Below are 72,089 nucleotides of genomic sequence, written 5' to 3' on the forward strand. Positions count from 1 at the left end.
ATTTGGCTCTTTTGAATTTTCATTGCTTCTTTGTGCTAATCTATAGATGTCGCTAACACAACTATAATGCGATCATTGCAGACTCGGAGGAGAACCAGACGGACGAGGACCGAGAGTACCGTGAGGAGTACGGAGACAACTGCACTGAAGGTGCCACATCCCACCCAACCTCGTAGCACCTATTACGCATGGCTAATATAGAACTGCTATTGCTTTACTTTATTGTTATGATCTCACTATGATAGGACTTGCATGGTAGTATACTTTCTTGATGGCCTTTACCTTGATGCAATCTTACCCCTGCTCACCCTACTGTTAGACTAGTCACACGCTTGCTGCTATATTTCATTACTTATTACTTCTACTATGCTTGTACTACATTGATGCGTGGTGGAAACTAGCGTTATCTGAACTATGGGGAGAGTGCTACGTGTGTGACTTGGGTGCATGGAGGGTGAGGGTTGTGTCGACCAAGTTGGAGTATATGATGAGCCTGGGGCAAGTCTTGCCATGTGGTGCTACCTGGACACTTGGATATGGAATACCTATAGCGGGTAAATGGTAATTGGAGGTGGCCTTGGGTGTGAACCTCGGAGAGGTGGAGCCCGGGGTAGAGGTTCTGTGGTGGCATGGTAAATGAAAACCCTGATGGAGACATTCTGGCTTGGTCATCCTTAAGGACTTACTAGTACTCAGACTCACCAGGAATCCTTTACATCCCACTCGCCCTATATGGTGCGGGACGGTCGGACTACTTGGTAGACGATGCCACTACTGCTAGGCGAACGTGTGCAAGGAGGTACGGGGTGCGCGGTTTCCCCCACACCCTTCCGAGACTTCAAGAGGCCTTGTGGACTCAGCTCTTGACATCCGGAGGGCCCTGGCTCTGTCTACGACTCACAGTATCAGCCATCCCAGACTAGACTTGGGATGTTCTAGGGCTGAGAGGTAGGGTGGCATCGTTCTAGGCTAGCAAGCGACTGGAATTCTACCTAGGAGATACATGGCTCTGAGGATGGCTAATCTTGTGGTATGTAAAACCTCTGCAGAGTGTTTGGTTGATCGATCGATACATATGCCGACTTGTCGGCTATGGACCTTTCCTAGGTTTCGCTTAAACTAGATAGTGAGATGAGTCCTTCTCTTCTTCCCCTGGGAGAGAGTGTCGGTCGTAGCCAGGGGCTACGGGCCTAGAGATAGTGCCGAGAGGGAGTTGGCCTGTCGACTGAGCGATGGTATGGTTGTGATGTGGTTATGGTGTGGATATGGTGGTAAATCGATCCCTGGATCAAAACCTGGCTCTAGACGGAAATGGGGTGGAATGGGTGTGGAAATGGTGTTAAAACTTGACCAAATATTATTATACTCTTGATATGCTAATACATAGGAAACCCCAGCCTTATAGGTTCCTTTTTTATTATATCCAACTTGCATCCAATTTCCACAAAGCAATGCTCATAGGGTGGGAGTGGCCAGTACAAATCATATTGATAAATTTTGGCACACAGGTTCTACTGAGGGGTATAGCTCCAAGGAGTTTGATGGTTGAGGGGTTCGTGCCTATGCTTGAGTTTGGCAATCTTATCTTCAAGTTGTTCTGAATGAATGCTACTTTTGATTCCGCCAATGCGGCGATGTAATAAATTATGTAATTCTGCTCTATTTGTACTCTAATATTATCGTTGTATGGATGTGGTATTCAACTGGGATTTGGGTAATATGATCTACAATGGTCATATTACACTTCGACTCTATGGATTTCCCTTCGCGGAAATCAGGTCGCTTTAGTTGGTATCAGAGCCATACTTGACCATAGGACGAAACCCTCAGAAATGGACGATAGAATAGGACGTGAACAGCCCCTCTTTCAGTTATATACCGACCCTGCATTTACTTTTATGCAAGGCTTATCTATTATTGACCTGCTAACACCTGTCCCTTAAAAACATGCAGATGGCAATGAACGTCGACTGGCCGCCTCTAGGACCGCTACCTCTGGACCATGCCAAGCTTAGCTTCGACCTACGTGAGCTCAGGGGTTATGCACAGACCCTCTGCCGAGTTCTCATCATGTTAGGAGTCCCTGACGAGCTTGTCAAGGTCACCTACACCGGGAAGCTAGCTCAGGAAGGAGGAATTGAAGGACCGATTGTCACCTCAGCCGAGTTCCTAGCTAGCACTACCTTACCTTCTGTTCTCGCTTTCACCGAGTTGACTATAGAGGACACAGTCGAGGAAGGACTACAAGCTATCTCACACAAGGCACTTCGCAGAGTGATGAGGGACCACTACGAGCACCTGAAGATGACAGAGTTCCATCTACTTCCCTAGGCCCTCGACCTCAGCCTTAACCCTAGTGAGCAGAGCTTCATAGCCGGTAGAATTATCTTTGCCGAGGAGGACAGATGACTTCATGTCTCAGCTATCCACCTACTGGAGTAGGATAGGTACGTGACCCAGCTAGAGCAGAGGAGACGACAGGACCAGGCCCTTTTGTGGGAGTACCAGGAGCAAGACTCGCAGGGAGCACAGGAGCGAGCTAGTCTACTAGAGATAGTTGCTAAGCTATAGGACGAGCTCAACCATCGTGAAGAAGTCCACAAAGCCAAGGTCGCTGACTTACAGGACAAAGCAGCCGACCTAGGCAATAGGAACTGCTACCTCGACAGCAAGGTCTTGGAGTTGCAGAGAGAGTTGGACGACAAGAAGGCTGAGTTCAACCGTAGAGGAGATAGAGAAAGGTCCAAGGGGATTGATATGCTAAAAATCCAATCTCGGAACAAGACCATGACCCAGGAGCTAGAGGAGTTTAGGAAGAAGGCCGTTCGCAACCAGGGTCACCTGATCAAGGCACTCAGGTAGAACGAGTACCTATAGGACAAGTGTGAGAGGACTTGGTAGGCTTGGTAGAAGTCTGACAAGAAGCGCCTTAGGGAGATGAAGGGTATGTGGGATCAGCTGCCCAAGGAGATTCGCAGCAAGACAAAGCCTAGGATAGAGGAGTTTGAGTTAGCCTCGACTCACCTCAACCTAGATGCCTACCCTACCCTACCTGGAGCCAAGCCTACTGAGGAGCTCGTCGAGGCCTTGAAGTACATGTCCCGACTTCACAAGTTTGACGAGGAGATCAAGATCGAGAACAGTCGTATCCCAGCTGCGGTGTACGAGTTAGAGTAGAATGACCCTACGTGGTCATGAGTCATGTCAGTAGCTTCTGTAAGTTGTACCCCATGATGTACCCCTTATGAGATGTACTATCAAATATTATGCGTAGTACGATTCTCGCACGTCTTCAAGTGTAACTACTGGAGATGATGCTATGTAATAAAACCCATGTAATGAATGTTTTGGATCTTATTGCATCTTATGAATCTTATTGCTTCTTTGTAATGAGTGTTGGATAGTACAAATGTTTTTCTTTAAATCGTCAAAATCATGTAATCATATTGAATTATAAGCACTTATGGCACAAACACTAAATTCTCTATGATCCGTGTTGCAGATGTCGAACCGCCGATCTAATCGCCTAATGAACCATGGACGTGCGCCCACCCCTGAACTAGTTGAACCAAATGGGGGGCGTGGTGGCAACAACCATGGCCGTGGCCGTGGCCGTGGATGTGGAGGGATACCCATCAACCTGGAGAATACCCCACTGCCTGAGGAGAACCATCCTCCACCACCACCAAACCTGGCAGAAGTGATGGCACAATAGACCCAACTTCTTGCAGCTCTGGTTAACAGAGCAAACCATCGCCAGGGAGGTCAGCAGAATGACTTCCAAAGGAAGTTGGAAGGATTTCTGAAGCTAAGGCCACCTACCTATGATGGCACCGACCCTAACCCGCTTGTGGCCGATGACTGGCTCAAGGAGATGGAGAAGAAGCTTGACCTCACTACTTTCACCGATGATGAGTGTGTTGAAGCTGCCACACACCAGCTCATAGGTGCAGCACGCGCCTGGTGGGACAGTTTTAGTGATTCCCATGAGGACCCTGCCAACATCTCGTGGGATGAGTTCACCGAAGCATTCACTGAGTATCACATTCCCAAGGGTATCATGGAGGCCAAAGCCGAGGAGTTCCACAACATCAAGATGGGAAAGGATAGGGTGACTGAGTATACTACTCGTTTCACCAACCTTCTACGCTATGCACCTTCCTATGTTGTGAACTCTAAGAAGGAGAAGCTATACTATTACCGCAAGGGACTTAACCCGCACATCAAGCTAAAGTTTGGCGGTATTGAGAGTAGCACGCTACGTGCACTGGTGGATCGCTGCATCCAGATTGAGAAGGACCATGCTGAAGCTAGAGAGGAGTATAGGGCGAGGAAGTGTAAGCCTGAGGAGTCTTTCCATGGCCGTGATCGCAAGAGGTTCTGTAGAGATGCACCACCCAGGGAACGCTCTCGCCACAATAGGGATGACAACCCTAGATCAAGTAGGGGTAGTGGAGGCTACACCACCAAATACTCCCGCCCTGCTCAGGATCGTTACACCCAGGACCGTTATGCTCAGGACCACAACACTCAGGACCGTTTCAACCATTCCCACTCTGTGAATGAACGCCCAGCACAGAACCGCTCTGCACCAAGCACTAGAAACTAGAAGGCACCCACACCAACCCCTACAAGCGGTACACCTTTCACCTGCTTTGCTTGTGGCCAACCAGGTCACAAAGCCACTGAGTGCCCACAGAACTCAGCTGCTCAGAAGTCTCAGTTCAAGGGATCTGCTACCCGTGGGTGTCTCAACCATCTGGACACTGAGGAAGCACAGGCTACCCCTGACGTGGTGTATGGTATGTTTTTAGTTAATGGCAATACTGCATCAGTTCTATTTGACTCTAGAGCAACTTGTTCTTACATATCATCCAAGTTAGCACGAGAGCATAACTTGCCTGTAACCCCACATGAAAAGCCTATCATTACTAGTTCCCCTTTAGGAGACCTCATGTGCACCCACATCTGTAAGGGAGTGAGTCTTACCATTGAGGGCCTTATCTTTAAAGCTGACCTAACCCTATTACCTTCCACAGACCTAGATGTCATCTTAGGAATGGATTGGCTAACCATTCACCAAGGTATCATATCATGTTCACCTAGATACGTCCAAGTGACCCACCCATCAGGCCAAGTATTTAGGTGTGAACCTTAGTTCGGAAAGTCCACTTCTATCCTATGTGCCCTTGAAGCCGGTTCAGAATCACAAAAAGAGGAGAAGATAGTTCATGATGTGCCTGTGGTCAGAGACTATCCCGATGTATTCCCTGAAGAATTACCGGGTATGCCCCCAGACCGTGATGTAGAGTTCATCATTGATCTTTTGCCGAGAACAGGACCCATTGCCAAGAGACCATATCTCATGTCAATGGATGAACTAGCCGAGCTCAAGAAATAGCTTGATGAGCTCATATTAAAGGGATATATCAGACCCAGTGCTTCACCCTGGGGATCCCCTGTTCTGTTTGTTAAGAAGAAGGATGGCTCGATGAGAATGTGCATTCATTACCGGAACTTGAACGTAGTCACCATCAAGAACAAATACCCCCTGCCAAGGATTGATGATCTGCTTGATCAGCTTTGAGGTGCCAAGTATTTCTCCAAGGTTAATCTCAGATCTGGCTATCATCAGATGAAGATTCGAGAGAGTGACATCCCAAAGACAGCTTTTGTGACTAGGTATGGGCAGTTTGAGTTCACCGTGGTGTCCTTTGGACTCATGAATGCTCCCGCATACTTCATGAACATGATGAATAAGGTTTTCATGGATGAACTAGATAAGTTCGTGGTAGTATTCATTGATGACATCCTTGTCTATTCATCCACCGCTGAAGAACACGAACATCATCTGAGAACGGTGCTTGAGAAACTAGCCCAACATCAGCTCTGCGCAAAGTTCAGCAAATGTGAATTTTGGCTACAAAAAGTTGTCTTTCTAGGCCATGTACTATCAGCTGAAGGTGTCGCAGTTGACCCGGCCAAGATTGAAGCTGTGAAAGAGTGGGATCAACCCCGTAATGTGACAGAAGTCAGAAGCTTCTTGGGATTGGCTAGATATTATTGCCGATTCATCGAAAACTTCTCCAAGATAGCCCGTTCAATGACCAACCTTCTGAAGAAGACTAAGGAGTTTGAATGGACGCCCAAGTGTGAACAAAGCTTCCAGGAATTGAAACAGAAGCTTACCACAACTCCTATGCTAGCATTGCCTGATATCAGCAAAGATTTCATAGTCTATTGTGATGCATCCTGTCAAGGACTTGGTTGTGTACTGATGCAAGATGGAAGAGTGATAGCATATGTGTCTCGATAGTTGAAAGAACAGGAGAACCGTTACCCTACACATGATCTTGAGTTAGCAGCAGTTGTGCATGCCTTAAAGATCTAGAGACACTACTTGATAGGCAACAAGTGTGATATCTACATGGATCACAAGAGCTTGAAGTACTTTTTCACCCAAGAGGATTTGAATATGAGGCAACGCCGATGGCTAGAGTTGATCAAGGATTATGACCTAGAAATTCACTATCATCCAGGAAAAGCTAATGTAGTCGCAGATGCTCTCAGTCGCAAGAGTTACTGTCACACTTTGATCACTAAATCCGTACCACCTGAGCTCAAGGAAGAGATTGATGATTTCCAACTTGAGATACTACCGCATGGCTTGTTGAATGAGCTCCGCATATAGTATGATCTCATAGATCGCCTCTGTCAAGCTCAGAAAAGTTGTGAAGAGATCGAATATCTCCATGGTCTGATGAAACTAGGCTACAAGACCAACCATCAAGAAGATGAACAAGGAACCATCTGGTTCAAGGACAGAATTTGTGTCCCTTCTGATCCAGCACTACGAGAGGAAATTCTGTCTGAAGCACATAATTCTAAGTACTATATTCACCCTAGAAATTCAAAGATGTATCAAGACTTGAAGAAACACTTTTGGTGGAAAGGCATGAAGACAGACATTGCGGGACATGTGGCACGATGTGACACCTGTAATAGAGTCAAGGCTGAACATCAAAGGCCTGTAGGTTTGCTAAAGCCTCTTGACGTTCCCGAGTGGAAGTGAGAGAGCATATCCATGGATTTCATAGTTGGATTGCCCTGTTCACAGAAAGGCAATGATTCCATCTGGGTGATTGTCGATCGTTTGACCAAGATTGCTCACTTTGTACCAGTTAAGACCAAGACCAAAGCCGAAAAATTAGCAAATCTATATGTTGAGCATATTCTCAGACTGCATGGAGCACCCTCTAGTATCGTATCTGATCATGGTCCTCAGTTCGTGTCCTAATTCTAGGAAGCTCTACACAAGTCCATTGGAACCAAACTTGATTTCAGTACCGCTTATCACCCACAGACAGATGGACAGACAGAACGAGTAAATCAGATCTTAGAAGACATGCTTCGCACTAGTGTACTGAATTATGGCTCTAATTGGGAGAAATGCCTACCCTATGCAGAGTTCTCTTACAACAACAGCTACCAAGCTAGTATCAAGATGTCACCATTTGAAGCTCTGTATGGCAGACCTTGTAAGACACCTTTGATGTGGTCCCAACCAGGAGAAAGATCATTCTTTGACTCCGCTAAGATTCAAGATGCAGAAGAAGGAGTTGCGCAGGTAAAGGTGAATTTGAGAATTGCTCAAAGTCGATACAAGAGCTATGCTGACAAAAGGAGAAGAGAACTTTAGTTCAATGTGGGAGATTTTGTCTATCTCAAGGTATCCCCGCTACATGGAACTGTCAGATTCCATGTAGAAGGAAAGCTTGCCCCTAGATTTGTTGGCCCAAACAAGATTTGCAAGAGGATTGGAAAGCTCGCCTACAAACTTGAGCTACCCGAGGAATTGATGGGTGTACATCCCGTATTCCATGTCTCACAGCTACGCAAGTGTTTGAGAATGCCCGATGAAGTAGTTCCAACTGATACACTTGACATTCAAGATACACTTGAGTATAAAGAACATCGTATCAGAATTCTAGGTAAAGATACCAAAGAGACCCGAAGCAAGACTATTCCATGTGCAAGATCCAATGGAGCAATCACACGGAGAGAGAAGCAACATGGGAGAAAGAGTCTGACCTCCGGCTACATTATCCTTATCTCTTCAAAGGGTACGTTACGCTGTAATCTCGGGGACGAGATTCTGTTAAGGGGGTAGGACTGTAACAACCCAAAAATCCACACACCAAAAATCACAACTAAAAATTTTTGTTTTAACCCTGTGTGATGTTGAGTGACACATGTAGAAGCCAAACCCTAGTTTTGGATTGGATGTGACCCAACTAGGTTAAAAATCATGAGCATAGCTTAGTTTTATGCCGCATGTGTAATTAAATTCCTAAATAAATAAATCATGCATGCATCCTTAATCCCACTTGTGATTTGGATTCTTTTGCCTTATGTGATGTTTAACTAAATAAATCGAACCCTAACCAAATTGGCAACAAATGAAAGAGAAAGGCAAACAAAATAGAAAAGAAATAAAAGAGAAAGGAAAAGGAGGGAGGCAGCAGCTTAGCCTAGCCTACCTCGACCGGCCTAGTTAGCCCAGCCAAGCCTCACCTGCCCTTTCATGCGTGCAGCCACTGACAAACCGGACCCACCCGTCGATCGTCACGCATCGCACGCTGCCGCATCAGGACAAGCTGACAATCGGACCCCATGTGTCAGCCACCCTAGCAACAGGATCATCTTCCTCCCCACGCCAACCTCTTCCGCGACCGGGAGCCAACCACGGAGCAGACGCGAGCTCGAGGTCACGCACATCGCATGACCCTGTTCCCCCTTGCGCCGCGCCTACGCTACCGCACGTAAGCCATCGGATGCACCGCACGCATCACCACCACCCGATCACCATCCGCCATTGGAGCCCTTGGAGCTCGGCTATAAAAGCCAACGCCAGCGAGCCCTAACCCTCAGCCCGTTCGCCGCCGCCGCTGGTGGCATAGCACCACACGTGTCAAGCCGAGAGAGAGGGAGGAGGAAGGAAGCCGCTGTAGAACCGGACCTTGCCGGAGCCAGGAGCGCCACCCCAATCAACTGCGGCGACGTAGCTGCTCGGCACAGCACTGCATCGCCTCATCACGGCCTCGCCTCGCTGCTACACCGCCATCCTACCGCCACGAGCCCTATGGTGAGCCACGTCGTTCGCCACTCGCCGTACTCGCCATGAACGCCACCGCGACCCCACGCCTAGGAAATGCAGAGGCAGAGCATTCCTGCTCCTAGACACGCTGCACATGCACCACACGCGCACTAGCCCAAGGCCTGACCTCACCGACCCCTAGCAGCTTAGGAACACTGGCACGACCACACCTAGCCTCTCGGACGCCATGAATGGACCATGTCGGAGCACGAGCTCTTGCTCCGGCTTAGCCAACCGGTAGCATAGAAGGACCACCATGACCCTCTTGTTGAGCCAAACAGAAACGTAAAGCAAAGGGAAGAAAGGGGGCAACGTTGAGCCCTCAGCTTGGGAACACTAGCGCCGAGCGCTCTGCTTATGCCAGGCAAACGCATCGCATGCACGCACGCGCTCACCATAGCCAGAGCACAACCATAGCAAGACCACCATGTCTTTTACGTCGCGGTAAAGGTGACGTTGACACCCTGACTGGCTCTGCCATGACAGGAGACACACCGCGCTTACCTTAGCCGAGAATCAAGCCCATCGGAGCTCCGTGTTGCCGCACCGCACCTCGTCGGAGCACCACTGCCTCCGCTTTGCCCCACCACCATGGCCGGAGCCACTGGGAGCACCAGGAGCTCCTTCAACACACCTACCATGGTCGTAGAAGCACCGTGGAGCACACACGCTCCTCCAACTGGGCTCTCGCTATCACTGCAGCCCTAACCATGCACGCCGATGAACCCACACCACCGTTCACCGTGGCCAGCCAACTGGAGCCGCCCGACCACCATGTTAACTTCACCAGGACACCCGCTATGGCATGGCCAAGCTTTTGCCCACCTTAGTTGCACACCCACGCCGCTGGGGGGCTCACCGATGAGATCACCACCGGTGGGAGCACGACAGGGAAGAAGATTGGGATTTTCCCCTCGCCGGCCACACGTTCGTGCACTTGGTGCACGTGAATCAAACACTGGAAAGGAGTAAGTGGAACAAGTCCTTCATAGACCAGCTCTGCGGTCTATGGACCAATGCAGGTGGGTTCACCATGAACCGCGCCTCACCTGTCAGACACCGTTTGACCCCGGACCCACCTGTCAGCCACAGTTTAGCTCGGATGGCGCCATGCTGACGTCATGACGATGATGAGACCATGCCAGTGTCGGGGACTTTAGCAATCTCACCAACCACGTCGGCAAAGCTCTCCGACCACCTCGGCCAGCCTTTCGACCACGACGGTGATCTCACCGACCACCTCGGTGACCACTCCGACCACCTCCGCGATCTCACCGACCACGTCGGCGAAGCTCTCCAACAACCTCGGCCAGCCTTCCGACCACGACGGTGATCTCACCGACCACCTCAGTGACATCTCCGACCACCGCTGCAACCTTTCCGACCACTTTGGCGACCTCTCCGACCACCACACCAGCTGTATCCCTACATGCCACGTGAACCAGTCATAGTGTGACACGTGTCAGCCATGAATTAATCAGCCTTAATTTAATCTTCAGAAATACATAACTAATTCATATGACCTCAGAAAAATATAAGACCCGGACCAAAATTCATCTAAAATCAAGCTCTACGCAATGAACCCATGTTTGAGTGCATTTGGATCTTTTGAATTTTCATTGCTTCTTTGTGCTAATCTATAGACGTCGCTAACGCAACTATAATGCGATCGTTGCAGACTCAGAGGAGAACCAGACGAACGAGGACCGAGAGTACCATGAGGAGTATGGAGATGACTGCACTGAAGGTGCCACATCCCACCCAACCTCGTAGCACCTATTACGCATGGCTAATATAGAACTGCTATTGCTTTACTTTATTGTTATGATCTCACTATGATAGGACTTGCATGGTAGTATGCTTTCTTGATGGCCTTTACCTTGACGCAACCTTACCCCTGCTCACCCTACTGTTAGACTAGTCACACGCTTGCTGCTATATTTCATTACTTATTACTTCTACTATGCTTGTACTACATTGATGCGTGGTGGAAACTAGCGTTATCTGAACTATGGGGAGAGTGCTGCGTGTGTGACTTGGGTGCATGGAGGGTGAGGGTTGTGTCGACCAAGTTGGAGTATATGACGAGCCTAGGGCAAGTCTTACCATGTGGTGCTACCTGGACACTTGGATATGGAATACCTGTGGTGGGTAAATGGTAATTAGAGGTGGCCTTCGGTGCGAACCTCGGAGAGGTGGAGCCCAGGGTAGAGGTGCTATGGTGGCACGGTAAATGAAAACCCTGATAGAGACATTCTGGCTTGGTCATCCCTAAGGACTTACTAGTACTCAGACTCACCGGGAATCCTTTACATCCCACTCATCCTATATGGTGCGGGACGGTCGGACTACTTGGTAGATGATGCCACTACTGCTAGGCGAACGTGTGCAAGGAGGTACGGGGTGCGCGGTTTCCCCCACACCCTTCTGAGACTTCAAGAGGCCTTGTGGACTCAGCTCTTGACATCCGGAGGGCCCCGGCTCTATCTACGACTCACAGTATCAGCCATCCCAGACTAGACTTGGGATGTTCCAGGGCTGAGAGGTAGGGTGGCATCGTTCTAGGCTAGCAAGCGACTAGAAATTCTGCCTAGGAGATACATGGCTCCGAGGATGGCTAATCTTGTGGTATGTAAAACCTCTGCAGAGTGTTTGGTTGATCGATCGATACATATGCCGACTTGTCGGCTATGGACCTTTCCTGGGTTTCGCTTAAACTAGATAGTGAGATGAGTCCTTCTCTTCTTCCCTTAGGAGAGAGTGTCGGTCGTAGCTAGGGTCTACGGGCCTTGAGACAATGCCGAGAGGGAGTTGGCCTGTCGACTGAGCGATGGTATGGTTGTGATGTGGTGATGGTGGGGAGATGGTGGTAAATCGATCCCTAGATCAAAACCTAGCTCTAGACGGAAATGGGGTGGAATGGGTGTGGGAATGGTGTTAAAACTTGACCAACTATTATTATACTCTTGATATGCTAATACATAGGAAACCCCAGCCTTATAGGTTCCTTTTTTATTATATCCAACTTGCATCCAATTTCCACAAAACAATACTCATAGGGTGGGAGTGGTCAGTACAAATTGTACTGATAAATTTTGGCACATAGGTTCTGCTGAGGGGTATAGCTTCGAGGAGTTTGACGGTTGAGGGGTTCGTGCCTACGCTCGAGTTTGGCGATCTTATCTTCAAGCTGTTCTGAATGAATGCTACTTTTGATTCCACCAATGCGGCGATGTAATAAATTATGTAATTCCGCTCTGTTTGTACTCTGATATTATCGTTGTATGGATGTGGTATTCAACTAGGATTTGGGTAATATGATCTACAACGGTCATATTACACTTCGACTCTGTGGATTTCCCTTCGCGGAAATTAGGTCGCTTCAGATGTGGTCTCTCGGAAGTGAAGGGGAAGACAGAGGACTGACGGAGGACTTTCTATTTTATGCCTGCGATGGGGAGGGAGAGAGCCAGTAGAGGAATTCAGGAGTCGGAGACACGGAGAGACGGTAACTGACGCAATCAACTCGTCTCCACCATCAAGGAGAGAAACTCCCATAATTATGTGGATTAAGTGGCAAAATCTGGCCACGCCTGCCCGCTCGCCTGCCATGCCACGGCTCGGCCCGCCGCCGACGCGCGCGCGTGTGGCACTAAGATAGATAATTTCCAACCAAATAAGCTGAGTCGACATTCAGTCAAAATCTCGTATGGTATTAAACCATACAACGCTTAATGTTACGGACCATAGAGTTTTATTTGATTTATTAAATATTATATGGGCCAAGCCCATAATATATCCAACAATCCCCACCAAACTCTAGAGTTTGTAACAAAATAGTTTCAGAACCATATTTCTTTTATATACCAGTGTTTCGATGGAGACTGTTGAGTTGAACATCCATCTGGATCAATAGTTTCACTCAGTCACAACTGAACAATGGACTAAGCCTTGAATTGACAGTTTTGTGTGAGGTGAATGTCACTAAAGTCCTTAGCTGATACTAGGCTGCAAAAGGCATCCCCTCTATTTGAAGCATATAAGTCATACTTTAGTGTCTTTCATGAGTATTTAGAGATCACCCAAATCTCATAGAGTGTGACCAGCAGTCTGACTCATATAGGTGTGTTCCTCAAAATATGTTCTGTAGGACATCTTTGCTTTAGCAAGCCACTTGGAACACATTAAGGTAAAAACCAACCTGCCTTACAGAAAGGAAAGATGTGCATCAGAAATGATTCTTACTAAGGATCTTTCCTCACAATTTACTACTAGCTTGTTTCACCATCCTACTTCACGGGATCTCCGATCACATAGAATAGGTTACCACTACAGTAAATTTCATGTGGGTCTCAAACCCATCTCTCTTGATGCACTTTCTATCACATTGCGTGACAGACCCTTAGTGAATTGATCTGCCAGATTGTTAGACATGTGAACATAGTCCAACGCTATTACTCCAGAGTTTCTTAATTTTCTGATAGATTTTAGTCGTCTCTTAACATGCCTTGTAGACTTCATGTTATCCTTAGAACTGTTAACCTTCGTAATCACAGTCTGGTTATCGTAGTTCATAGAAATAGCCGGTATTGGTTTTTCAACAACCGATAAATCCATAAGGAGATCACGAAGCCACTCGGCCTTAGAACCAGCGGTGTCTAATGCTGTGAGTTCTGCTTCCATTGTAGACTTCGTTAAGATAGTCTGCTTGCAAGACTTCTAGGAAACAGCACCACTTCCAAGCAAAAACACATATCCACTTATGGCATAAAGCTCATCAGCATCAGAGATCCAGTTGGCATCACACTAGCCTTCCAGCTCTTTTGGGTGTCTGGTATAACGAATACCATAGCTCATAGTGCCTTTTAGATAGCGCATCACTCTCTCAAGAGCACGTCAGTGATCATCTCCCGGGTTTGACACAAACCGGCTCAACTTGCACACAGCAAATGAGATGTCAGGCCTTGTTGATCTAGCAAGATACATGAGCGAACCAATGATCTAGGAATATCTCAATTGATCTCTTGCTATTCTCTGATTTTTCCTGAATAGCACATTAGAGTCATAAGGTGTAGGAGCAGGTTCACAGTCACTAAACCCAAAGCGGCTCAGCTCCTTTTCCACATAGTGGGATTGTAACAGAGTTACCCCACCATCACCTTCTCTCAGAAGCTTGATATTAAGAATAACATTAGCCTCTCCCAAATCTTTCATTTCAAAATTATTAGATAAAAATTCTTTCACTTCCTCAATCACTTTGAGGCTGGATCCAAAGATTAGTATTTCATCAACATATAAGCACAAAACAACTCCTTCACCCCCACCATACCGATAGTACACACATTTGTCAGCTTCATTTACAACAAAGCCAACAGATGTTAGAGTTTTGTCAAACTTCTCATGCCACTGCTCAGGAGCTTATTTTAGGCCATATAATGACTTTAATAATTTACACACCTTGCCTTCTTGACCATTTGCTACAAACCCATCCGGCTGATCCATATAGATCTCCTCCTCTAACTCGTACAGGCGGCGCTACTCGGTGCTCATCTTCGTCTACCGCCACCTCTACAATGGCTACAAGGCCATGACCATCGCCACCCTCTTCTCCATCGTCGGTGTCCTAGTTGGAATCTTCAAAACTATGCTCTCCTCCAACAAAAAATCGTAACTTCATTCACTGTACAAGCTGGTGCCCATAGCTTTAACTTTTAAGACTAATAATTATTTAAACACTTTTCGTAAAAAGCAGGTGCCTGAAACCTGTCTTTGGTTTAGGCGATAACATGATCCTTTGATCTTGGTTTAAGATTCGTTTATCTGATTCGTTAGATCTTCATCTCACGGCTCACAACCGTCGCCTGAACAAATGCTATTTTTCAGGCACCATGACAAGATTAGAGGGTATGACCTCAATCCTAGATTAAGAGAATACCAGCACGTATAGTAAGTTTAGGACTCAAATTCACATATTCACAAAAACAAATCATAAGTACATAACCAACTAAGATAGGCTTTTGTTTGCTAAGATTAGTTATATCTAGCAATGGCTGTTTCTTCTTATGTTTTGCTTCGGTGGTCCTCTTCAAAAATTTACATAAATCTTAAAGCGGTCTAGTAATAATTAGTTATAATTATAATTTCATCCCAAGTCAGATTAAATCCAGTCCAGTCCAACCCATATCCAAATGGAGCCCGGATTCAGTCCAGTCCATTATTTGTGGATCTTAATTGGTGCCGCCGCTTGTTGGTTTCATCAACAACCACGTGGTAGCGCCGCTCTCATCGTGAGTATGGCGGCAGCGGCGCACAGACGGTACGGATCATCAGGCTGTCGACGCTCGACGACGACACGGTCAAGAGCCGGGAGGTGCAGAACCGTCAGGTGTCGCCGTGTCGGGTCATCAACGGCTAGCCTATGTGCCAATGATGCCGTGGCCTGCGCGTGCCGCCGCCTTTCGTTTCCAATCTTGGACCCCTCTGACATACACCGCTTCCCCGATGACCCACCGCAGCACGTCCGCCCACCACCATTCACTATGTAAAAAAAAGCACATCACAGACGCACCTTTAGAGACGTCACAGAAGCGCTTCGGCGTATCTCTGATAACATGTCTGTAGTAAGGTCTTATTGCAGACGCACTAAAAACGCGTCTGTGATAACCTCATACTACATACGCGTGTTACCAATACGCGTCTGTGATATATAAACACGCGTCTGTGATTGGTTCATACGACAGACTTGTGGAGTCAACAACGCATCTGTGATGACCCCTTGTCACAGAAGCACATAGCCAACACGCGTCTATAATAACAAATTACAAAAAAAAAAGAAAAAAGAAAAATCCTCACTGCCACGGTGTTACATATACCATACATGACACACATCAAACTATATACATAGTAGTCTATTGCTAATTAGCAATTACATGTCCCTCCAACATACTGCAAGTAAAAGCTATTACGTAGTGCAATATTGCAAAAAATCTCACATGGCATTCTGAAAGCACCAATATATGTATGTACATTACACCTGGACCAAAGTAGGCCAAAATATAGAATTTAGATGAGGCATCAAACTTAGATGAGGCATCAAACTTTACTGCCTATTGGTCCTTATCACCAGGCCACTTTTCTTAAGCTGCTCTCTTTGGTCATATTGTTCCAAGTCAATGGGAAACTGCAAGAGGCATGAAACTTTCATGAGCAACCAAATTCCAAGCAATCCAAAAATAGATCACACACAAGTGAGAAATTGGCTCTTCAAAACAAGCTGCTATCACTTCCCAATTCGCTATCATACATGACAATTTCCAATACACAGACAGTTTCATGCTAATTAGAGAATAGTTTGCAAGCAGCCAACCAAACAAAAAACTGAAGGTCTGCCAGGAGATCCACTAACACTTCACTGACTCTAGCAGATATAAATCCAGGAGAAGAAATATAGATTTTCTATAATGCTATCATTATCTCACAGAATTTTACACGCCGTGAACTAGGATTTACCTTAAGGAGGAAAACAGCCTGCGTACTGCTTCAAAGAAATCGGATGCTTTGTCAACATTGATATCCAGCTGATAGCTACAGCATGAGAAAACAAAAGAACCAATTGTTAGCTTTATGATTATACAAATAAGAAAGAGTGACTGCAGCTACCATCTTCCTGCACATTCATACTATTGTGATCAAGAAGAGTGACTGCAGCTACCATCTTCCTGCACATCTACAACTAATTTAAGTTTTGCTTGCTGCACATTCACACTACTGTGATCAAGATAGACAATCGAGAGCAGCAAACCCTTTCCAAATATCAAGCAGAATAACAACAGCTTATAAATATGGACCATAACAGCAAGAATCTGTCTAAAGCAAGCAAAAGAACAGCAAGAATCTGAGTTAGTTACCCTTCTGACAAACAGCAACTTTGGATCAGGACTGACATAGAAACTACCCTTCTGCCATAAGCCTCGCGCTTAAGCTGCACGAGCTCCTCCTGCTCCCAACATCCACAAAGGAAAATGCAAAAATGAATCTTAGTTACCTTTGTAATCAAGAAGAAAGCATCTTAATGGCTATCGATGGTACTGGTTCATATATACAAAAAAAAAATGCTTAGGCTAGCACATTTCTGACTCCAAACTAATTCTATTGCTCTGGAAAGCACATTTCTAACTCCAAACTATGGCTAGCAGGATATGTTAAGTTTCCAAACGGTAAGATAATTGAAAAACTTGCAAGACTGAAAATACCTTTCCAAACAGTGACCCTGGCTGTTGGAGCACTGCGACTCTCTCGCCGATATTGTCCTTCGCTTGCTCAATCACAACAAGAAATCCCCAGCATGCTTTTAGCATCAAATTCTAACATAGTTGTTTGGAGCTTTTAGCACATATAGTAGTTTGGAGCTTTAGATAAGTCAAAACTAGGTAGATAACCAACACAATATATAGCATTTTACTTGTGACTTAATAGAAGCTAGGTAGATATACAAAACAGGTTGAAATACAAGGAGTTACAATCATCACAGTTGTTAATAAATGTTGATACAGTGTAGCAAAAAAATTGGCAGACCTAGTGTTCTAGCATCAGCAATAAATCCACTCATGGCACAGCCTATATGCTCATCAATTCCCAAGACTTTTTCCACACTGCTTGGTTCCTATGACATCAAAGAGAAAAGAAACATTGAATTCAATGATTAATAATTTAGACATGAAACAGAATATACCATGAAAACTATAGGCTAAGTGGAGCTGCTATATCCTCTGATAAAACTACTCCTATTATAGCCACAAAAATTTCAGTATTAATCTCCAATTAACAAGCATCAAGAGTTCGACACTTAAGTACAATTAATTATCATATAGCCCAAATCACACGGTAAAGGACCTTTAAGTTCTTAGTTTGGGGAAATTCATAGGAAATTGCAGCCATCATAGATCAAGGAACCATATCAATTTGGGGAAAGAAGGAGAGAACGAAGGGACATATGTGCAAAACCTAAGCAGCTAGGGTTACCCAAATGAAATCCATGAACTATACACGTAATGGACCCCTTGATCTAGAATGCAGCTAGGGTTTGGGGCATCACAGGCGTGGCTAGGGTTACCCATGAGCACGCGGAGCACCATGGAGGAGGAGACTTGAGATGGCTCGGCTATAGGCCACGCACCTAGATCCTGCTGCCGTCGTCGCCCCAATGTCGGGATCTCACCGTCGCCGAAGCCCGGGCTGGGATCCCGCCGCGCTCGAATCCAGACGCCCGTACCCAGATCCCGTAGCTGGTGCCACCCGCGTTGTGATGCCGGCGCCGCCCACGCTGGATTGCGTCGCTGTGAAGCCGAGAGAACTGGAGTAGAGGAGAGAGAGAGAGAGAGAGAGAGAGAGAGAGAGAGAGAGAGAGAGAGAGAGAGGAAGATAGAGAGAGATGAGTCAACAGGGATGGGGCGCCTAGATCCAGCCAGCGCCACCATCCGCACGTCCGAATCTAGCTGCCGCCACCGTTCGCGTGCTCGGAGCCAACCACCGAGAGAGAGAGAGGGGAGCGGCACAGGAGGAGGAGGGGACTGGAGTCGGAACTCGGGGACACATGGGGCTGGAGTCGGGGAGCGGACGTGAGGGCTCGGTCATAGGCTAGAGTGAATAATTTTTTTGGGTCCGTGGGACAACCAAGTGACGCGGTGTTCTTTTGCGCGTGTGTGACTGTGTGAGTAACAACTGATGTTACAGATGCGTCCCAACCACGAACTACAGACACGTGTTAGCTATCCGCGTCTGTGATGTGTCGTCTAACTATAGACGCGTGCTATAAACATGCGTCTGTAGTAAGCACTTATTACAGACGTGTGTTGACGCCACCGGATTGGCGACCCCGGTCGGCAACTTATTACAGACGTGCGTCGAGAAGGCGCGTCTGTGATGTGGCTTTTTTACATAGTGGTTCTCGTGTAATGGAATAGGTTTTTGTCGCTTGAGCATGTTCTGCCGATAAATTGTTGTCACTCCTTTGAGTGTACGCCAAACCCCTCCTCGAACCGCTGGAACTCCGCATTGTTAACCCCGACACTGGCCCCGCATCGCCTTGCTCATGGCCACCGCTGGCGCCTAGTGGTCCGTCGCATTCATGCGTCGCCGCGGCCGTCGTCCAGAGAGCAGCATCGGCATGACTGAATGATACGAACATGCGGCAGACCCAGTTAAGATCCACAAATAACGGCCTAGGCTGGATCTGGGCTTCGTTTGGGCATGGGTAGGTCCAGGCTCAATCTAAACCCATGAGAAATTAATAATTATATTTAATTACTAGTCTGCTCTAAGATTTGTGCAAGTTTTCTGGAGAGGACCACCCGAGCAAAACTCTTCTTCTAATTCCCATTCGAAGACAGGCGCGTTTGTTAACACTGTGTGTTTGTACGGTTCATTTGCCTTTGAAATAGTTGGCTCTGATTAACTTCGGCTAGAGATTTTTATTTTTAGAAAATAAAAGGGTTAATGCTTGTTTTCTCGTCGATTTTTTCACCTACTATTACTTCCCATGTGCGATCATGAATCATGTACACACCAACAGAGAATTTCGCTTGCCATCCGACCGAGTCGCTATGAAGCATTGTCCACTGATTGCGGCCTTTCCAGTTCCCAATTAGGTATACACCGTGCCAGCTTGGCTCATTTCAGCTCGTCTCGGCACATAAGTAGCGCGATGTAGCCCACAATATGGACCAACAAAAACTAATCCATAAATCAAGGCCAGAGAGATTTTATTCAAATACGATATCATCACGGCCACCTTGTCGATGTCATGAACTAAATCCTAGATGTGAAATAAGGACCAACAGGAACTAATTAAGGGGGGCGTTTGGCACACACAAACGTTCCAGATTCTGATCTTGAAACCAAGAATCTGTGCCGAATCGACATGTTCGCTGGTTGGTTTCTGGGCTGATAAGCCCGGCTGGTGCTGGTTTGTTGTGAGAGAAAAACACTGTTGGCTGGCTAATAAGCCCTGGCTGAAACCAACAAGCGAACAGGCTGAATAGCTAAACTACAAAATGTTTTAACTAGAATCGGTTCGAACGATTCTCATATTTGCACTCCATCATCAAATCGGCAAAATCCTGGTTTCCATGCTAATTACCTCCTCAGTTTCTTTGCCTCACATTCTAGCAATTGTATTTTAGTTGTATAATCCCTTTTTAGTGGAACAAGTTAAAATGGATTGTATTTAAATTGTCTTTGCCCACAAAAAATCCCAAAACTTTTTCAAATATATTTTTATTTATATGACTTTTAAGAAAATATATATCTTCTAGTGAATTAGAATCTAGTCTACCAGCCAAACAATCTCTCAACGTGATTCTGATTTGTCATATGAAACTTTTTCTGAGAAATCTGGATCCTACCAAATACACCGTAAATCTATGAAGGGAGGAGCTGGTCCCCACCGGAAGGTAGGGAGAGAAGAGGGGGACCAAAGCAGTAGAGCAGAGGATTCATGAGAGAATCTAGATTTGAAACGTTTCAATCTAGATTTGAAACGTTTTCTAGGAAATCTAGATCGCTACCAAACACACCCTAAATCTACAAAAGGAGCGAGGGAGTGAGCCCCTACTTCTCCAATTGAAATCAAGATCACCGGCAGGTAGGAAGAGAGGAAGGGACAAAGGCGGCGGCGCAGACGATTTTCTGAGAGAATCTGGATCCGAAACATTTTTAGTGGAATCTGGATCCCTACCAAACACACCCTAAATCTACGGAGGGTGGGTCCCCACTTCTCTAATTGACAACAAGATCACTACTGGCAGACAGTGAGAGAGGGGACTGAGGCGGCGGCGCAGAGGAGGGTCTAAGTGGTGGCCATGGTGGCGGCGGCTTTGAGAAATTGTTGTGCACAAAGGCGTCTGCATGGGCATAGTCCATAGCGATCCTCACTTTATTCTTCATCATAGCTGTTCTATTGAACCTTATTCCCCTTTTGCCTTAGCTCCTCTTTGCTTACCATTATTTGGAACACAAAGAAATCAGTTTGAATAGGACAGTCGCAACCCAGAAATTATGACCTGGTTTCCATACTGGTTGTAACGCTTCTAAAGTCCAAACGGCTCATATCGACTGAGTGAACCACGTCTTACCACCAACCTCATAGTTTATTGTATAAGAAACTATTTTCTTCTCTCTCTTCCTCAATTTCAATGCTACATATCATTATTTTGTTTAGTTGGCACCCTAAGAAACCATCCTAGTCTCTAGGTTGGGACTGTCGTTATGTAAATGTGTATTGAACATATTATTCCATCCACGTCGTATTGATTACATGTTACTTTAAGAGTAAAAACCAGGATTAAACAGCACTCAGCCGCTGTTAATGTGCCTAATATGTGGGTAACCTCCATGGATTTTTTTTTGAACCTAGGTACTTTTTTTTACTGCAAATACAAACAGAGTATTAATAATGATTCATTTTGTTTATAGTTTGTACTAAAACATAAATTTTCCCCTGGAGGGGCAATATTAATTAATTAATACTTATACACATATACATAATAAACTAAACGGAATGGAAATGGTTATTGTTTAGTACTTTATTTACACTTACACATGAGAAAATTACATGATAGGTATATTTCAGAAAAAAAAATGCTGGCCAAATATGAATTATTGCATAAGTCTATACATAATACTAAAGAGGTAAACTTTCCGGTCATTTTTTTCGTTCATCCTTTTTTTTGTCCGTCAGCTCCCTTTAATTACCGAACAATGCATTGGTTCATGTGTGTGACCCAGACTCTATTTTCCTATTCCTTCTTTACCTGTTTCTTGCCGTTGAAATTTTACTGAAGGCAGCCCAATTGTCTCTGTTTCTTGCCTTCGAAAATCAAGGAAGGCATGACAAAAATGAAGTTCAAAATCCCTAAAAAAATTGAACATAATTTTTTTTTGTCATGTTGAAACACAGATGAACGCTTCACACACGAACAAAATATACACACACATGGGACGACATGATATCACGCAGGGGAAAGAATCAAGAATGCCACCCTTCTTGTAAAAGAATCCCGTCCTCGTCAAGCGTCGCCGCCAACTGCGGCACGACGTCCATCGCCACGGCTATCTTGAATGAGAACATGAACAACGCCTCACCTCCGCTACCGTGCGACCTCCGCGAGTGCTGCCGGTCCAGCGCCATGTCTCCCGGGGTCTGCACCAGGTGACTGCCACGAGCTCCGGGACGACGAGCTCCACGGCTGCCGCCACACCGAGCTAGACCGAGAGGAGCACTGGCGCACCACGCGCAAGGGGCTCTCCATGGCGCGTAGCACGTAGCGCGACGAGGGGCGGTGCGATGGCTTGGCGCTTAGGCACGTCTTGATGATGATGGCCACTGCCCACACCTCCTCCAGGTGGTCCTAATCCACTAGGAACAACGGGTCCATGATGCCGCAATGCTCGCCCAGTGGCCGCCGTTGATGATAGAAGAAATGTTGATTTAGATGAACATGGATTCTATCGGGGAACATGGACAAATCCACTCCGAGGACTACATATCGGACACGGACACATGGATCCGGTCTTCATATCGGAATAGGGTAGAACGCAGACTCATGAGATCCAAGTGCATGATGATTCGTATTCGACAAGGACGCGGACATTACAATCTTTTTAGGTGTAGAGATTGCCAAAATTAACTGGCTCTGACACTAGAGTAGGCGAAGCCGCAACAAACAAGATCGCAGAGAGGAGCACTTCTGCTCTCCCGTAAATGGAGTCAAAGCCATTTTGGTGCCCGGAGCCAGACCTCCAAAAATTGGCTTCGCCTGTAATACTTCGACTCTGACTCCGACTCTAATCACATAGCACTTGGCACAGAGCCACTCCACACACGCCCTTATACGCCATAGTGATCATAAAATAAATTATAGCTATTAGGCTTTCTAGAAAGGGTAAAAATAAATAAATACTCCCTCCATTCAAAATTATAAGCCGCTTTGACTTTTTTATACCTCCATTTTGTTATGCATCTAAATATAACAATCTATATACATAGCAAAATGGATAAACAAAAAAGTCAAAGTGACTTATAATTTGAAACGGGAGAGTATGTACTATCCCATCCGAATTTTCCATTAAAATTTGATACATTTTTTCCTCCCGTTGCAACGCATGGACATATTTGCTAGTGCCTTACTTATATAACAAGCGAAGCAAGGGGCCAGGCAGGCTAGGTAGCTTAGCTAGGTCTTATAGGGTTTCTTGAGCGAATAAAGTGCGTTCAAGATGCTGCACAACACACCGGCAACGGACAGGACTGCGGCAATGGCCCTGTAGTTTTTGTATATGAACCTGTATATGGTGATCCACACGTGGCGCCTGTACAAGGAGAGAAGAAGAAGTAGGGGTCACCGAAGCGGAGGTGGTCGGCGAGGTCCTTGAAGAGAAGCGCAGCGCCTGCTTGTTGCTCAAGGTGCTGTAGAGGATATAGTTAGAGCGCATCTGCTGCACTTCCTCCTCCCTATCCATGAGCATCGCCAGCATGAACATGTAGGAGCTCACGACGTAGGTATCAGAGTAGTCCCCGCTCGCGCTTGAGCCAGCTGAGGTGTTGCCGTGTTGGCCTCCTCCAGCGCGGTGAGGTTCACGAGCCAGCACGCCGTGGTGTCGCTGAGGAGCACCGGCGACAGGGACAGCTCGCCTAACAGGTGGCTCCGGTGGAAGCTCATGTCCCAAAACCATGGCTTCGTGCTGGGTGTTAACCTGATGCCGATCTCCGCGAGCTCCACGGCGTTGCTGGACTTCAACGGCCGGAAGGCCCTGCAGTGGTAGTAGTCGTTCTTCTTCACGCGCTCGGGCATGCTGTCGACCTGAGTGTACCAGAGCAGGCCAAGGAGAAGCGGCGGCTTGTAGTCGCCGCTGCCGCCGGGCACCAGCCGGACCTCCTTCTTCTTGGCCTTTCCGGGGTGAAACTCCTTCTGCACTCCGGCGACAAACTCTAGCACATTGACGGTGACGGGGGTCACGGTCGACATGAACTCCATCATGAGCACCTCGAGCACCAACCAGGGGATCTGGTTCTCGAGCAGGAAGATGTCCCTCTCGATGCTGGGTGTCATCCAGCTCCCCAGCACGTCCCCGCGGCCGCGGCCGGTGATGTACTGAACCAGGAAGCAGCCGTCGACGAACATCATGGCCGCGAACTCGGGGTTGCTGACGCCAAAAAACGACGGGTCTTTGACGTCGTAATAGCCTCGGGCGTCGCCTGCGACCGACAAGATCCTCTCGTACACCTCCGTCGTGTCGTGGCCCCAGTCTCTGCAAAGGATGTAGGCCGCGGCGAGCTTGACCTCCTCCATCTCTGCAGGTGCGGCAAGCCATGGTGGTACGAGCCAATGGCCACCACGCTTGGCACGATGTAGCGGTCGTTGTCGGCCCCAATCCCCTGGAGTCTACGGGGAAACCGGTGGATCTTGGTGTTCACCTTGGAAAATTCGGCCTGGAGCCTCTCCAGTGCCATCACGGCCCTCTGCTCAATGCCATCGTTGGGGAGGAGAATTGTTCTTGTGCCGCCCTCGTTGGTACCAGCGTCCATGGTGCCTAACACTAGATCAGAGAACGAGTTTGGTATAATGGTGCTGTACATGTCATGATGAACTTATATGGCCCTATCTATCTATCTATCTATCTATCTATCTATCTATCTATCTATCTATCTATCTATCTATCTATATATATGTATATATATAATTAGTACCCAGGGTACTAAATATTATTAAGTATCCAAGGTCATTCCCTCACCCGCGCGCCGAACGAAGGCTCAATCACGATCGGATGCCCGGGCACCCACCTGCAGTCGTTTCCTTCGGATTTTTTTTACCTGAATCGGCCGAATGTTTTTCTTTTTTTTTTTCTTTCGGATTTTTTTTTTTTTTACCTGAAGCAGTTGTATTGCTTGCCCGGGTTTTTTTAGTCACTTCGCACGCGTGCATTTGCACCTTCTTGTTCAACTTTTTATGGTTTCAATAATTAAGTTTTCGTCCTTGCTTTGATGGTTCCCAACTCCCAATAAATGGTCACGTAACTTTGTACTAGTATTTGATTGTTGTTAATTTGGTAAGAATCAAAACTGGCCTGTTTACTAATACATCACAAAATATTATTTTAGAGAATCATATGGAAGTTTTTTTTAATTAGATCCAAACGACCAAAATGATACATAGTGCTAATGATCGCCCAATGTTGTGCAACGTAACAATCAAATGTAAACCATCTATGGAATTATAGCTACTAGGTAGAACACCACTGTCCATGCCAGCTTCTTGTTGTGAGCTTGTGCCTCAGCCCTCAGGTCGTGTGCAGCGCACACATTCTTTGCAATTACTTTTGTACTGCTTATCTTATCACCTTTTTGCTTGATCACCTCCTTTGCTAGATAGCTTCATTGTAGAGCTTAACGGCCAATATACAAAAAAAAGGTGTACAGTTATGTCCATGAACATGACTAAAGTCAGCGCAACCAAGAATTTCCATTAATTCAAGCACTCACAATATTTTGGTTACTAGACCTACATCAATATGTTCAAGGCACCAAAAGGAAAATATTAGATTTATGTTATAACAAAAAAAAATCATATTGGCCCTTTCCTGCCCACATTCATTAGTGCAAAGCTACCAGATATTCTCCCAAGTCCCAACATGGTAAAAAACACACACGATCTCATTCATTACCTAAACATGAGACATCAAAATTAGGAAAATTTATTAGTAAATACTAATTAGAAATTATGATGAAACCATATATAGATTAAATTAGGAAAATTTATTCCTAAATACAAATATGTGCTTTTGTGTAGGAGCCCAGAGACTGAAGAGTGAAGAGAAACATACAGGATAAAAATATTATTGTTAGGAATGATTCATAGCTTTGTTGAGAGTAATGCATGCATATGTTGTCATTACTAGGTTGTGATTCACTTATTTAGTTGAGGATGTTGCAAGTCCGATACTTATTACATTATAGGCAGATGAGGATATGTACGGGCAACTAAGCCTGTGGACTTCTGTTTACATGATAAAGGTTTAACATTACTTACCTTTGAGGCAAATCTTGATTAACAGGAAAAGATTTAGATGGCTACACACTTGATAAAGTTCTGAAATTTGGTGTTGCTCTAGGAACATTATTATCTCAAAAAAGGTAAAGTTGAAATATTTAGCAGTGGCAGGGTTTTATTTAGGTTCGGATACTCTGACAAAAGGGTATTGCAACAGCATATACGATGATGCATGCAAAAGTTCAAATGGAAGGCTGAAGAGCACATGATAATGTAGTAAAAAGGCACAATACTTTTTGTCCTACTAACTTGAAATAGCAACATAATGGTCAGTTCCAATGCAGTGTTGTTTCAACTATAGTTTGAGATTCAGACCTAGTTACCTAGTTCACTTTTGCATCATACAACAGTCAGGTGGTCAATAGAAGACAGATTATTTATCCACCGATTGACAGAAACAGCCAATATTCCACAAGCCTGCTAGCTAAGTGACTATGACCCTCGGGAACATCCAGGCGGCGGCGGTGACCAGATGGGGTGAGGGGAGCATGGCGGTGCCGGTTGGACCCAAGGGGGGAGGCGAGGTGAGATACGGGTAGGACGGACGCCCTAGGTTCGGCGAGCTCGCTGATGCTGAACCTGGCAGCAACCGTCCGTGCCGACCCTCAGCTAGGCCTTCAAGACTGCGGCCACGGCCAGTAGCGACGACGAGCTGAGGGGGTGAGGGGGGAAATGGTGCCGGGAGAGCCCTCGGTGGCGGCGAAGCAAGATCGCAGGAGGACGGCGGCGGCGAGCAGAGCTCGGGCGACGTCGGCGGAAGTAACCCTGCAGACTCCCACGACCCACCGAGGCGAGATGGAGGCGGCGAGCTGGGCTCATGAGGAGGGGGCGGCGGCGAGCTGGGCTCTTGAAGCGGGGGCGGGGGTAGCGGCGAGCTGGGCTCGTGCGGCGAGGGCGGCGGCGATCTGGGTTCTTGCGACGGCAGCGGATAGAACCGGCGCCTCCCACGATCTACGAATATTGGAACGGAGCATGTCTAGCCAACGACCACGTGTTTTATGCGGTTTCAACACACAATTTTTTTACACCATAGAATTAAGATCTAACAACCTCCGTCCTCCTTCTACCTCTAGCTTCTTCTAGCTCCAGACAATCACAAATCACAAGATCACAGATCCACATATCACAAGAAATAATTTTTTTTCTATGCAGGGACAAGAGGACAAATCGGAGCCACGACCGCAGTAGATGGTGAGAGTGTGGGTATGACTATGATGCTGACGACTGCGGACTGCCTGCTTGCTTTTCTACGAGTACTACTCCCATGACTCCGGCCCATTTCGTTTCTGCGGCCGCGCGTGGGACCATCGGAAGCGGATGGCTCCAAGATGAACGGTTGCCCACAGTTGAAGAGAGAGAGGGTGCTAAAACATATATGTATTGTATAGCATTTCTGATATAATAAATAGGAGGTGGGTGCGGGAGAGAGAAAAAATTGGAACACGGGGCAGCGCCCAGCCGATAGGTTGGCTCGGGGTCGGGGTGGTGCGTTGGGTTGGCTCGGGTAGCGATTAATATTCAGTACCCAGGTACAATATATGCTTGAGGTGTTGATCAACTTTACAAAACTCCAGATATAGATGTCAGATACTTAGAGTGATGGTGCGGAATGAAGCATAGTTTTCTATTTTACATGACGTTGTTCATCGGCAAAACTAATCAACGAACTTCTTTATCCAGATCCTTTGCCCACATCGTTTTGATAATATCTGGTTCCTAGCTTCGTGTAAACCCGCGTGGCAGGCATCAGCATGTCTCATCAGTCTTTTTGTAACATGCATACCGGAAACCGGCGATTTGCCGAGTGCTGAGGCTTTGCCGAGTGTATTTTATCGGGCACTCGGCAAATACCGTGTTTGCCGAGTGCCAAATAAAATACACTCGGCAAACAAAAACACACGGCAAAATACGTCTTTGCCGAGTGTTTTTTTCTGGCACTCGGCAAAGAAGCTTTTTGCCGTGTGCATTTTTTTTTGCCCTCGGCAAATCATTTTTTCGAAGCAATTTTTGAGGCCCTAAATGAATTCAAATGAAAAACTTTTCAACTACAAAGTTGTATAACTTCTCAAGATCTACAAAGTTTATTTTGGTCATTTCTTCATTTGACAAAGCGACAATAACGTTGTTCATAAAATCTACATATCTCATATCTCTCATATTAATTTCATGAAAGTAGAAGATACATATATAAGATTTGTGAACAATGTTACTACCACTACGTCGGATGAACAAATGACCAAAATAAACTTTATAGATCTTGATAAGTTATGAAATTTTGTAGTTGGCAACATTTTGATTTGAAATCATCTTGTCATGCAAAAACGACGTTTGAATTTGAAAATTTTAAAATTTGAATTTTTCAAACGACCTCGGATGAAAAAACTTCCTAAATGAAAATTGTAGATCTCCAAAAGTTATGAAACTATGTAGTTGACAACTTTTTGATTTGAAATCATCTTATCATGCAAAACTATGTTTGAATCTCTCAAATTTAAAATTCAAATTTTTCAAACGACCTCGGATGGAAAAACTTACTAAATGAAAATTGTAGATCTCAAAAAGTTATGAAACTTTGTAGTTGACCACTTTTTGATTTGAATTCATTTAGGGCCTCAAACAAGCAATTTACTCTCAGTTTGCCGAGTGCCTTTTTTCTAGCACTCGGCAAAGCCGTATTTTGCCGAGTGCCTATATTTTGGCACTCGGCAAAGAGGTATTTTGCCGTGTGCATTTTTTTGGCCCTCGGCAAATCAGTTTTTCGAATCAATTTTTGAGGCCCTAAATGAATTCAAATGAAAAACTTTTCAACTACAAAGTTGTATAACTTCTCAAGATCTACAAAGTTTATTTTGGTCATTTCTTCATTTGACAAAGCGACAATAACGTTGTTCATAAAATATACATCTCTCATATTAATTTCATGAAAATAGAAGAGAGATATATATGATTTGTGAACAATGTTACTACCACTATGTCGGATGAACAAATGACCAAAATAAACTTTGTAGATCTTGAGAAGTTATGAAATTTTGTAGTTGGCAACATTTTGATTTGAAATCATTTTTCATGCAAAAACGACGTTTGAATTTGAAAATTTTAAAATTTGAATTTTTCAAACGACCTCGGATGAAAAAACTTCCTAAATGAAAATTGTAGATCTCCAAAAGTTATGAAACTATGTAGTTGACAACTTTTTGATTTGAAATCATCTTATCATGCAAAACTACGTTTGAATCTCTGAAATTTAAAATTCAAATTTTTCAAACGACCTCGGATGGAAAAACTTACTAAATGAAAATTGTAGATCTCAAAAAGTTATGAAACTTTGTAGTTGACCACTTTTTGATTTGAATTCATTTAGGGTCTCAAATAAGCAATTTACACTCGGTTTAGTATAATATATTGGGAACTAAAACGGAATCTAGACACAAGTGACAGTGTGGTGTAGTGGTAGAGGAGGTTTGTGCGCAGCGGGAGGTCTTGGGTTCGAATCCCGTCGGCCGTGTAGCCGTGAAATTTACGCGAAAAAAGCCGGAGATGGATGGGCGCTGACCGGTGGGGGCCTCCACCAATTAAAAAAAAAATTCATTTTTTTTTGGGTAAAAATTCCCATTTTTTCGGCTTTTTTTTCGGTTCCAACTTTGCCGAGTGTCGGCACTCGGCAAAGGCTTTGCCGAGTGCCCGACAAAAGACACTCGGCAAAGACGTCTTTGCCGACTCTTTTTTTGCCGAGTGCTCTTTGCCGAGTGCAGCACTCGGCAAAGCCTTTGCCGAGTGCAAATTGGGCTTTGCCGAGTGCCCTTGGCACTCGGCAAATTCACTGAGTCCGGTAGTGATACACACTGCTTATGCTCCAAACTTCGATGGCATCTCACGCATCCCTTGCTTTGCCTTCTCATTCTCACCCATATGTACCTACTTTCTCTTGATAGAGTAATTTGGCTATAAGTAATTAAATTGTGTATATGGTTGGCCAAATTAATTAATTACTAATGGCTTAGCTAACTAGTCCATTAACATATGCTTCAGTATGGGCTAGAATGTTAGGAGGTATATAGATATTACTCCCTCTGTCCCGTAATATAGTGTATTCTAGGAATTTTAAAACAAATTAAGAAAGACCATAAAAGACGTATGTATCCTCATTTTATTTCCTAATCAGACCCTATCATCAATGTGATTAATGGTGATCGGCTGATAAATAGAAATTATTTAATGCAAAAACTAGTTTTTGTCCTCTAGAATGTATTATATTTGAGGATAAATTTTGAATGCTAGAATATACTATATTACAGGGCGGAGGGAATAGATGTTATTATTTGATACATGGAATAAAAATTACTTTTATTAATTGTTTTTATCTTTTATTTATTTATTAACACAATAGACATAATAAATACTCTATATCCTCTATATATCTAGTTATAACCAGCTTTTAAAAAACTGATCTATATGTTTTTCATCTATATATGTATGGTTTTTTTCCTTTGCATAACACATATGTGTATCTATATCTTGAATTAATATGCACTGGAACCTTACCTTGAACTATGATGGCTCTTGTTGTAGCCCATATCTTGTGATGCCATGAATCTAGATTTTGATTTTCAAATTTTATCTTATTAGTTGCTAAAGATTTTTATCCTCAAATTAAGTTGAAACCCTAGTTACTGTATCTTTTATTAAGTCTCATTTTTTAATTTTATTAAAGATATGTAGATTGCACTCATAATGCAATGATGGCATAGGGTCATTTAAAATCTACACCATGTCGCTTGAGTCGATGGCAGAGCTTGAGATCTAGAATTGGATAGTGGTGCTAATCTCAAGAAATATTAATATTTATAAGCCTTATAATCACTTCTTACTCCAGTGGAATCTAAAAATACTGGATAGATATAGCCATCTTTGGTCTGCGCTAGCATCCACCACTTCTCAAAAAGTTTTAATTTTCTTATCAAAAAATTATATGTGTAGTAGTATTCTTATTTCTCCTATAACTAAAAAGAACAAAGCGTGGACATCTTTTGGTACGACATTTGTTTTGGTTCGTCCGTCTGTCCACCCCGTGCGATACCCCACGCGATAGAAAAAGAAACTGCCATCCCTGCGATCCCTGCCTGCTTTGAAGGAAACAAATCGATCACCTAAGGCCACATGCATGGAAGGAAACAATAATCATGCATGGAAGGAAACAATAATCATTTACTCTTTTTTCAAATAGTGGTCTTCATTTCGGAGCCCTTCATACAGTTTAATAATGGCTGGGGAGCTAGGCTTGCGAGAACTTAACCTTAATTGGGTTACGAGCTAGGGATGTAGCACTTCAATAGGTGTCTTGGTTGAGTTCTACAATGTCCGTCCACTGGTCGGCCCTGCTGAAGGTGATGGGGACCTCGGACCATGGACGATAGCTGGGGTTGGCGACAGCGCCCTCCGTAGTGACGTTGAGCACCCGCCGTGCGGCAAGCTTCTGTTCTCTTCTGCTCTCGGTGGAGGCGAGGCCCACGAAGATGGTGGCGACCACCTTGTCGTGGTCCTAGAAGGCATTGTCATTGCCCCCTGGTGGTCAGCGACCCCCAGCTCCATCGTTGGCGTCGTCATTCAGCTTTTTGTCCTGGAACTCCTTAGCCAAACCAAGGCAGTTCTTCATCTTGTGCTTGGCGTTCTTATGGAGAGGACACGGGCCGTCGAGGATCTTCTTGTACTGTTCGTCGTAGTTGCGCTTGGCGCGAGGTTCATTGACGGCAGCGATGATGTGGTCTGGCCGACGGCGGCGATTTTGATCGGTCTTGGGTCCTTCTGGCCGATCACGGCCGTTGTCACGATGATAATTGCGGTCATCGTGGCATCGGTCGTTGTGGCGGCGGTCGTCGGGGCGATCGTCGTAGCGACGTGTTGTGCGATGAGTGCCCGCATCCTCATTGAAGCGCACCTCGGCTTCCTCGGCGTCGGCGTACGGGTTGGCGGTTGTGATCATCTCGCCAATCCCCATGGGTGGCTTACGGTTGAACTTAGAGCGAAGCTCACGGTGATGGAGTCCTCGGATGAAGGCAGTGATGACCTCGGCTTCCGTGATGTGTGGAATAGAATTCCTCATCTCGGAAAAGCATCGGATGTAGCTGCGGAGGAGCTCGGATGGCTTCTGGTTGATGCGGTTGGGATCATGCTTGGTTCCCGATCGCGTACACGTAGCCATATAATTTTTGGTGAAGACTTTTTTTAGCTCTTCCCATGATCCGATGGAGTCTGGGGCAAGGCTAGTAAACCAGTTCATGACGGTTGGCGCGAGCATGACGGGAAGATAGTTCGCCATGACACTGGTGTCTCCTCCGGCGGCACGAACAGCAGTGGCGTAAGCCTGTAACCACTATGTTGGATTCATCCTCCCCTCATAGGGCTCGACCCCAGTGATTTTGAAAACCCGGGGCCACTAAAGTGTTCGGAGCGCCCTTGTGAATGTCGGGGCCCCTTGGGGTTGTCGGTGCCGTCATCTGCAGCGTTGCCACCAGTGATTGGCTCGAGGGCTGAGTCCGGATTGTCGTACTCTTGTTCGTACTCCTGGCGGCAGGGTACTTCATCCTCATGGCGATCGAAGCGGCGTTCGTCGATATGTTGTCGTGCATCTCAGAGATTGTTGAGGTGCACCCGGATGTCCTGGTCGACCTCCTGGTCGTGTTGGCGGTGATGTTCGGTGCGGTTGCCCCTAGCTCCGCCCTGGAGGGGTTGCCTATCGTCGCGGTGCTGGTTGGTGAAGCGACTTTGGCGACGATCGGTTCTTGTGGCGACTGATCGGCTAATCGAAGAGGTGGAGTATGAAGGTCTCTGATCCTGGCGAATCTCATTGACCTGGCAGTGCGCCGCTTTAAGCATGACGGCGACCTTGGCGAGCTCGGGCGTCTGTGGGAGGTGGGCGAGCTCGTTGGCGTCCACTGCCAGATTGGCACTTGGAGTCTTGAAGACGTCGTGGCCGTCAACGCGGAGAAACTCTTCGTCGAGGTTGCGCTGGAGTGGCCTTCCTTGCGAGTCAAGCTACTGCTCGGCCAACGCGAGGGCATTCTCGTTTTCTCGGCGTTGTGCACGGTTGACGTTCCGGTTCTCACGAACGGCGCGTTCCTCCTTGGTCTCGCCGTTCCGAGGGGAGCTGTCGACACTGACGTTGAAGATCGCACCACCTCGGAAAGGAGGGAGAGGAAGTTGCTCGGTGAAGGTTTCGGCGAGGGTCTCCGTAGAACCTTGGGACTCGGTGTCTGGATTCTCCTCTAGGATGGTCTGGAGGGACGCTCCAGAGCATCGGCTGACATGGAGCATGTTGATGGCCAGCGGAGGCTGGTCGGCGATCTGGTCGGTGAATTTGCCCCTTAGGGCGTCTTGGTAGGTGGCGGCAACGTTGGTGAGCCCGAAGGGCAGAGCCACAACTCCTGGAATTTTCTGAGCAGCCTCTAATAGATTTGGATCGGAGGGTGGTCGACGCTGAACCAAAGTGTCCAGAGCCGATTCGTCGATGGAGAGGCAATCGGCGAGCTTCAGACCGACCCGATCGATGGACTCGATCAGATCGTCGTTGTTGATCTGCCTCCTCTAGTAGCGAGGAAGCGGGCAGTGAGTTGCTGATGAAGGCGACCTCGGAGGTGGTTCCAAGATCGGATCTGTAGTCGTAGGTGCGGGGATGATCGGCACAGAATCGATCTGCGCCGGCTTGAGGAGCTCTCCGACTCTGTCAACGTTGATGATCTAGGAGATCGATCCGACCGTGAAGATCTGGCCGGGCTATGGGAGGGACAAAGAGCCTGCGGAAAAAGTCATCTTGTTCGATAAGGAAACAGCACGCAAGCCCCTACCTGACCCGTCAACTGTCGACATAATATCGTCGATAGTCCTCCGAGGGATATCCCACGAAGGTAGATTGATCGGTAGAGGAGCGTGAGATCAAGAACAAGAAGGCAACAGAGACACACGAGCTAGACAGGTTCAGGCCGTCAGTATGACGTAATACCCTACTCCTGTGGTCCGTTGGTTTGTATTAGCTATCGTATGATATTACGTGAGTTTGGAGGGGGTCCCTGCCCGCCTTATATAGTCCGGGAAGCATGGTTACAAGTCGGTTAGGTCTGAGAGATAACCGAAAAGTAATAACTGATTACATGAATCTTGGGATCATACATATCCTAACAGATCTCGTAGTATCTTCAGGATGTCTTCCAGATGTCTTGCAGAAGGCGCCGAGCAGAGTCGTACCCCGCAAGGCTTCCAGATGTCTTGCGGAAGGCGCAGCCCATGTGGTTTGTCATGGGTATTCGGGGTCAGACCCCCCCCACACACACATTGATGGTGCTGATAAGATTGACAATCCTATAACTCGGCAGTACCTTTCTTTTTTTCAAAAAAAGGAAGGCAAATGCTACTTATGGTCGAATCCATGTTCTTTTTATTGTTTTAATTTGATGCCCACAGCCCACATGTTAACTTTTAGATGTGTTTGTAAAGAATCAAAAGGAGTTGGCCTAATGCCAATCTTTCTTGTTGTCTTTTTTATTCTTCATATTTATACTAGGTAGCGTGCCCGTGCGTTGCTACGGGATAACTAATAATTTATACTAAAAACACATGAATCGCACGATAAGATAACAATACTGGAAAAATTAAATACCAACGTTAAAGTGGTATTTAATCCAAAAAGCAAAGTTTATGAATTTAACACAGTCACGGAGTGCGCGGCGTCGCAGGCTCATAAACTCTACTTTATACATATTTCCGTGATACGGCTAAGATAATGTTTATATTGGCAGGAAGAAATCTCTGATATCCATTTGTTTCATTATAATCCATTTATCTAAACAATGTTTGAGGTGAGGGCATGGTTATAGTTTTTAGTAGCTTTGTGATACTGTCCGAAGCTATGAGATGATTGATGTCTTGCAATGATCCTTTCATTAATTTAGTTTTTTTATCTATGTTTAATTGTTTATTCAGTCTATTTTGTAGGCACGCCGGTAGATAATGGATGACAAAATTTAAGCATCCATAATTTATCTCTTTGACTTTGAGCATGAGTTTTGTTTTTATTTTTTAATTGATATATTGTCCTTTTATTTTTACCATAGCGTTAGCACGGGCATGCATGAAAAACAAAGATGTCTTTACACTGTAGAAATCTTTTAAGAAGATCAAGCATAGATTATTCTTGTATAGAATATTATATATACAATCATCTAAATATTCTAATTAAACTACAAAATTTTGAATTAGGATACGAGGTAAGACAGGCAAATAGATATTTCAAAACTACCTATAGAGTTCAAAGAACTTAATAAATAAATCCTTCTGAAGGCAATGCAAATTCTCTCTGATCTTTCATTTGGTGTAGTTAGTGTTATTATAGTACCTGCATGTATTCATGGGAAATAAATTGTGGATAAAACGTGGATACTTTTTGGTGCGACATTCCAACATGGGTCCATCGTCCTGCCAATATCTTTAAGGCAGATCACATAAAGGATGAGAGTCCCTCTATTGCTCACAAGCGACTCAAACTTATATCTGATCATGGTAATGTTGAATTGCTTTGCATCAAAAGCATCGACAATGATAAATGGGGACATAGGTTTTAGTATGCATAGTGGAGGAAAACTCAACATTGGCCTTCTCAGTAGCTTTTCTGAGCCTTTACAGTGCTAACTTGTCCTTACTCAGATAGTCAAGAGGTGCACCATAAAATTATGCACCACTAAGAAAAGTGTCACCGTTGGTTGCCTTGACCTGAAAAATGTGTCGAAATTAAGAATTACAACACCTAATTCAACATCTTGGAACATACACTCAAGTGGATACCTTATTCTACAATATATGTCTATGTGGAATAGTCCTAAAGCCACATATATTTATACGATGAGTATAACATACTTTGTTTTAAAATTTTATGAGAGATTTTTTAAGACACACTGTATTATCCATGTGACAGGCACTAATATTTACATATATACTCGAACCTGTGTGTACAGGATTATATGGAGATGCAGCGGAACTTATTCATGGATTTATTGGCGCATAAAAGAAATGGATATCGAAGAATTCTTTCTGCCGATATAAAATATTATCTTAGCCATATCACGAAAAAGTCTATACGGTAGAGGTTGTGAGCCTACGACGCCGCGCTCTTCGTGACTGTGTTAATTTCACGAACTTTGCTTTTTGAATTAAATGTCACTTTAACGTCGGTATTTAATTTAACAGTATTGTTATCTTATCGTACGATCCGTGTGTTTTTAGTACAAAAGATTTAGTTGTCCCGTAGTAACGCACGAACACGCTACCTAGTCTCTATTATAAACATAGAGTTCTTCCGGTTATACTATCAATAAAGATACACCAATTTCAGTTAATATGTATAAATTTATCTAAAGTAACAATTTAAATAAATTATATGTTATGGTTAACAATATAGTCTTGATTAATTTGTTAGAATTATTAATATATGAGTCATTAAGGAAATATTTTTCATGATTGCTGAAACATTGTCGCTCATACATGCATGTGTACTTGAACTATTTGATGGCACAACATTGATATTTAATTTAAATAGCTTTTAAATATACTAATATTAATATATGTGGGTGATGTGGAAACATGTATATCTGTAATTTATGCTATTTAAGCACTTGTTTTGTAATAGAAGACGTTAGTAATTTATATTCAGATTTCATGAGAAGTTTGAGTTTTTTTTAATAATGGTAATAGTGATAATTTAGATGTAATTTAAATGGTTGTGTAGATTGTCTATCATAACGGCCGGGTGGGTAATTAGATGCAAAAAATTAAGTAATCAAATGAATAATCGCCCTTCTACGGGGAAAACATCCTAGAGAAGAAACCACACTGCTTTGACGTCATCTTCCAGCCTTTAATTACAAAAGACCAGGGGGCCATCTAGATGTGATATGACGTGATTTGTGAAGCATGGAATCATCATATTTAATTAAGTTTACTTGAGTTTATTTGACTCTCAAAAAAAAAGTTAGAATAGCTCGTAATTAGGGATGGATGGAGTATATATAATACTAACGTCACCCCGTGAAGCTCTAAAGGGCATATTTGCTTTGTGGACTGGAAGAAAATTGCGTGGATCCTGAGTCTAATCACTCTCCTGTACGATCCATCACGGATGTATGATACGTGGCATTAGAAGGAATCAAACGTTCAGAATGATGTCGAGAATCTGATAACTTGCCACATTTATTAACGGTGATTGTGCATCACACATCCGAACCTAGACCGCGTTTGAAATCCAACGTTTGAGCGTCTCTGTCTGTCTGATGCCGATTCCAAGTTTCCAACCCACGTCATGGCCATCGATAAGATGCTGGTACAGATACAATGCTTCGAGATGGACTGTTACTCCAAGTATCTGACAGCTCAAGAATTGCAAAAGTCGTGCATCGGTGCATGCCATGCGATAGTTCAAAACGGCTCTCGCCATGCATGCCCCGGCTCCGTCTCTGAGCATAGCACATCAGTTCCTGGCGCCATGAACACGAGCACCAGTAGCAACGCCAACACCGGCGTCGTCGCAATCGCAAGGCAAGACCCACGAGCCATCGATGGGAGGACAGCGAGTGCGGCCGACAAGCTCGACGCCGACTTCTCCAAGGTGCTGACCAAGATCCACCGGTTCCCCGGGGGCCTGCAGGGGATCGACGGCAGCAGCTACGTCGTGCCAAGCGTGGTGGCCATCGGCCCCTACTACCGCCGGAGCGACGCGCATCACCACCTGCAGAAGATGGAGGAGGTGAAGCTGGCGGCGGCCCACCACCTGTGCACGAGGGCGGGCCGCTCCACGGCGGAGGTGTACGAGAAGGTGCTCTCTGTCGTGAGCGACGCGCGCGGCTGCTACGACGCCGACGACCAATCGGTCGCGGACGTAGGCAACGCCGAGTTCGCGGAGATGATGTTCCTGGACGGCTGCTTCCTGCTGCAGTACATGGTGGGCGACACCACGCCGGTGCTGCAGAACCGGATGATGCTGTCCACGGGGCCCAGCATCCAGAAGGACATCTTCCTGCTCGAGAACCAGATCCCCTGGCTGGTGCTCGAGGTGCTCACGGAGTTCATGTCCGTCGACGTGCTCCGGTTTGTCGCCGGGATAGAGGAGAAGTTCTTCGACTTCTTCCCCGCAAAGGCAAAGAAAGGGCGCCGTCGTCGGCCTATGCCGACATCGCTGGATCAGGACCCGCCGCACCTCCTCGGGCTCCTCCGGCTCACGCAGCTCGGCAGGATGCCCGAGACGAAAATGAAATACAAGAGCTTTGCGTCGACGTCGCTGTCCGTGTCCATCAGCGCCGTGGAGCTCGCGGAGATCGGCGTCAGGCTGACGCCGAGCACGGAGCCGTGGTTCGGGGACATGAGCTTCAGCCGGGGACCCCTGTTCGGCGAGCTGTCCCTGTCGCCGCTGTTCCTGAACGACGTCACGGCGTGCTGGCTCGTCAACATGGCGGCGCTGGAGGCGAGCACCTCGGGCTCCGGCGCGGAGTCGGACGGCTACGTCGTGAGCTCGTACCTGTCGGTGCTGGCGATGCTCATGGACAGGGAGGAGGACGTGCAGCAGCTGCGGGCCAAGCGCCTCGTGTACAGCACCTTGAGCAACACGCAGGCGCTGGGCTTCTTCAAGGGGCTCGCCCAGCACCTCCGCTTCGGCGACCACTACTTTGTCACCTTGGAGGAAATCGAGGCGTACAAGCGCCACAGGTCGGTGCGGATCTTCGTCCATCGCCACCTCTACCACGGCTACAAGGCCATGACCATCGCCACGCTCTTCTCCATCGTCGGTGTGCTCGTTGGAATCTTAAAAATCATGCTCGACAACAACAACAACAAAATACACAACCGATTTTTCTAATGAAACAAGCTCAGTGCTCCGTTGTTCTTTCCCAAATTTGTGTGTCGAATTTTTTAAACATCTTAACAACTGTAAATGAAAAACCTTAAAAGGTTGTATAAATCATCGACAGCAATAACTTTTCATAAAAATAATCTCCATCTGACGTGGTCATATAAAAAATCTATGATTTTCTCTAAGATTTAGTATCGACACGCCAGTCCTATTTGCGAGACCGCTCTATTTTGCCACGCCAATAAAAGTGGCACGACAGGCACCGAATAATACCGATAGACCTCCACGCGTGCTCTAGTGTGGCACATCTTGTCACATCAATACATATGACGTGGTACTATGGTTTTATCAAATCATGCGGCCTTGCGCGCCTAAAAGGGTTTTTTTTAGAAAAAACGGGATTGTATTTCACATGTACTTATAACTTAAGGTTTACATTGCAACCCTTACAACAGCACCCTTGAAGAAAAGGAAAATTATGTTTTAGTCCATACAAGGGTCTCCCGGTCATCTTCGTCGCCGGCGATTGGAGCAGCCCCTTGACGAGCACCCACTGCACCACAGGTGGGAGTGGAAACACACCAAGGTTGCAGCTTGAAGCCAAAGCCCTTCTCGACGAAACATTAAAGTTTTCCATTGCCACAATGAGTAGCATGTCGAAAACATCGACATGTCATAGATACGTTGAACGCCCTAGCAGTAAAAGATGACCACCAGCCATCTCATCGCCGAGAAACATGGGACTTGTCGCCGCAAGCATCGCCGGCAACCCCAAGTCATCGGACGACAAAGCAACCGAAAGGGGGAAAAGACCGCCCAAGCAGTTGCAAGTAAACCACCAACCCGATTCCTCATAATAGTGGTAGGCAAACCTCCCTAGAGCCTCGCTAGAGAGGGCATCGTCGGAGGGACAAAAGAACTCACCGACGAGATCTGGATCTTCAAACGAACCACCAGATCCGGTGAAGATGTAGCAAACCAGCCCTTCACCGCTGCGGAAACACACATCAGCGAGGTGGAGAAGGGCCAGAGAAGCTTATTCGCTGTAGACAGCGCCGTCGCCACCATCCGTACGCCGCCAAGGCCTAGGTTACCTAGATTAGGGACTAGAACTAACTAAATGGGTAGTAATCTACACTCCAGCCACCGTAGGTTCGGTTCCCCTCCCCCTCCGGTGCCGGGGAGGACACCAGAAGGGGAGGGAACCGACGGATTCGGTGGCGGAGGCGAAGTCGCCTTCTTTTCGCCCGCTCTAACTATAGCAGATGGGAGAAGGAACGAGAACGATCTCGGCTGCCTTAGGCATGCAGGTTAGGCCATGCCAGCAATCTAGTGCAGCAAGGCCAGTTGCTAACTTCTGTCTTCTTCTTCTTCTTCTTTCTTTTCCTTCTAAGCATCCTGAATTCCTAGCAAGGCCTTGTTTAGTTGGCGATTTTTTTTGCGAAATGGTACTGTAGCACTTTCGTTGTTATTTGGCAATTAGTGTCCAATCATAGTCTAATTAGGCTTAAAAGATTCGTCTCGTGAATTTCGTCTAAACTGTGTAATTAGTTTTATTTTTTATTTATATTTAATGCTTCATGCATGCATCTAAAGATTCGATGTGACGGGGAATCTTGAAAAATTTTGCAAAGTGAGAGGAACTAAACAGCACCCAAGATTGTAAATTTGTACTGTTTTCTCCATATCTACTTTAATGCAAAGGCTGAGCACCCGCCATTCCATGCTAAAAGAAGGGGTTAGTAGGAATAAAAAATAAAAGCTAGATAGAGTCATTTTTATGATACAATTTAAAAAGGGGTTAAAAATCCCTAACCTAAGACAGGCCCGCAAGTGAACCTACTTATTCTCCTACTAAGACCAACAACCGGAAAGGTTAGGCGTTAAGGATTAAAACAAATGATATGTGAACCGATAAAGGTCTCACTTTTGGCTTTACGATTTTAGTGGTTTTTCTGTCGGTTTTTGCACACACGTCTATTCTAGTTTACAGTAGTGTGATGAACACAAGTTGTAACACCCTAGGTATGAAAACATATGCATTCCATGAGCACCATCAATATATGTGGTGGAGTTTGGAGATTTACCATATCCGGTAATCCAAATAGCAAATAGGCCAACTTATAGAAACATCTTATACAATATTAGTGGCATCCAAATAGCAAATAGGTCAACTTATAGAAACATCTTATACAATATTAGTGGCGGAGCCACTGCCCGGGTTTGCCGGGCGAAGTGCAAAGAGAATTACTATATCTACGTATATATTTCTGTATAATGAGAACTGATGAGAAACATCCAGAGCTCCTCAAATTTTTTGGCTCTGCCATGGTACAATATAGCTAGCTTTTAACAACCTCACAATAAAAACATCATGTAGTGTGGGGATTATTAAAGTGGTATCCTAACTTTTCCAGTCTAGAATCTACGAACCGGATTTTACATTTTTTTTTTTGCGAGACCCAGTTAGACGCAGACGATGAGTTCGAACCGTAATACCCTTGTAAAATATAGATATGGAAAATAATACAATTTGGCTAAAAAGAAAATAGTTTATCAGTTTGTTTAGTCAATTTACACTATTGGAAACTCGAATTGTTCTGTGGGTGATGAATTTTTCTGTGCGTTTTTTTCGGTACGCACATAAAAATTATGATTTTTCTGTCGGTTCCAAAATATCCCGACAGAAAAATAGTGCGTGACAATACACACGGAAAAAATCAGCACTCATAGAAAAATGCTATTTATTCTATCGGTTCTTTAAAAACGCACAGAAAAAAATATATGCACGCATAGAAAAATCCTAACCCTAACCCGCCAGCCGCCGCGCCCCCAAACACCCTCTCACGCACGCACTGACCACGCCCCCTCCCTCACTCTCTCCTTTCAGCGCTCCCCTCCCTCTGCGACTCAGCGCCGCGCCCCTCCCTCTGCGACTCAGCGCCGCGCCCCTCCCTCTGTGACTCAGCGCGGGGGCTCCTCCCCTCCCCGAGCAGCGCCGCCACTCCCGCTCCTCCCTCTCCCTCTTCATTGACATGTGAAAGCTCTAGTTTGGTTTTGGTGAATTGATGAAACCCTAAGTGCTAACCTAGTTTATCAAGTGATCATGACATAGGTAGCACACTTCAAGTAGAGAAGCTAATGAAGATCATAGCATGACAATGGTGATGGCATGGCGATGATCAAGGGCTTAAACTTGAAATGAAGAAAGAGAAAAACAAAAAGCTCAAGGCAAAGGTATAAACCATAGGAGCTATTTTGTTTTAGTGATCAAGACACTTAGAGAGTATGATCACATTTAGGTTTGATAGCCGTACTATTAAGAGGGGTGAAACTCGTATCGGAATGCGGTTATCAAAGTGCCACTAGATGCTCTAATTTATTGCATATGCATTTAGGATCTAGTGGAGTGCTAACACCCTTGATAATATTTGTGAAAATATGCTAACACATGTGCACAAGGTGTTTGCAGGGTTGAGATGGGTTTGGGTCCCTCGATTCGGCGCTTTTGGAAAAATGAAATGTCTATTTTCTATTGCGCCGGATGCAAAATTCTTGGTGGTTGGCACATTTGAGCAAGGGTGAAGAAGTTAGAATTGAAATGGAGTTGGTCGAAATGATGCTGGCGTCGGTCTACTGACCGGACGCTGGGTCACTCAGCGACCAGACGCTGAAAGGCTGCGTCCGGTCGAGCTATCAGACGGCACAGTAGGCTAGGGTTGAGCACCGGACGCTGGCTGCGTCTGGTCAAGGTGGACCGGACGCGTCCGGTCAAAAAAACATGCCTCGGGGAGCTTACTGGAAACGACCGGACGCTGGGGCTTCAGCGTCCGGTCAGTTTTGATCGGAGCGTCCGATCAGCTTTGTAGCCATTGGAATCTGACGAACAGCGTTTGAAGGCGATGACACGTGGCGTCCATCGGGCGACCGGACGCTGAGGGCCAGCGTCCGGTCAGTATGACCGGAGCGTCCGGTCAGAGCGCGTTTTGCTCAGTGAAGGGGTATAACGGCTCTATTTGATGGGGGCTCTATTTATAGCCCCATGGTCGGCTCAAGGGTAGTCTCTTGCACATTTTCATTGACATAGCAACCTTGTGAGCCTAGCCAAAGGACTCCCACTCATCTACATCATTGATTCATCATCATAGTGAGATTGGGAGTGATCCAAGTGCATTGCTTGAGTGATTGCATCTAGAGGCACTTAGTGATCGTGGTTCGCTGTGGATTTCGCTTGTTACTCTTGGTGGTTGCCGCCACCTAGACGGCTTGGAGCAGCGAGGATCATCGAGCGGAGGTGGTGATTGTCTCCGGCTCCGATCGTGGTGATTGTGAGGGGTTCTTGACCTTTCCCCGGCGGAGCGCCAAAAGGTACTCTAGTGGATTGCTCGTGGCTTGTGTGATCCTCATCTTGTGTTGGTTGTGCGGCACCCTATTGAGGGTTTGGCGTGTGAAGCCAATTAGCGCGTGAACCTCCAAGTGAGTGAATCGCCACAACGAGGACTAGCTTGCCGGCAAGCAAGTGAACCTCGGTAAAAAATCATTGTCTTCATCATTGATTCCGAGGTGATTGGTCTTCATTGTTATTCATCTTTGTGATTGATTGGTTCTTCATCTACACGGCGGTATAACTATCCTAACCACTCTCTTTACTTTACCGCAAACTAGTTGACAAGCTCTTTAGTGTAGCTAGTTGTGAGAGCTTGCTTGCTTGGTTGGTGTGGCTCTTTAGTTAGTCTTTGAGAGCACACTAACATAGGATAGTGTCTTTGCTATTGTGTGAATAGACACTATCTAAACTAGAATTGTGGTAGGTGGCTTACATTTTAAGTAGGCTAGTGCAACACTCGCTTCGCCTCATAATTGTCTAACCATTTGGTTAAGTGTTGTTGTAGAAATTTTTATTAGGCTATTCACCCCCCTCTAGCCATTAGGACCTTCCAACATGGCGGGCGCGGCCCCTCTCCTTCACCCCCGGATCTGGCCAAATCCATGGCGGGCACGCCCCTAGGCGGCTGGATCCGACGCCACCACCTCCACGCCGGCGGCCGCGCGCATCGTCATCAACTCCGACGGTTCTACTCTCCCTCCCTCACCGGTGGCGCGAGGACGAGGCGGGGCCGCATCCAGATCCGTCACCGCCGCTGACGACCGAGCAGATCCGCGCCCTCCCCCTTCTTCTCCCTCGTCGGCGCCCCTCCCCTCCCCCTTCTTCTTCCCCAGCAGGTGCCCCTCCCCTCCCCCTTCTTCACCCGGCCGGATTCGGCCCTCCCTCTCCCGGATCCGGCCGGTGGCTGCGGTGGTGGTGGTGGCGGCGGCCCTCCCCTCCCCCTTCTTCTTCCCCGGCCGGAGTTTAGCTGCCTTTGTTTTTTAGTTCAGCTGTAATGCAGCGTGTGTGGTTCCTCTGACTGGTTGGCAGATAGCTGCTATTGAGTAACAAATTTGTGCTATTCTGGAATTCCGAATGCATGTAGTGTTCTATCCATTTGCTTCTACTTCATATATGACTCTGGACAAAGGAAATTAGTAGCCATGGTTGATCCTATCTGTTTTACCTTGCATCCATTGTAGACACAATCTCACTTTTTGTCAACTTAGTTACAGCTGTTTTGTATTCTTACTAATAACTGGCACTTCTGTACCCATAGATTGGATTCACGCGCACTCAATAGCAAACTAATTTTATGTGATGCTACAATCTTGGTCAATTCCTCATTTTTCTTCACCTGCAGCTTCTCTATATGTCCTTGTTTTTCTCAACATTGCTATATCTATATTGACACAAATATCTGCACTGCATGGAGACTGTAAGATGTAGTGCGGTGTAAATTGCTTGATGAGATGTCTCTCAAGGTTGTATTGAAAAATCTGGAAGGCTAGCTACTTACACATAGCTTTAGGTTTATATAAAAAATCTTTGTGGTTTAATTTGCATTTGCACATCCAAAATGATTTCGGTATTACTGGAATGAAATTTAGGTGTGCATACTGCTGCTTGGGTTCTCTATTTTCTTTTTCCTGTTGTATGATGATTCTCAGAAACCTGCAGAATGCAGGTTACTTTTGAGCAGTCTCATTTACAATCGTATCTGAATATAGTAAGATTTTGTGTCATCTCAGTGTGATAACAGGAGCAAAGCATGTTTATTTCAGCCTGCCTACAGGAACCATGCCAGTTGATTTTCCTATTATACTACTTTTAGAACTAATACTTGGAGCATAATTGGCAACTGAATTATGCTACCTCTAGAATAAAAGTGCTATATACATTTAGAATGCTATCTTGGTTATGCTACTTTTAAAACTTTTGCATGCATGGATGCCTTGTTATGTTAGCAATATTTTTCTTTATTTGAATCTGGGGAAATTACATCAGCAGCCCTTCTAAGAATCTGGGGAAATCACATCAGCAGCCTCCTATTGATTTGAATGTATGTTATGTTAGTAATATTTTTCTTTCTTTTTTCCTTGATCTTTTCTTACTAGTAGGCTAGTAGTGTAAAGCATTTTGACAGGAAGGACATCTTGTATCCTTGTATGTGCATCAGGTAAACAAATTTCATACTTTCCAATGACAAGTTACAACTGTGGGATATGTAGGATGGCTTTTTTTCCTACTGAAGTCTGGAGGAACTTAGCAAATACTACCTCCTGTAACACAGTGACATTTTGGTTTTGCCCTAAGTTCTCATTTGCGTTCTATGCTTTATCAAAGTGTATTAAGGTTGCTTGTGTTTATAGCACAAAACATGTGTCTCGAATCAGAACAAGAGCTTAAATGTTTTTTAGCAACATGTTGATAACTTTTGAGATAAAACAGCTAGCATGAAATCTCCTAAATATCGCTGATAAATCAATTAAAAGAAGCTCTCATTGAACAGGTCTTATGCACACTTTCATTATCTTCCAAACGTTCCATCTCAGTTACATATGACTCATGCTTTTCGAAATTGTCTTTCCTATTTCTATAACAGGAGTCAAAGTCAGAAATTCTTCGCAGCCAGTTGCAAGTAAGAACTATTATTTATGCCCTATTGCATGATGCCTTTTCATCTGTTATTGTTCCTTGCAATTATTCTGTCCACAGCTATGAAAGTGGGTACTATTAGAGGATATGTGTAGAACTTCAAGTAGAGAGACCTAATCTGTTCATTCCCAACTGAATTCTTGTTTTCATAAATGGCACCTGCACTAGTAAGCCATGAGCATGTGTGTTGTCCGAGCCATCTGGCACCTTTATGGCACAAGTATGCCTCTTGCCAGTTCTGATTCCTACCTGGCCAAACCCATGTTCACTTAAAACTAATTATTAATTCAACTGCTCACTTGAACTATTTATTTATTGATTACAACTTAAGTCTGTTATGTTGAGAAAACCCACCTAGAGTTCTTTCTTAGCACCTTGAGATTAAGCCTGTTATATTGAAAAAGCCCACCTAGACTGCTTCCATAGCAACTTGAGATGTTTGATCACCTTTCAGAGTGGTCTTCACATCCTTCTAGTCTGGCCTTTGCATTTCTCTGTTTTGTGCCTTGGGTGACGCCGACATGCATGTCTTGATTCCGGTCGTTGCTTCTCAATTAGCTCCTTTCTTTTTTTCTGAAATTTATTTATGGTGTAATAATCTTTTAGCCGTCTTATGACATTACTGGAAATCTCTTATCTGATTGCCATAACAGGTTGCTCGAGCAGAGGCTGAACATGCCATTCAACTTAGGCAACGATTTGATGGTGCCGTTGTCGCAAATGGCACAGGATCTAGTTCTAGTCTGCTAATGATTACCCCAACAGAACAAACAGCTGCTATGATACAGGGTTATGGAGTATTCATGTTGAACATGTAGATGACCAGATATCATATCTGTATATATGATATATGTGCTGATAGATCAGACTGATTCTATTTTTGACATAAGTGTTGACTCCATTCATGATGAACTACTGATTTGTGTATTATTTGAATGAAACTTTGTTGGTCATGCATAGAAATTACTGTATGGAAAATATATATTTTAATATGCTGTTGCTACTGTTTTAAAATAATTTTTTTTTGTGTTCAACTCTTTTTTCCTGTGAGGCTGGCTACACAGAAATATTATTTTTAATCTGGGCGAAATGAATTTTATGTGAGTTCACCTAGACCGACAGAAAAAAAAACATGTGTTTTTCTGTGCGTTTATTTCTTTTTTCTATGTGGATTAACACACAGAAAAATTAGTTTTAATTTGGGCGAACACAATTTTTCTGTGCGTGTGAGACCCACAGAAAAATTGTTTCTGACGTTGAACCCACAGAAAAATTAGATTTTTCTGTCATTATATTTCTGTGTGTATTTTTCTGAGGGTACACCGTCAGAAAAATATTATTCGTATTTTTCTGTGTGTTTTCGCACACACAGAAAAAGCGAGATTCCAGTAGTGTTACATCCAATTTAGGTTCTTACAACTTTTTTTTTGGCCTCTCATCTTAAGTAAAGCTGTAGAATCTGTTCGGATACGAACAAACCTACAACTATATCTAGACAACGAACGCAGCTGAGAGGTACTCGAAGATCATCAGACTCTGAGCGTGACGATATAAAGAAACACACGTCGTTGCCTCTAGAGGTCCGACTATTTTTTATGACGGCTATATCAACCTTTTGTCGTCCTTGTGACCCTCCTCGTAAAACAGCCAATTTTTCCACACTCTTGTGCCATCGCCTGGATCTGTTGTCGTTGCCTTATTCTTCTACTTTCTTCTCTCTCTCCTAAAGGACACTTTTTTTTTATTTTTGCAGGCTACACTGATGGTCTGCGATCGAGGGTATTATTTTTGTTCAGCCTCGCCACCGCCCTACTCAAAATTGATGCTCTGGTGTCACTTGTCGAAGCTTCAATTTGGATAATGATCTAGAGTTTCTCCTATTTCATGTTCTAATTTAATGCTTGTTTTGAATCTATGACGATATGTGATATGAGCAAATGCTTTTTCTGCCTAATCTACGCTAAGCTCTTGGGTATTAGCATGAGTTTGACAAGGCTATCTACGACGACGCTAGAATCGTCGAGGACTCTGAGCAGGTCGCGCGCCACAATGTTCAACCTCACGATCGACTGACATGAGGAGCTCAATTGCTTCAAAGGGCTAGAAGCTACCTAAACAATATTTTTCAGGGACGAAAAAACATCGTTTCAGCATTCTCTTGTGCATAAGAAATTACAAATCCGAAATATTTTGTTATAGGTGAAAAAGAATAAGGGCATGTTTGAGTAGCTTCTGCGGAGAAGCTGGACTTTTTTTTTTTTTTTTTTGAAAAGGAGCCCTTTCGTGGTGAACAATAGAGGAATCGGAGTTTTTTTAGGTAAGGAACTAGTGGCTTCATCGAAAGAGCAGGAGTCGTACTTGTACCAAAGAGACCCGAACTAATTAAATGGGACTTTAAAAATAGTATATCACACCAAATCGGGCCCCTAGGGCTCATCTAGCAATCACAACTGAATCGACTTATCGACTTTGGGAAGTCGTTCGCTGGTCTGAAACTTGACTGAAAGTGGCTGAAAAACACTGTTCTGGCTGAAATATTGGGAGAGAAAAATATTGTTTCGACTGAAAAAAAAAAAAGCCGAACAAGCCAAACTTCATACCAGCCGAACGAGGCCCAAATTAAAGGCATATTTAGATCATTAGAGGAGTAACTTAAGAAATAGAAGTCCATCAAAATATGCACATACTAGTATATAGACTAATTTTTAATTCATACCTTAACTAATAGTAGTTTATTATGGACAAACCCATGTAATGAGAGTAAGGTAAAAAGGCCCGTGTCAGTAGGAGTTTCCTGTGAGTTTCATCTGCATTTATTAGTCTGCCACTGAGGTATTTTGATGACATTGTAATATTTTTAATAGGAGAGAGAAGAAATGAGTTTCATCCTTGACACGATTACCAACTCTATACGAGTCATGAAATTAAACGTCTATGAAACACTAGAACGAAATTATGCATCGAGAATGTCTTTTATATTTAAGTTTTATTTCATTTTATACGACGTGACGGTATTAAAAACAACGAAACTCCCGGCTAAAAATGACTTAATAGATGTCTATGGGACTCTTGAGTTAAGAATTCAATTTTAGTTTATGTATAAGCTTACAAGTCCCAGGCATCAAACGTACCCTAAATACTAATCATGCCCTGCATTGATAATAATAATAATAAAACATCTCGTGGTAATAAATCGCGAAACAAAAATCACGTCTCCAAGCTCCGGAACACGCCGACCGGCGCCTGGGGTTTCGCTTCACGAACCTTCCGACCGCCGCCGACAGCCCGACACCATGGGCTCTGGCGATGATAACGACCGCGACCTGAACCGGGACCGGGACCGGGACCGCGATCGCTCCTCCTCCCGCCACCACCGCGACAGGCACCACGAGCGCTCCTCCTCCCGCTACCGTCGCGACGACAGGGACTTCGATCGGGACCGGGGCCGGGATCACCGCCACAGTGGGGAGAAGGACCGGGGCCGCGAGGAAAGGGAGCGGGCGCGGCGGCACGAGGAGAGGAGAGATAGGGAGAGGCCGAAGCGGCGGGATGCGGACGGGGAGGACGAGGACGGCGGCCGCGACCGCAAGTGCCGCCGCGTGTCCTCGCACCACCACCGCCGGGACGCGGAGCCGAAGGCGGCGCCCGCCACCAGGGATCAGGAGAGGGGCATGGGGGCCGAGCAGAAGCGGCTCGACGATGAGATGGAGCGCCGCCGCATCCGCGTCAAGGACTGGCAGGAGAAGCTCCGCGAGCAGCAGGGTGCCAACGGGGCCGAGGCCGAGGCGGGAAAGAAGTGGACCTTGGAGGGCGAGGAGTCTGATGAGGAAGAGGATGGCACGGATTTGGGTTGAAGCGGTGTCATGGATGTTGATTGCAACAATGGGGGTAATGGTACCAGTGGCCCTACTGATGTGGAGGAGGAAGAGATTGACCCGCTTGACGCATTCATGAACACCATGGTGCTGCCGGAGGTCGCAAAGCTGGAGAGCAATCCAGCATCAGTGGACGGTGTAAAGGAGGTTGCTGTCAGTACTGGGGGTAAGAAAGGGTTGAAGATGGCGATGGGGAGAATCATGCAAGGGGATGACTCGGACTCGGATTATGACGATGATGGTGATGGTGGTGCTGGATTGGAGGATGAGGACGATGTGGAGTTCATGAAGCGTGTCAAGAAGACAAAGGTGGAGAAGCTGGCTGTTGTGGACCATTCCAAGATTGACTACCAGCCGTTCCGGAAGAATTTCTACATCGAGGCGAAGGACATCAAGGAGATGACATCCGAGGAAGTGGCCGCGTACCGGAAGGAGTTGGAGCTCAAAGTGCACGGGAAAGATGTGAGAGTGGGCAGACTAGCAAGCTCCTTGACACCATCAAGAAGCTTGGTTTCGAGAAGCCCATGCCTATACAAGCGCAAGCGTTGCCGGTCATCATGAGTGGCCGTGATTGTATTGGTGTTGCAAAAACTGGATCTGGCAAAACGCTTGCATTTTTCCTTCCGATGCTGAGGCATGTCAAAGACCAGCCACCTGTTGCTCCTCGAGATGGTTCTGTTGGGCTCATTGTGGCTCCTACAAGGGAGCTTGTGGTGCAGATACACTCGGACATTAAGAAGTTCTCTAAGGTGCTTGGCATTAGTTGTGTTGCTGTCTATGGAGGCTCAGGGGTTGCCCAGCAGATCAGTGAACTGAAACTAGGTGCTGAAATTGTCGTTTGCACACCAGGAAGGATGATCGATATCCTCTGCACTAGCAACGGGAAAATCACTAACCTTCGGAGAGTGACATTCTTGGTGATGGATGAAGCTGATAGGATGTTCGACATGGGTTTTGAGCCTCAGATCACTAGGATAATTCAAAACACCCGGCGAGATAGACAGACAGTGCTTTTCTCAGCCACTTTTCCACGGCAGGTAGAGATGCTGGCGCGCAAGGTGCTGATCAAGCCCGTTGAGATTCGGGTGGGTGGGAGGAGTGTCGTGAACAAAGACATCACACAAGTAGTCGAGGTGCGACCAGAAAGCGAGAGGTTCTTGAGGCTGTTAGAGTTGCTTGGGAAGTGTTGTGATAAGGGGAAAATTCTTGTGTTTGTCCACACTCAAGATAAATGTGATTCTCTGCTTAAAAACTTGTTCCAGCATGGATATCAGTGCCTGTCTCTACATGGTGGTAAGGATCAAGCTGATCGTGAATCAACTGTTGCTGATTTCAAGAGCAATATCTGCGGCTTGCTGATTGCTACTAACGTTGCTGCTAGGGGTTTAGATGTGAAAGAACTTGAATTGGTTGTCAATATATTATGATGTCCCTAACCACTATGAGGAGTATGTTCATCGTGTTGGGCGAACAGGCCGTGCTGGTAGAAAGGGCTCTGCTGTGACTTTTATTTCCGAGGAAGAGGAGCAGTATGCGCCAGACCTTGTGAAGGCGCTGGAACTCTCTGAACAGACTGTTCCAGAGGGCCACTCAGAGTCTTGTGTGAAGAAGGCAAAAGCGGAGTTGAAGCGTGTCCTTGAGGATTGTGTCAACCAGGTTCCCAATCTACCCAGATCTGCTCCAACTAAAAAATACTCAGTTAATTGAAGCAGGTATGGATGATGTCGTTTACATATTCATAGGTTAAATTTAGCTGCTGGTGTATGGGCACAAGAGGCAAAACGGTGCCTGTCATTTCATTTTGTTACTGTTAGCCGTGCTCACCGCACATCTTACCCAATCGATGTATTATGATTCCTCTATCTTATATTTTGACTGTCACATCATTAGTTCTACGATATTTTGCCTTTTGTATGTTATTCACTGACCATTCTATGCTATTTTGTGTTGCAGCTTACAATGGTTTCCATGCCACTATGGTGTCGTTGGCCTGCTACTTCCAGTATTCAGATTGTCCACGGCTGTGGCGCTGTGCAACTCTTTTTCGTACATAGTCATTATAAGGCAGCTAATGTTTACTTAGTGTCACATGGTTATTAGGGAAACTGTGTAGTTACGTTGAATTGGGATGTTTCTACAATTTCTATTGACAAGTTCTGGTTGCCTTTGGACAGAAGTCTTATAAACTCATACTGGTGGTTGCTGGCCTGTTATTGCCGAGGAAAGACATGGTTTTCTGGTTCGCTTTTGGAATTGTTGATTGGGTTATGGCACCTTGAAAACGTATATTGCTTTCTGTTTACTTATGGTCTTTATGGATATGTTACTTTTATATGAAGACAGTTCGAAGATTGTGTGACCATGGTCTATTTAATCCAGGTGTACTTACCCATTTGCCCTCCCAGGAGCTAATAATTCAAGGAGCGATAGTTTTATCTTTTTGGTTTGATTCTGTTTACCCTTCATTACTTCTGCTCTCTTAATCTAGTCTCCTTATATGTTAAAAAGGTACCATGATGTAGTTGTTGTGATCTCGAGATGCAGTGATTAGGTTGCAGAAGGAGGATCCTCAATTTATCATTCAGCATACATAAATTTGTGAGGTGGGCTGCTAATGAGTCCTGTATATGGGTTCCATCTTTCACTATATATTTTTGCGCTTTGGATTTTCATAGTATCTTCTAATGATGAGATGTTCTCCTCCTTTTTTCTCCTTTTCTGAGAAAGAAAAGAAAACAAGCCGGTAAGATCAGGTGCTATTCTTGCTTGTTTGAGATGGTGACTGATGAGTGTTTTCAGTGATCCAGACTCAGCACAGGTCACAGGATGGTGTAGCTAGCTTTATATACAGAGCAGTGTTTTTCTTGCTTATATTTCTAGCAGAGAAAACCGTGATGATGAATAGGGCAAGAACAGAAGCGCAGAAGAACATGGAGAAACGAAAAAATCGGGCGGTGCTCTGGAGCAGCCATGGCCACACGGTACATGGCAAGCGTTGTTCTGGTCTGCTGGTGGAGCCGTGCCAAGGACTGGGCTGCTTCTTTTTTCTTCCTTCTTTTGACACATCACATACACACACATTCTCAGAGTTTTGTTTAGCTAGATTTATGGAGAAATACAGTCATTTATTCCAGGCTTTGGGTTGAGTCTGGTTACTACCGATTTGGCTAACCATTTTGGTTAATCGAGTGTGTGTTCCGATCACAAAAGATTTTTTTTTTTTGTTTTCCCATTTTGTGAAAAGCCTTGGTTTGCCTGGTTGATGCCTTTATGTAGGCTGAAAGCAGAGCAGCCCCTGTTTTTGGATTAGGCAAGATTAACAAAGAAACCACCACAACCATAGATCTCTTCAGGTGCCGGATCAGCTACTGTTAACACTATCCCCAGTCAAACAAGGCTATCTATCTTTCTGTATCATTATAGGAGAATAATTATATGAACCAGTTTAACTACTGAATTTATCTTTCTAAAATTGAAATATATGTTTCTCTTAAGTGGAGTGGAAGAGAAAAAAAATACAGCATAGTACCTCAAGATAGCTAAGCTACCGCATGTTCCACTTGAGTTCATTGCGCCATTAATTATGATTCTAGTTTAAGCCCCTTTGGCTGGAAAATTTTTCCATTTCTGAAAATGAACTGATTCATGTGAAATTCCTTTATGATTCCTATGAAATTCATGCATTCCAAAGGGGGGCTTAGTCTCTGGTCTATAAATGTGACAAGATCTGGCACTTGTGGAAAGTTCTGCCATGATTTTCCCTGTTATTTTTCATGTCAACCACACCAAGTTTGGCCCGCAATTCATGTGCCCGGGCCTGTAGCCGCGTTAAGATTTGCTCCAGCTAGCATGGAGCCAGCATTTTTTTTCCAAGGACGAAACTTGCTTTCTATCATGCCATCGGTGTTTAACCGGTCAGAGGGAGCAGTTTACCAAAACATTTTGAATTGGACAGTTTTCGTCTCATATCTACACATTGTTTGTGATGCAATAGAATTTAAATCTGTACAAAACTAGGTCAATTAAAAATAAGAGTAAAAGCAAAGACAAAAGGTCCACCTCTCAAAAGTAATTAGATATCGACTTAATTATACTTGGAACATAACGGAGCAGCCTATAATAAAAACGATATATATATATATATATATATATATATATATATATATATATATATATATATATATATATATATATATATATATATATATATATATATATATATATATATATATATATATATATATATATATATATATATATATATATATATATATAGGACAACCCTATTTGGTATCCGGGTACTAATAGTTATTCAGTACCCCACGACCTCTGCACCAGGCCTTCCGCAGTCCGCACCCACCCGCCCTCCCGCACCAGGCCATCCGTACCAGGCCCATGCTACAGGCCACGAGTACACCAGCCGTTTTTTTTTTAATTTATGAGCTGGATCAGGATTTTGGTTTATACAGCCAGCTTTTGTTTTCATTTTATTTCTGAGCTGGATCGAGATTGCTTGTTTCTTTCTTTTTTATTCCTGCTTGCTCCCCGTTTTTTTATTCCTGCTTGCTCCCCATTTTATTTGGCCATTTTTTTCTTTGTACACCAGGTTTCTTGTGATGAATTACTTGTCAACAATAATAATTTATTGAGTAAAATACACCGGAGGTCCATTAACTTTCGGTGAAATGTCATCTAGGTCCATTAACTTTAAAAGTGCATGTTTGGGTCCATTAACTTTCGTTTTGTGTCATCTAGGTCCATCAACTTTGACTCATGCATTTTTGGTCCATGAACTTTTAAAATGGTTCACTGCAGGTCCACGCATGCATGCACGCACGTTGACTTTTTGCGTCGGTGGAGGCATGCCTGCACTCGCCGCCGTCGCTCGTCTGCCGGGCATGCATGTGTGTTTCGTGCTCGAATCATCATCATCAGGGCAGGTATGTGCATGCATGACGATGCTGGGCGGCGGCGGCTGGTTGCTCGGTCCCTCAGGGCCAGCCGTAGAGCTCGTACCTCTTGCGAAATCCAAGACGCTGAGGATACTGGAGGCGAAGAGGAGCGGGAAAGGAATGCTGTCGCTGCGACAGGTGACTGGCGGCTGGTTGGCTCAAGAGTCGGACGATCTGACCCCGGAAGACATCACCTTCACAAAAATGTCAGAGAGGACTCCTGGGTGCAGTGAGCTTTCGGACGCGAAATTCGCGTGCCTCTGCGTCACACGTCAAGAGCAACGCTATTGTGATCGCTAAGGTCAGTAGTGCACGCATGCATACCTTTTAGGTTATGTGGGGAGCGCGATATAGCTAGCTGTACAGTCTATTGATTCTGTGCCTGATGATGGCTGGTCTCTGCAGAACAATTGCATGCTGGGCATGGGCAGTGGCCAACCGAACCGGCGGGAGAGCCTGAGGATTGCTTTCAAGAAGGCAGGGGAGGATGCCATGGGAGCTGCTTTGGCCAGCGATGCCTTCTTCCCGTTTGGTAAGGGAAAAAGAAACCAAAAAGTGCTGGCTTAAAAATTGGAATTGAAGCATTTATCGAGTACTAGTTGATTTCGATCAATTTTTATCTTGTTCCTGAACCGTACGTAGAAGCAAGCAATCACATGGTTCTGGATGCAACAAAGAACACTAAAAACAGCGTTTGTTATTTACTCCTATTAGCTAATTAATGTGTTGTTGAACCGGAATGATGATGCAGCTTGGAACGATGCGGTGGAGGAGGCGTGCCAGAGCGGCATCGCTGATCGCGGAGCCCGGCGGCAGCATCCGGGACCAGGACGCCGTGGACTGCTGCAACAAGTACGGGGTGGCCCTCGTCTTCACCGGCGTCCGGCACTTCAGACACTGAAGGTCACTGAAGAAGCCGCCGCCGCGTCGTCGACACTACTTACTGCACAAACTCGGCAAGTCGGCAGTGGCACGCGTCCGGCACTACTGATGACTACTGAGTGATGATGCGCCGCTCTGTTTTACCCTGACCTGACGCGCATGCAGCCCGTGCGGGCAGCCACGTGCACATGCACGGCCGCCGGAGCTCGCCTCGCGGTGCCGATGAAGGCGTGCGGGTAGATGGAGCAGTAGCGGGACCGCCACCCCTTGATGTGCATCCGGTACCCTGTCACCACGTCCTCCATCACCGTGCCGTACACCCACCCGATGTCGCTGCCCCACCCGGTCTTCTTCTCGTACGCCGCCGTGCACACCGCCATGGCCTCGGTGATGGTCGCCTCGTCGGACACGATGGCGGCGGCCTCGTCTGCGTCCACGAACGGCGACGGGTGGGACGCTCTCGGGATGGTGTCCACGAACGCGTCCGACTTGCCGTACGACTTCTTCGGTAAGGGCAGGAAGCCGTGCTTGCCTTTCGCCATGGCGGCCTTGGTGGTGAGCTCCAGCCCACGTTGATCCTCGGCGGGTCGAAGCCGTAGAGCGTGATGCGGCGGAACATGCACCCGGTGCCGACGTAGATGGGGCCCTGCATGCCGTCCAGCGCCCGGAGCGTGCCGTCGAAGAAGATGCGGTTGTGGTTGGCGTATAGGTCCGTGGGGTCCACGCCCTCGAACTGTTGTGGGAACTGCACGAACGCCACCGTGTCGCTGTGGTGGCCGAGCATGAAGCAGATGCCCGTGCGCAGCGCCTGCGAGTTGTTGATGTAGTGGTCGCAGTCCAGGTTGAGGATGAAGGGCGAGTTGGAGATCACGGCGGAGCAGCGTTCAGCTCGTTCATGGCGCCCGCCTTCTTCTCGTGGTTGAACCCGGGCCGCTTCTCATGGGAGACGTACACCAGCATGGGCTTCTCACGGCCTTCTTCTCAATGTGTAATTACAGTAGTAATTAGTTACTCCTCTCCTACAGTACTTGGGTGAAGGTGAAAGCGAAACTGGCGGCGAGTGCAGGCATGGCTCCACCGACGCAAAAAGTCAACGTGCGTGTATGCATGCGTGGACCTGCACTGAACCATTTTAAAAGTTCATGGACCAAAAATGCATGAGTCAAAGTTGATGGACCTAGATGACACAAAACGAAAGTTAATGGACCCAAACATGCAGTTTCAAAGTTGATGGACCTAAATGACATTTCACCGAAAGTTAATGGACCTCCGGTGTATTTTACTCTAATTTATTTGTAGCTATTATTCAAACCACAAATAATTTCACCATATCCTCATATCTTTATATGACATGATACCAAATATTTGTTTTTAAGAAAAATATTATTTGACAACAATCTTACTAGAATTGTGAATCGGTCCCGGGAGACGATGTTCTCATAATATTTTACAATAGTACGTGATGCTAATCACAAATAGTACCACCATTTGGTTCGTTATCATAGTTACAAAGATGATGCACAGACATCCATCTGTTTTTGAAGAACTGCAATGATGATGCACATACATCCATGTGTTTCCTTCTGACGAACTGAAATCTGAATCATTGAGGGCTTTGGATGTCATTTGTAGTTTGCAGCAATGCAACACACCTTCATTTGCATAGCACCCAGACTCGACTTGTTAACACATCCATTAAGTACACACACAGGCATTATGAAAGTTGCTTCTTAAAAAACCTGCAATATAAGATACATGTATAAAATTCATTTGGTAATTGATTGCTTGACTCAGACAAAATCAATAGTACTCAATAAAAGCTAAAAAAACATTAGATTTTATTTCTTTAATTTTTTCCCATTGCTAATTTGATCTGCTTGTGCTGAAAAACTAGGGAACCATAAAAACCTCAAATATTTGCGGCCAAACTAGCCTAGTCACAGATATTGTCATTTGAGACATTGTTTCCTTTTCCTCACTAAACAGCTCACCACCAATTATTATTATGGTTTCATTGGCTACCCAAGTGAGTACTAGTAGTTCAAGTAAGCTGCCTATATTTATTAGCCCAAAAAAAATCTAGACATGCACTGTATGGTATGCATATGCACCATGCTGAATTGTTGGAAACAAGACACCTATCTTGGATCAGAGTTCCAGATATTATAAGGCTTATACTGCAGTGACAAATCAAATACTAATACTCCTAGTGTTACTAATGGTTCTAGCTTCTTACCTTTCAGTCTTGGTATGCAAAAGATGAACTAATGGCTCTCTGATTCACACATAGACCCATATAAATTGCATTAGGGATCACTTCCTAGTGCTGCTGGGACCATGGTACTTCTGTAGTTGAACAAATTACAAATTGGCAGCTCCTTGTCATGCTAGGTGCTTTAGCAATTCCTCGTAAAACAAAATCAATGCCCCATTCCAAACAAACTATAACAAATATTGAATTCAAAGCTAAAATTTAACTGCATCCGATGCTGACCAGCTACCCGTGCATACTCACCTTTACACACACACAGGTGCTGAGGCTGCTATCTCTGTCATGCCAGGGATATGTTGGGGGTGACTCTGTGGAGCAGCTGCACGAATAGGGGAGCCACATCAATACATGGGAGGCATGAAGCTGCATACAGGTGGAACACTAATATAAATATATCGAACAATAGATAAATATCTAGAAGCCCCATTCGACAACAAGCACAATAAAGCTTCGCTTCCATCTAAAATCCAATCCTAATAGGGAGCTTGTTAACTAGATAAAACTCTATCTCTATATATTATCATAAATTGTCTACTCAAGGGAAGGGAGAGCAAGAAATGAACACAACATAGACAATTGGACAAACAAAACCTAAAGTGAATCCCAAGGGGACATGTAAATCATATACAGCTCAACCTAACTGTTTTCAGAAAATGTCACCGCCTATGATGGTAATGGACCAACAGCATGAAGAATCAAAAGAGAGTGGAGAAAGAACCTTATGTGCTGGTGGAGCTCAGAGAAGACTAGTATGAAGAAATCTTCACAGACGCACATAATTTTTGTTTCAAAAAAATTCAGCTGCAGGTTAAGGATATTCTAAGATTAAAACTTCAATGGATGCATTCTATATTTTCTGTAGAGATGCAAAAGCAAGTGATTCCACTTCAACTATAAGGTGGCACAATGTCTAATCCAATGTTAATCACATTCATCCTACTATTTCAATTGAACCACAAAAACCATCTCAGTTCAAAGCTTTTCTTCAAACAAATTGAGCAATTTTTTTTCTCGAACAACGTAAGAGAGCCGTGTGTCATTTCATTAAGAAAAAGAATATAAAGGAGGGGAGGTTAAACCCTCCTAGTACATACAACCCTGACCAAAAAGAAAAGACTCAACTCATTAATGATCTACGACGAGCGACCTAGCCAAAAACCTATGCAACGCGGATGCCCCTGCCAAGCACCACAGGGCACCTTCATTGGCAACCCAATGAAGCAGCACCTCTATGTTAGGCCAATCACCATCAAACACAAGAGCATTTCGGTGCTTAATATTTCCCAAGCCACTAGGATAATAAGGGTATTAAGGACTTCGCGCTCAACTCTGGGAATGCCCCGTATAGTACAACACCAGCAGCTGGAGAAATGACTGTGCAAAGAATTCACAATCTACAAGATAAGCCTAAAATTAGCCTAATCCAAATCCAAAGAAAGATAAGAAGGATTGTGCGTGCCTCATCGAGATCTTGCTAGGTCAAGGCTGCTGGTGAGGGAAGCACCACGCAGCAGCTTAGTGAGCGAAGAATTACTGAACCTAATTTTTGGACTGGAATAATCAATTTGCTTAACTCAGAAATCCTATGAGCATACAGTTTGATTCGCGAGGTGAAGCAGCTAGTTAAGTTGAAATTGCCAACAATATCTTCAAAGTGAATATGAAAGGTAAATCCAATTTGGTCAAGAGCAGCCTCTGGGCCAGAATTGGAAGATGCGAATTAACTCGGTTAGTTTTAGTCACACAAAATATCACTGATTGGTGGCTACAATTTAGTGGAAGAAAACAGAGGCAGAATAAAACTACCTGAAGGGAAGAGCTGCATTCGGGTTCTTGCCATGACTATCAGGCACGGCTAGCGTGGGCGGGTTGACGTGGAGCGGGCCAGCATAGCGCCCAAGCTTTGCCAACACCCAGCACCTGCTGCCACATACTGCGTCCGGCGACGACAAGGCAACGTGCCACCGTCATCTTCATTGAGGAGGATGCATAGCAGGGCGGAGCTCAACCAAAATTTAGCTAGGGCAGAATGTGAACACATAACTAATATTATAAAAAAATCACATACACACATCACATTATCATTGATATCCCACACAAATGGATAATATATGACAAATTTAATCTCTTAAAGAATGAAGATGGTACCTACTATTAAAAAGAAGTCGTCCAGAGCAAGCTAGCAGCACCTTCATATAATTCATTAATTCAACATACACCAATTGACTAAGATTCAACTATCCAAGAGCTAATAAACCTGTAAATTTAAACAACAAATCAATTACTGTATGATATTATGTGAAAATACATTTACACAGCTTTGAAAAGACATAGCACGACATAGCACTAGCACATTTTGATAAAGAACTGTAACAATTAACTAGTAAATCATAAAATCAACTGCCACTAGCTATTCTAAACCAATGGGGGAATTTTTTATTTTGAACATTTTCCCCTACGCAGAGGAAGACATTCTCTGATAAATCCAATCTAGTCGCAATGTTGCCTATGTGAACCCCAGTTTCGACACGCTGGGTCATCCCAAACCAGAGGTTTCCCATCCCAACAGATTCAGGGCAAAAAGAGAGAGCAGCAGGGTGGTAAGGGGAGATCGAGCTAGCGGACCTGGTAGGAAAGCCAAAAAAATCGTGGATGGTGTAGTCGCAACTTAAATTATGCTGATTATGTGGTCAACTGAAAAAAAAACTCTATTATATGCTACCAATGTGGCCTGACCACTAATACTGTCATGTGTGACCACAAAAACTTAAATGCTATGCACTCTAGCATCACGTGTTGATTTCCTAACCATAAATAATTTGTATCAACGGTGATCATCTCTGAATAATAATATTTTGCATATCTGAACAGGTACTCATCTTCACAAATAAAAGTAATCAATTCCTTAAAAAATAGTACATAAATATCTAGTTACTGGAACTGGTCTCCCTCAGCTAACAAAACAGTGGTAAGATACCACCAGCTCTCTTTGAATGGATTAGAATTGACAAGCTTCCTCGCTCAGTCAGCAAATCGATGCACAATTACAATAACAAGGACCGAAGGCTGGCCTTACCTCACGTGTAGGAGGCCGGGTAGTAGGCCAGGGCTGCGCAGCGACATCCCTCGAGAGGCGTCTCCAAATGAATACACTGTTACACAACACAATTGATATTGGTAACAGTTACACAACCAGCATTGGCAGCTGAGACAAACTCACCTTGCTGCAATTGAAGAGGAGCTCCTGGCCGCGACCTGGGCCGAGACAATCGAACACTCGTAGGGAACGCATCCTGCACTCGAATCATCAAATTGAATCAAGAAGGGGAACGGGAAGGAGATGGTGCAAACGAGGAGTTGGAGAAGGGGATCTGGAGGAGGGGCACCTGGATCTACCAGCAGTGTTGGAGGAGCACACGCAGGAGCGGCGGTGGCGGTGGGTTGACGGCGGCGACAGCATCGCCAGGCGAGTTGCCACTCCTTTCTCCGGGAGTTCGCGGCGGGAGCTGACGATGAGTCACGGGCGAGCACGGGAGGCTGCTGATGATGGCAAGATGCGAGTAGGACGGTCGCCACAGGTGCGGCGAGCTCGCCGGTGCCGAACCTGGCAGCAACCGTCGGTGCCAACCCTCAACTGGGGCCTTCAAGACCACGGCCACGGCCAGTAGCGACGGCGAGCTGAGAGAGTGAGGGGATGGGGGAGGAAGACGGCGCCAGGAGGGGCGGTATAGAAATACTATATATATCGCTGGGGAGCGGGGCGGGATGCCCGCCGGCCGAGAACGGCACGACGGAGCCCTAGGCAACGGCGCAGCTAGCAGTGGGGAGAGGGAACAGACGGGTGGTGCCAGTAAAGACCGAGCGGACGGGGTCTCGAAAGAAACCGCAAAAAGAAAACGTGGGTGGGTGGGTGGGCCGGGCCTATGAGTCTCAGGCCCGAACGGCGGGGTGGGCCTATTTGCCCGCCCTATAGAACGCTGGGTACTGAATAGTTATCTGGTACCCAGGTACCATATAGTAATACTATATATATACACTAGGTAGCGTGTGTATATATATATATATACACACTAGGTAGTGTGTTTGTGCGTTGCTACGGGATAGCTAACATTTTATACTAAAAATACACGGATCGCAAGATAAGATAACAATACTATAAAAATTAAATATCAATGTTAAAGTGACATTTAATCCAAAAAACAAAGTGTGTGAAATTAACACAAGTCACGGAGAGCACGGCGTCGCAGGCTCACAAACTCTACTTTATAGATCTTTTTCCGTGACGTGGCTAAGATAATGTTTTATATTGGTCGAAAAAAATCTCCGATATCCATTTCTTTCGTGCGCCAATAATTACCAATGTTAAATATCCGGACTCGGATACGGATAGATCTAAACCCTCTAAACGGATTCGGTCTCGGATACGGTCGAAAAATATCCGTACCGTTTTCACCCCTACTCATAACAATGCATAAATAAATGGATTACAAATTACATCTACCAAGGTTCATATGCAATAGACAAATTATATCCGCAAGGTCCATAGCTCCAACAAGTTAGAAAATAATAAAAAAAATCTAGAATTAAAAATTGAATTGTCTTAAGAACTAAAACAAACTAAAGCAGTTTTGCTGAGCCGCTAGTGGTCGTGCTTGTCTGAAATTAAACTATATGTTGATCAACAGTATTGGACGAAATGGTCTATTTAAATGGCCACAGGATACACCGTATGTTTGAACAAATTGTATAAGTTTGATAGCTACTGCTCCAAGGCCCTGCAAATGGTAATATGTCAAAGAAAGTTAACATTAAACTAACAAATATGCATTAAGGTAACGTGCCCGTGCGTTGCTACGGGACAGCTAAACTTTTATACTAAAAATACATAGATCGCACGATAAGATAACAATACTATAAAATTAAATACCGACATTAAAGTGATATTTAATCTACAAGGCAAAGTTCGTGAAATTAACAAATGTTTTTAAATTTGCTTCACAAAGTCAATCGTCAACTCTTCGTTGAGGCGCGATGGCTATCAGTTTTACTACCTCCCAAGCACCGTCCAGTTCTAGCCAACCTCTAAATGTCTAAAGTTTTCAACACCATGTAAGCATCAGTCCATGCTCGATTTCAACAAGCTCTGCTTCTAAACCATCCTCTCCAAACTATACAACCTCTCCGTTGCATGATCCCAGGACCTCACTGCTCCGTGCAAGTAGTTTGGGCACAAAAAACCATCTGCTCATCATCCGGCCCTGGGAGTAGCATGTAATTCTGAAATCATGACACATATCAGATTCTTGGGACATGTCTACATGAGAACCAAGGCATGAAAGGATGTGATTGGTAAAGAATGGAGAGAGAATGTATGTAGTTGGATAAAAAATTGTTCTGTAGAAACTATCCATTAGGACCATGGTTTCTATATGTAGTGTCTATGGAAATTAATAGGTATAGCATTGTGACTGTCCTAATACATTATAGAAACACCAGAATAACTATTTTTTTCACATGTAGAAGTACAAGATTGAGAAGCAAATTGCCAAGCTTGTTTGGCTAATCTATGAGCATCTTGTTTAAATATTCGTCAATAAATCGTGGAAAGATAATGTCTAATTAATCAAAATGTACAAGTCAGAGCATGGGCGAGGGAGGGCGCGAGGGCGGAGGCCGGTGCGAGCGAGGGCGAGCTAAGCTGGCGAGGGTGGGCGCTATGGCGAGGCCACAGGATTTATAGTAGTCTCTCTCTTTCCTTTTGTCTTAATTTTCTTTCCTTCTGTGTTAATTATCTTTCCTTTTGCTCGTTGTCATATATGCTGGTGTATGCAAATATATAATGTGTATATGGATAGCACAATAATTTTCTACTTCCTATTTTGCAAACATGCAATATTCAATCAAGAAGACAAATCGCGGGCTTTCCTTTTCTCGCTCGCCCGTTGGACAGCATGGGATCGATCGCATGGGGTGACAGATGGACGAACAAGATAATTATCGCACCAAAACGATATCCACATTTTGCTTTTTTTAGTTGTAGGAGATAAAAAGAGAGACGTTTTGGGTCGAGGCAAACTGCTGATCGAAAAGAGAGAGCGGCCAAGAAATGCCTTGTCCATTGAACGCTAGCGCTTTCAAGTTGCCGACAAGCGACCCCTGGTTTTGGATAAGTTCAAGGCAAGCGTAACAAACAAACCACCTCCATTCATTCTACTTATCTTGTCAAATGAGCCACACCGTCAACACTAAGTCAAAATAAAATGATATTTTAAATCAATCGTCATCCTTATCGGCCCGTGCACTTCGCTGAAAAAACAAGCCAAAACACTGTTCCGGCTAATTTATTGTAAAAGAAAAATACTGTTCCGACTGAAAAAATATGCTGAAAATTACGAATTATAAAAAAAGCGAACATAGCCATTATTAAAAGAAAAAGAACAACCGTCACCAGAATCGATCCTTTCTGTGTGTTGAAAGCACGAAACGTTTTCTACTGTAACAAACTGTCGCCATATTCGCTTGGCTTATAAGTGGTATTTTTTCAGTCAACGAATAGTATTTTTCTCTCATAACAAATCAGCCAACAATACTTTCAATCATGGCTTATCCGGTAAGCGAACGGGGCATGTCTGCCGAAAAAGACAGGCCGGCTCCTCTGAAAGCCGAAGCAAAACCATGAGTCTCTGACACGTGGGTTTGTCAGCTCCAGGTAATCGATCTGAACCCGATCGTATTTTGACATGATGATGACTGAACCTTGACTTAAATCCTACGCGTCATTCTCATCCGCCTCTGCTTCGCCTTATCCACAGCACCACCACCAATCACGGCCCACCAAGTGTCCCGTAACGGCCACCATCTGTCCACACCACACCACACCACACCACCCGTTCCGTTCCGTTGGCCACAGACGATCCCGATCTCCCCGCTCCAACCCCAACCCCAACCCCAACCCAATCGTTCCCTCCCAGCAGCAAAACCCTAACTCCCACGCCGGCCCGCTCCAAACGCCGCACGTCCCGAGGCAGCAGCGGCGGCCCAACAACACAACCTTCCTCCTCCCTCACCGACTCGCGGGGCCCAGAGCCAATCCCTCCCACGTGTCAGTGAGCCGTTGGTGTTCCCTGCTGACCCGAGCCGGCCGCGCGGACCAGACCAGCGGGCCGTCGAGGCCCACAGAGCAGGCTCAATGACGTGCGGGGCCACGACGGGCGACGTGCCGCCGCCTTCGTATAAAATGCCACGCCTCACCTCCCCTCTCTATCCCTTCCCGTCACACTCGCGTCGCCGCCCCCCGTTTCTCTCTCTACCCGGAGAGGGAGAAACAAAACGAGACCAGCAGCAGGAGAGTGGGGAGAGAGAAAAAAAATTATCCAAACACACTCGCTCGCACACAAATCTCGCGCACGGGTTCGGGGCCGCCGGCTCGATCCGCGGCCGAAACCCTAGGTACGGGCGGGAGAAACCCTCCCTTCCTCCTCCGCCTCGCTCAAACCGCGCCTCCCCCCATTCCGGCTTCGCTGACGCGAGCGGTGCCGCTGCTACGCTGTTGTTTTTTTCTGCTGCAGGTGGTGACGACGGTGGTGGGTGCTGGGGAGGTGCTGGAGGAGGAGGAGGGCTGGGAGGGATGACGTCGCCGAGGAAGGACGGGGGGTTCCTGACGCAGGACCAGCGGGAGGAGCTGCGGATCGCGGTGCAGAACGCGGAGACGCAGTCGCTCGCCTCCCCGCGCTCGCCCACGGGGGGGACCACCTCCGTGCTGCTGCAGCACTACGAGCAGCAGATGCTGGAGCAGAAGCGCGCCGCCGCCGCTGCAGCGGCCGCCGCGGCTGCTGGCGGGAGGGGCGGAGGGGGTGGGGGAGGGGGAGGTGGGCCCAGGCACGTGCGCCGGTCGCATTCCGGGAAGACCATCAAGGTGAAGAAAGGTGAGGTGGCGCTGGCTGCTCGATCTATTCACGCCTGCTATGTTTAGTACCTTGCTTGTTTGTTTAGGATAGCATAGGATAGGATAGGCTGGTTTGTGTGAATGATGTGCTGCTATTATTAATTTGCTGCCTTGTTTGCGTTGATTAGGGTGTAATGCTAATTGTGGCGTCATGATGTTTTTGCTTATGTTGCTACGAATGTAGGTTCAGCAGCTCTGCTTCATATAGCGCTCCTTGTTTATTAGGGATATACTTTTTTGTGGGGTCTCCTTGTTGCCTATAGCTCTGGATTTCTAGTGTCCTGCTAGCTAGTCTGTGGCTCATGAAATTGGGGCCACCATGGATGGTGGGCTCTTGTTGTGTTGAGACTGCATAGCTTGGGTTTGGAGATGGTAATTAAAGCGGAAATGTAGCATTGATGCAATTTATTGTGTAGAAACATGGATGCTTTTCTAGCTGCTTATCTATCTGCCCAACTGAAATTGTTGTTGTAGGTTGGTTAAGTATATAAGCACTTTGTTTAAAATATTCTGTGCTATATCTACATGCTTGTTACGTAGACGGTTAGCTTTGCATACATGGTGCATAATGGCTCTTCCGTGTCCGGGTTAACTTCCAGTCAGGGGATTAGCTGGTGGTTGAACCACCCATAAGGGAATGATTTAGTTGGACCATGACATTTGTATATTTGGCTGTGTAGTGATTTCTGTTGAAAGGTCAGTTCATTTTAGGTACTATGTTTGTTCTGTCTTCATTCGCCAGCCTTTTAGCTATTTTTGTCGCCACCGTACTCTTTTGTCGTATATCTGTAAAAGGGCGTACCCAGTGCAGAGAGCTCCCGCTCTGTGCGGGGTCTGGGGAAGGGTGTCAGTGGCAAGTCTTACCCTCGCCTGTGCAATGCGAGGAGACCGCGACTCGAACCCGGGACCTTCCGGTCACAGGCGGTAAGACTCTACCGCTTGCACCAGGCCCGCCCTTCTTTTTGTCGTATATCTGTGTAACCGTAAAAACTGTTCTTAGGTCAGAATGTGGTAACGTAAAATTGACGGTGCACATTGTGCCCTTGGTTCTGATAACCAGCTTTCAGTTGAGTGAACCACAGAATTGTCCTGTGGGCGGGTATGATGTGAATCATCTTCCACAAGCCAGCTGCTAATTCAAGGGACCACTTCAAGTGCCTCCTGTGGGTACCATGTAGGGCGCGCTGTATGTGATTTGTTTTATGAAGTACGGCTACTTCATTTGTTTATTATTTATCAATCACCTATCATCCTGTGTGGCAAATTGTGTCCTGAACTCCTAATGGGGGTTCAGTAGAGCATCCTTCAGCATGATTGCTTGAACCTATTAAGTTAGAATTGTTCTGTTCCTTTCAGTTGGCAATTTTAACTGATGATATTTGGGCTGTCTAAGCATGTGTGTGTGCAACCTGCATGTTGGAAAGTTGGAGCATGTGCTTCTATTGCCTTTATTTAATTGTCAATTCATGTTTTCACCAGTACACAGTATTGCATTGCTTTGAAATAGCTGCATCCTTGATGCTGCCAACTATGTATGCACGTCGAAAAAATAGTCTGCAGTGCTGTTATGGCCTTACTTTCAACAGTTTCCTTTTTTGTTTAGAAACTTTGGTTAGAATGCGATCTTATCTTTTTGTCTCTCTGTCATGGTTTCCTTAATTTGTTTTGTATTCACATGGTGTATTAGGGATATATTTAGAAGCATGTTTGCTTCCAGGTCTACCCTGAATGCATATGGTTATATCTCTTATGTGAAAGCAGGATATGTATTGACACAATTTACTGTTATTGAATACCAGTTGCCAGGTGTACTTTGGAGGTTCATGTTCCTTTAGCTTTATTCTGATTATTGCAGCCCTTGCAACTTTAAGAAACAAGAAAAGGATCCATCTACGTGTTAGATCTAGTTTATCATATTAGGGATGGCCAAATGTTATGCAGCCTCCGTGTAGCATTTATAGCATGTGGCCGACTATCTTTTGACAACATGTGATTGCCATGTGTGTTGTGCAAAGATATGAAATGCAAGTGTGCAATGTGTAATTTTGACTATACTATTGTGAAAACCTATGTGTCTTCTGATACTGTTGCATGCTATGGAGTGTCAGTTGTTTAGTTCTTGGGAGTTTTTTTATGCATGAGATTAGTTCTTGGGAGTTTTTTTATGCATGAGATTGCTGACTTACTACCTATGATCTAAGTGTACACATAGTTGGGCTTAGGCTCTATGTAATTACAATAGCTTAATAAATACTATTGTGAGTTATACCTAAGATTAGTATTACCATGTTTCAAACTTTCGAAGATAGAAAAATGTGAAATATATCTATGTTCTACTGTATCCTAATTGACTTGCTGAGGTTTCTATTGCAGATGGAGCTGGTGGCAAAGGGTCTTGGGGCAAACTAATTGATACTGACGCAGAGGCATGCCTTGACCGAAATGATCCAAACTATGACAGTGGTGAGGTAATGACTATTGATGGTCTTGACCCATTTATTCTCACTCTGCTACAAACAATTGAGTGTCAAATGTTCAATCTCAGCAACTATTGTAGATCACCTTTTATTTGTCTCAAGTGGTTAGTATGCAACCATACATGTACATCGATGTTGATCGCTTTTTGCGACTCAGGAACCATATGAGTTAGTTGAAGCCCCTGTTTCAACCCCACTAGAAGACTACAAGAAAGCTGTTGTCCCGTTAATTGAGGAATATTTCAGCAATGGTGATGTGAAATTAGCTGCTTCTGATCTTAAAGAATTGGGTTATGATGATTTCCACCGTTACTTTGTCAAGAAGCTTGTTTCCACATCAATGGACAGGCATGACAAGGAGAAAGAGATGGCATCAGTGCTTCTATCATATCTTTATGGCAACGTGGTCGGTTCAACTCAAATCAGACTGGGTTTTGTGCTGCTATTAGAGGCTGTTGATGACTTGGCTGTTGACATACCTGATGTGGTTGATGTGCTCGCGCTTTTCATTGCACGTGCAGTTGTTGATGACATTCTGCCACCTGCTTTCCTCAGCAAGGCAAAAGTGAGTCTCTCAGGATCTTCAAAGGGTATGCAGGTTGTACAAATCGCAGAGAAAGCTATCTTTCAGCACCCCACCATGCAGAATTAATTGAGCGACGATGGGGTGGTTCAACTCACATCACAGTAGAAGAGGTGAAGAAGAGGATTGCTGATCTTCTAAAGGAATACATCAGAAATGGTGATACAGCTGAGGCATGTAGGTGCATTAGAGAGCTGGCAGTGCCCTTTTTTCATCATGAGGTGGTGAAGCGAGCTCTTACTCTTGGAATGGAGAGTCCAGCTGCTGAAGCTCTTATTGTCAAACTTCTGAAGGAAGCATCTGAAGAATGTTTAATAAGCTCTAGTCAGATTATGAAAGGATTCTATCGTGTAGCTGAGAGTCTTGATGATCTCATTCTTGATATACCATCTGCAAAGTCTGAATTTCAGCTGTTGGTATCAAAAGCCATTTCTGAGGGATGGCTAGATTCTTCATATGTGTTTAAGTCAGGTGTCAACGGAAGCGTTGAAGATGAACATGAGAAGCTGGCAAGGTACAAGAGGGAGGCTGTATCTATAATACACGAATACTTTCTCTCTGATGATACAACAGAGGTTATCCGTAGTGTGAAAGAGCTTGGTTATCCAGAATATAATCCAATCTTCATCAAGAAGCTCATTACAATTGCTATGGACCGCAAGAACAGGGAGAAAGAGATGGCATCAGTTCTTCTATCCTCATTAAGCATGGAGCTGTTCTCGTCTGAAGACATCGCCAAGGGATTCATAATGCTCCTTGAATCTGCAGAAGACACCGCACTGGATATATTGGATGCCTCAGATGAGCTGGGATTGTTCCTAGCCAGGGCTGTGATTGATGATGTTCTTGCACCTCTAAACTTGGATGAGATTAGCAGCAAGCTTCCACCAAACTGCAGCGGGGCTGAAACATTGAACATGGCACGCTCCCTTGCGTCAGCCCGTCATGCTGGTGAGAGGCTTTTGAGGTGCTGGGGTGGTGGAACCGGATGGGCTGTCGAGGATGCCAAGGACAAGATAACAAAGCTCCTGGAGGAGTACGAGAGTGGAGGTGATTTAGGGGAAGCATGCAACTGCATCCGTGAGCTGGGTATGTCTTTCTTCAACCATGAAGTTGTCAAGAAGGCGCTCGTGATGGCAATGGAGAAGAAGAATGTGAGGACCCTGAGCCTGCTGCAGGAGTGCTTTGGTGAAGGGATCATAACCATCAACCAGATGACCAAGGGGTTCTCAAGGGTCAGAGATGGGCTCGACGACCTGGCTCTGGACATTCCTGATGCCAGGGAGAAGTTCCTTTCCTATGTGGAGCACGCGAAGAAGAGTGGATGGCTCCTGCCCGGGTTCGGTTTTGCATCTTCAGCTTGAACAGCTGGGCAGAGAAGTACGAAGCTGAAGCAGAAGGCAGGCGCAGCCGCAGGCCATAATGTGGCTCAGCGGACCCAGTTTGGCTGTGTTTTCGTCGTTTGTCTTTGCGCTTGCGCGTAGGTAGCGGAGCGACCCCCTCCTTGTTGCGGTGGTGGTGGTGGCTTGTGTGTCTAGATCTCGCATCTGATGACATGCTCATGCTGTTCTTGTTTCATTTCATTTTAACTCCCCATAGACCCTTTTTACATCAAGCGAAAACAGAGAAGAGAAAAAAAGACCATGTTGTAAAAGTTCTGTCTGCCATGTTCCGCCTGCATTATGGCTGTTTCTTTCTTATTTAGCTGTAATCGTGCTTTCCTGCCCTTTCAACTCTAATAACCTGCAGGGGAGGACAATGTCGCCTCCGGATCTGCTACGATTTTGTGCCATCTCATAGGCTGTAGCAGCTTTCCTATGACATTGGATGGTTGTTGGGTTGTGATTGCTACTGTTATTCTTGTGGAAATGATGTGGTCTGGTGAATGCCTGGATTGCGAGTATGAGCCGCGGGCCGCCCAGTCTGGAGTCTGGACTGGCACTGTATCTTCGATGTTTACTTTGTTTTATGATGCGACGAGTGCTCATGGACTTGGAATTCGGAGACACCATGAGTTTATTAAACTCCATTCTGGTGTCGTTTTAAATTTCATGCTGCAACTAAAAAATTTGAAGGGTTTTAGGCATAAATTTGAAATATGCCTTGTGAAAAATGAATCTCTCTTCCAGAATGCCCGAGCTCTAAACGGCGCAACAAGCAGGGTTATTAGAGCATAAAAACATATTCCAACTATGTCGAATCTAGCGTGCACCTAATTCTTAAACTCCCAGTCTACCACGCTTGAATTATCCTAACTCCCAATGTATCCTGCTTGTGTATACTACTGTAACTCTCAATTATCGTAGTATGCGCATGATACATATTGCATCGGTGGTGGTGGCGGCCTTGGCGCTGTTTTTTTTTTTTTTTCCTTCGCACTCCCTTTTATCACCGACTGCTTGCCATTGTCGCCACCTAGAGGTTCACCAGAATTGGATATCCAGACACTATTTTTTAGATATAAGGAGTAGGCAATGGAGATTCGATTTGGGAGTTTATGGGGTGAGTGAGTTATGATGATGGAGATGTTCAGCCATGGCTTGGCCGCCGCTATCGCCGCATAGGAGGTTCGCCAGAACTGCGGTCACTATGCTTAGATCTAAGAATACTTGGATGTGCAGCAGGTAATGAAAATTCAGTTTTGAAAGTTTTAGGTGTGAGGTAGGGTGTTGGGGATGGCTGGCCAAGGCGGTAAGTTGTGTCAAGTCGGCATGTACGGCAATGCCAACGTGTATGTTTTCCGGAAAAAAGAAAGCTGTTAGTGTATTTTTTTTTCATACCTAATAGTTTTGGAAAGGTTTTGACCAAGTATTTAGGACTCATTTTTTATCGGGCAATGATGAATTATTCATTTCATCGAGATGATGAATTATTCTCCCTTGATTTGGATAATGATTTCATGAAAAGGACAGTCCCAGTGCTGGCCCTGGC

At 45.3% G+C, this 72,089-nt stretch overlaps 2 protein-coding genes, 2 long non-coding RNA genes and 2 pseudogenes across 4 annotated transcripts; 5 read left to right on the top strand and 1 right to left on the bottom strand.

Annotated features, from left to right (window-relative positions):
• Positions 1-23,388: 23,388 nt before the first annotated feature.
• LOC136499403 (UPF0481 protein At3g47200-like) lies at positions 23,389-24,740 on the bottom strand (annotated as a pseudogene).
• Positions 24,741-37,603: 12,863 nt separating this feature from the next.
• On the top strand, positions 37,604-39,154 carry LOC136499404 (UPF0481 protein At3g47200-like). The gene has a single exon (XM_066495071.1). It carries the CDS (start codon positions 37,604-37,606, stop codon positions 39,152-39,154), a length of 1,551 nt encoding a protein of 516 aa, XP_066351168.1.
• Positions 39,155-45,984: 6,830 nt separating this feature from the next.
• LOC136501094 (uncharacterized) lies at positions 45,985-47,056 on the top strand. Its single transcript, XR_010770167.1, has 3 exons — positions 45,985-46,026; positions 46,120-46,155; positions 46,826-47,056. It is a non-coding gene; the product is annotated as an uncharacterized lncRNA (long non-coding RNA).
• A 2,228-nt stretch (positions 47,057-49,284) lies between these two features.
• On the top strand, positions 49,285-51,754 carry LOC136499405 (DEAD-box ATP-dependent RNA helicase 42-like; annotated as a pseudogene).
• A 3,097-nt stretch (positions 51,755-54,851) lies between these two features.
• On the top strand, positions 54,852-55,946 carry LOC136502275 (uncharacterized). Its single transcript, XR_010770460.1, has 3 exons — positions 54,852-55,300; positions 55,405-55,531; positions 55,751-55,946. It is a non-coding gene; the product is annotated as an uncharacterized lncRNA (long non-coding RNA).
• A 9,487-nt stretch (positions 55,947-65,433) lies between these two features.
• LOC136500533 (MA3 DOMAIN-CONTAINING TRANSLATION REGULATORY FACTOR 1-like) lies at positions 65,434-70,858 on the top strand. The gene is given in 5 exon segments (XM_066495908.1): positions 65,434-65,602; positions 65,722-66,078; positions 68,472-68,566; positions 68,733-69,192; positions 69,195-70,858. Coding segments are annotated over 4 exon segments (2,181 nt in total). The 5' UTR covers positions 65,434-65,602; positions 65,722-65,780; the 3' UTR covers positions 70,523-70,858.
• The last annotated feature ends 1,231 nt before the right edge of the window (positions 70,859-72,089 follow it).

This window comes from Miscanthus floridulus, chromosome 13, assembly GCF_019320115.1.
Source record: "Miscanthus floridulus cultivar M001 chromosome 13, ASM1932011v1, whole genome shotgun sequence".
Classification (NCBI taxonomy): domain Eukaryota; kingdom Viridiplantae; phylum Streptophyta; class Magnoliopsida; order Poales; family Poaceae; genus Miscanthus; species Miscanthus floridulus.

Bases quoted from the DNA above. Each gene is read 5' to 3' on its own strand.
- LOC136499404 (XM_066495071.1), top strand. From the start codon at position 37,604: ATGGCCATCGATAAGATGCTGGTACAGATACAATGCTTCGAGATGGAC.